The sequence below is a fragment of the Chlorocebus sabaeus genome, chromosome 10, assembly GCF_047675955.1.
Source record: "Chlorocebus sabaeus isolate Y175 chromosome 10, mChlSab1.0.hap1, whole genome shotgun sequence".
Classification (NCBI taxonomy): domain Eukaryota; kingdom Metazoa; phylum Chordata; class Mammalia; order Primates; family Cercopithecidae; genus Chlorocebus; species Chlorocebus sabaeus.
Window position 1 is genome coordinate 40,673,796 of NC_132913.1, and position 72,089 is coordinate 40,745,884.

General features: G+C 37.3%; 1 protein-coding gene and 1 pseudogene across 1 annotated transcript; both read right to left on the minus strand.

The window, feature by feature from the left end:
• Nucleotides 1-16,545: 16,545 nt before the first annotated feature.
• Nucleotides 16,546-43,556, minus strand: LOC103218287 (tubulin alpha chain-like; annotated as a pseudogene).
• A 21,260-nt stretch (nt 43,557-64,816) lies between these two features.
• Nucleotides 64,817-67,676, minus strand: RPRM (reprimo, TP53 dependent G2 arrest mediator homolog). The gene has a single exon (XM_038002110.2). It carries the CDS (start codon nt 66,048-66,050, stop codon nt 65,721-65,723), a length of 330 nt encoding a protein of 109 aa, XP_037858038.1. The 5' UTR covers nt 66,051-67,676; the 3' UTR covers nt 64,817-65,720.
• Between the last annotated feature and the right edge of the window lie 4,413 nt (nt 67,677-72,089).

A 72,089-nucleotide genomic window follows, 5' to 3' on the forward strand; every position in this document is an offset into this window, starting at 1 on the left:
TTGAACATTTGGAAAACCTCATATATGCATTTCAGAAAAGGATCAGCTGATGAATATTTCAGGGAAGAAGTCAAGGAATTAACAAGATCATATTTGCATTGAGAATTTCTCTGGGCCCAGTGAAGAACGGACTAGGGTGGGAGTGTGTGTAAGAAGGCAGATAGTGTTACTGGGTTAAGGGAGATTACTCACAAACTATTGCAATTGACCAGGGGTCAGCAAACATTTTCTATAAAGAATCGATGGTAAATATTTTAGGCTTTGTCGTCCAGATGGTCTTTGTCACAACTATTCAATTGTGATGTTATATTGTGAAAGTTGTCATAGATGGTATGTAAATAAATGGGTGTGGCTCTGTTTCAATATAACTTTGTTTACAAAATCAGGCAGCAGGCTAAATTTGGACCACTGTTTGTAGTTAGGCCACCCCTATGATAGACCGTTACTGTACTAAAGCAATGATAGTGGGGTTGGATAGGAGATAAAATTGGTTGGCTTAATTATACATGTTTTGACTTATATTATACCAAGTGCTCTGCTAGACACAGGGGATATGTGGTGAGTAAAAGAGACAAAAATTTTTGCCCAAACGGAGTTTTCATTCTAGGAAAATTTAAAATACAAAATGTACCTATTGAATGGGAAAAGAAGACAAATACTTTGGGATGGGAAGGTGAATAGAAAATATGTATTTTCACAAAAATTCTTTGTGGGCAAGTGCTGGTCAAGAATTGTGAATAAAATATGAGATTAATTAGAGAACACATCCTGAATTACACATTGACTCATTTTTTTTTTTCTGGTCTATAAACATGTTACAATGTGTTTTCTGCGCAATGTAATGTGTATAAAATAATGAGCATATATAAGCACACATAATATTTCTATGTGAGTAGTCCGGAGCCCCAGACAGAGACTTAATTTTGTACAGGATGAATAATGTGACCACACAGTGACTTGTACAAGAGTTACATATCAGAGGATAATAAAACGATGCTCCTATCATAGATATTAAACATGAAACTGTTCCTCTGGGTCAAGTTGCAATTTTCACAGAAAAGCTGGATGATTTTTTTGTCCTTTTATGGAAAATATGAGGAGAATTTCCGTTTATTAGGAACATTTGATTCCCTCTTTCTTGTTGACCTTTGCCAGCCGTTTGTGTTTGTCTGGCTGCACATTCAGCCAGCCAGGAGAGGCTTCTCCCAGCAAGTGATGCAAAGGAAGTTTGTTTCCAGCAAGGACATGTGTGGGGGCTGAGTATGACAAAAAATGATGATGTGAAATGATGGCAAGCTATGATGGAACAGTGAATTGGGAGTTGGTTTTGCCACCATTTTCATCTCCTAAACTGCATTTAGAAAGCAATCACAGGCTTAATGATTGTTTCTTCTGTAAGTATATAGTTAGTTATATTTACAACATCTAACCAATGGCACCGTAACCAGCATCTGCTCTAATGACAAATGCCTTTAAAATTGTTAGTGTCAGAGAGTAAAAGAATGTTTATTTCTGGCTGTGGGAACTTTATTCTTCCTGTGTCTCCAGGGTGTGTGCTCAAATCTATGCCTTTTACATACGATAGATGTTCAACCTAAGGAGAGTTCACATATTATTATTTTACTAATGATAATGTGCTATGTTCTATGCCTTAATGCAGACCATGGGAAGAACCACTATAAATCAGTAAGCGTCTCCACAGCAGGATTGTATTCACGGATGCACTGACTTTTCATGAAAACCAACGAGACCACAACGTATGAGCTGATATTTTCAGAGTGTGGGGAAAGTCTAGAGAAAGATTTCCCTCACTCACTGATTTTTAGGCTCCAATATTTTAACTAGATATTACCAGTCTTGCATCCATATTTGGAATTAGGTATGAGAGCTTCATGCTTTGTTGTTGGGAGGGAAGGAATGTCTTTGAAGGCAAAACAGAAAAAGTATCACCAAGGGGGAGGGCTTAAAGTGGTGAACTAAGAAAAGCAGACAACATCTGCTGCTCTAGTTGTTAACTGCTGGTCGGTATCCAGTGTCTATTCGGTCTTCCATCCTAGCAGAAGTCCAATTTACTGACGTTTCCACACTTCCTCTATATGACTCAGAGAATTTTAGTTTTGGATTCTGATTCATCTATAGGTTTTTGAAATTTCCACTGATTATAAGACTTACCTGAGAAGCTTGCTGAATACATAGGTGAACAGATTTTTATTCTGAAATTCTAATCCACAAACTAGGTCCAAGTTTGGGTCTCAGAAATCTGTGTTTCTACCAAATACTGCAAATCTCTCCTTTCATTAGGGAAGTTGTAATAAATACTGATGTAGGCTCATTGATGCGTGGCAAACCACAGCAGCTTGTATCAGTCCAGGAGTGGGCTAGTAACTTAAATTTGTCCAAGCTGACGGATGACAAAGTCTTATAGTTCAGGGTTTTTGAGAGAGGATTTTCTTCCTACTGTTTTTCCTGAAAGAAGACACGTACAGCCCCAGTTATTGGTGTCAGCCATGTTATGAAAGTGAGGAGAATTAGCTTTAGGATGAAGAAAGTGTGTGTTTGTGAGAGCAGACAAAGAAAATGAACCAGAAATCTTAATAACAGAATGAGCCATCAATCAACTAACTCCAAATCCTGCACTGCCCCTAGACTTTTATTATGTGACAAGTGGTTTTCTTATTTATTAAGCAAGTATTTCCTCTTCTTTGCTGTTAGAAGCTTTCTAATTTCACCTAAGTGTGATTTTTTTTTCCAAAGATTTTTTTTTAATTTAGAAAAAAAACCTAGGAAAAGCATTTTCCAGTTTTCTGCTATTATAAAGTAAAATTATGCTAAGCTATTAGTCTACCTCATTTCTCTCTGATAATACACTGGAATCCAGGAAAGAACAGTCAATTGTTTGCAATTATGTGATGGATACCACTTTGGGATCAGTATCTTCAACTCTTATGTCTTTTGTATTAATGACTATGAAAAAATAAATTATGGGTTAATAAATATATAGAAGTATGCATATTTGAAAGTAAATTCAGTAAACAAAACTGGCTAAACGCTAAGGGATTCAACATTTCTAGTCTATAGTTGTAAATATGAGAATGAATTTTCCCATGGAAAAATGAAATGAAATATTGTATTAAAATATTCCCACATATGTATGATACTCATTTTAGCTGTGGCATAGGCTTCAGGGCAAAGCCTCTGTTGGCTCTGGGTGGGATGGGTGTCACATTTCCTGCAGATATCCAGTTGAATTTGGGTGCTTACCTACTACTGCTAGGCAGAGCTTGTTGTGTCCTTCCTTTTAAATGCTATTTTCTATCCAGTAGGTTACACATAAGACTGGTAAGTTTCTCCAGAAGTAAAAAGGGACTGGAAACTCAACCTCCTTCCCCATAAGTTTTATATATAAATATACATTTGCTGGATGAGAGTGGCAGCTGACTGTTTACATATTGCAAGAAAGACAACAGAGTTTCTAAATAAGGAGTCTGAACCTATGTGAAGATTTGGAGGCAAAGCCTAAGGTTTGGAAAGGAACTGTGGTTCCCTATTCCATGTAAAACTGGCACCAGGACTAATTTAGTCAGTCTGACTGCAAGAATACACCTTAGGGGCAATGTGTGCACAAGCATGCACAAGTGTGTGTGCATGTGTGTCTTCATGCTTTTGCATGCATAGGCAACCTATAACGCTTTGGGGCCTGTGCAGCTTAGTGAAGAATACTCTTTGAGCTTAGCAGAGGAAAGGCTCTGCAGGTATCCTCAGTTGTCAGCTAGAGCTGAACTATTCTCCATGCAATTATCATTGAGGCAATTGTTTTAGAGCCTAGCCTCAGGGAGTTTAACTAAATTTCTACTCTACCAATGAGTACTAAGGGTGACCAGAAATGATTTATAGGTTTGGAGTCTCAGAAACAGTTACAATTTGAAACTGTAAGAACATATTAGAATTTCTGCTAGTCAAACAGGATGACAGAAACATAAGATTTCGAAGGACTAATGTAAATATCATATTGTTATTATAAGCTGATAAAACCCAGGACATGCTAATTATGCTTACAGGACAAAGTGGCATATATTAACTGCCCTGCCTAGAACTTTCCCCCAACTCAGTCCTTAAAACTTACCCCAGGAGCTAATAGAATGTTAGATACAGACTGGCAAGCAAAGATTCACTTACCAGAGTTAGAGAGTGCTTCGTAGGGTTTCAGGTGTGAGGAAAATAGGACTGGCAGGTGAGCTAAACAAGCAGAAGTAGTACTTCCCTCCCTGATCCCTGAACTAGAGAAAAGAGAAAGTTGTTAAAAACAAACTGGTACAAGAAGCATGTGAACCAGGCGTCCTTGCATGACATCTTCCCTAACACCACAAATAGTATTGGAATAGAGAGGAACACAAAAAAATTTCCCCTGTAATTTGGGGAATTTCAATGCAACTTTGACATCTTTGAGGGTGGCTTTTGTGCACAGAAAATATAACTTGGAGGCTTCTTTATATTTTAAAATTATTACTTATTTCATTGGTATTTCAGATTAAGTCCTAGTTCTTCCTTAAACTTTGAAGTTCAAATTAAAAATCTTATTTATTTATATGTTTATTAATATCTCAAATTCTAACATCACTCTTAAGAGAGATTTTACAATTTGTTTACATTCTTTTTTTTTTTTTTTTTTTTGAGACTGTGTCTCACTCTGTTGCCCAAGCTGGAGTTCAGTGGTGCAATCTCGGCTCACTACAATCTTGGCCTCCTGGGTTCAAGTGATTCTCGTAGCTCAGCCACATGAGTAGCTGGGATTATAGGTGTGCACCAGCACCCCAGGCTAATTTTTGTACTTTTGGTAGAAAGGGCTTTTGCCATGTTGGCCAGACTGGTCTTGAACTCCTGGCCTCAAGTGATCTGCCTGCCTTGGCCTCCCAAAGCCCTGGGATTATAGGAGTGAGCCACCACGCTGGGCCATAAATTCTCTTAAGCCTTGTAAACAGCATTTACAAATTTACATATTTAATTTTCTCTTTAAGTAGTCTGTCCAACAAGTAAATTTTCTCAAAGTACCAAAATACATCTGGTAAATCTAATGAATTGAACTTAGTAATTAATTATAATAATGTTTAAACCTCTTAAACATTCTAAACAGTTTTCACATGTGGTTGAACATTCTTATCCTTTTCAACTTAAAACCGTAAGTCTAAATCAGTAATTCAGATATTTTAATTGAAACATAAGGCTGATCTTTTAGATGTTCTAATATTCTAAATTATCTTAAATATTAAGAACAATTACAACAATAATGTATAAAGATTATTCCAAAAGTTAACATAAAATATCTCTATTATCAGTGTTATTTTCATTTCTATTTCTAGTTTTTGATTTCTCAAAATGTGGTCTCATAGCTTGCAGTATCAACATCACCTGGGAAATCGTTAGAAATGCAAATTCTCAGGCCCTACCCTATGCCTCCAGAAACAGAAACTCAGGATGGGGCCCAGTAATTTGTGTTTTAATAAGACCTACAGATGATTCTGATGATGCTTAAGTCTAATAACTATTGCATGTTTAATTCTAAAGCACTTCAAGGGTAAGGCATTAGTGACATAAAAATAAATGATCCTACACATTTGAGGTTGCCTTCTCAAATAGCTTTGGGGTTAAATGCTCAACTGGCTGAAGTTGCATATTAATATGAGATTTTTGGCCAGGCAGGAAATTTGGGGCATTAGACATCTCAGGTGATCTTTCTTGTGATAATACTTAGGGACCTCATGTAAAATAGTCTATGATTCCCAAACATAGTTATTGCATAGCTCACATCTTCAAGACTCAAATCATATGTAATGTATTAACCAAATCTAAGTCTGCAGCTCTCACCTGAGCAGCATCACTACTTGATTAGATTTAGATAACTTGTTTCTTGCCTGATCCTAGTCTACTTCTTTTTATGTACTTTCTTCCCTGGCAGAGCTACAATTTTTAGAGGTTCGTAAGTGCTGTCAACTTTAATTTTTATATAATATCCACTTTGATTCTGTCTATCTCTAAAGTTGTGTCTTTCTGGACTCAGCATAAAAATCATGCTAATAGCAGGAAGATTCAACATTATCGGGGGTAGGGTAGGCTTGTGTGCCACTTTTATCTAAAATTTAAAGTGGCGTCTTGCTGTGGTTACTCATACCACAAGAACGGAAGGGTCACTAGCAGTAGAGCTGGTGTCATAGCATTCAAACACATGATTTACAGTAAAAAATAATAAGAATGGTAACTCCCAGAGTAGTGCAACAAAGCAGCTGTACATCTGAGCAGGAGTGGATAGGAGACTTCAAATTTCCCTTCGCTCTTAATGAGCCCCCAGTGGGTGTTAGAATTAGCTGAGAGAGCAACTATAGAATATAGGTTACCAGAAGAAGGTGACAATGTTACAGAAGCAGAGGGGTAGACCATGAGCTGTGGGATTAGAAAGAGACTATGGCTCATCTCAGGGTTCTAGGCCAGGGAGCTGATTTCTGGTTGCCAATAGAGGAAGAGTGGAGGGGTTGCTTTCATACTGAGTAACACCTGTGCAGAATTGCTGACAAGATGAGATACATCTGGAGAAAATGACCAGCGTATGCTCAAGCTACACCACCACCAAGTTGTGGGAAATAAAACAAGAAAAAATAAGCAAAACCCATGAAGAAGTATAGAAGGAAGGAAGAGAGTAAGGGAAGGAAGAAGGAATGAAAGAGAAAATAAATAGCAAAAATAGTCCTATAACCTTCAATAAAGACTTTCTTACTTTGGGAATCAAAAGGGACCCTGGCTCACTGGCTTACTCCCACCACTAACACTGAGATTATTCTACACGATTGTGCCTTGCCCAGCTGATTTACTTATAGAGCCCAGAGCCCACAATTGGTGTTTTTTTGTTTGTTTGTTTTGTTTTTTAACTAAGGATGGTCCTTTTGCAAAAAAGGTGAAGACAAATGCTTGGGAAACTCCTACTGATTAGCTAAACTAATTAGCCTACTGTGATGGTTAATATTGAGTGTTAACTTAATTGGGTTGAAGGATGCCAAGTACTGTTTCTGGGTGTGTCTGTGAGGGTGTTGCCAAAGGAGCTTAACATTTGAGTCAACGGACTCAATGAATCGGAGGCAGATGCACCCTTAATCTGGGTGGGCAACATCCCCTTGGCTGCCAGCGCAGCTAGAAACAGCAGGTAGAAGAAGGTGGAGTGAGCAGACTTGCTGAGTCTTCTGGCCTCCATCTTTCTCCTGTGCTGGGTGTTTCCTGCCCTCAAACATCAGACTCCAAGTTCTTCGGCTTTTGGGCTCTTCGACTTACACTAGTGGTTTACCAGGGGCCCTTGGGCTTTCGGCCACAGACTGAAGGCTGCTTTGTCCATTGCCTGCTTGCCTACTTTTGAGGTGTTGGGACTCGGACTGAACCACTGCTGGCTTCCTCGCTTCTCAGCTTTCAGACAGCCTATCATGGGACATCACCTTGTGATCATGTGAGTCAATTTTCCTTAATAAACTCCCTTTCCTACATACATATATCCTAGTAGTTCTGTCCCTCTAGAGAACCCTGACTAATACAGATTTTGGTACCCCATATCATAAAATATCTGGAAAAAAACTAACAGCCTGAAAGAGAAAGACTGTAATAAAGCCACGAAAAGTAAAAGATAATTTTTAAAAATTAGTAAATTCAGAGAAATTTGAGAAGACACTGTGTTCATAGTCCCAAGAATGCCATGAAAATTAGGTAATCAGAGAGCAAGAAGAATACAGAAAGCTACATACATAATTACTGAAATAAAATGTGAGAAAAGCTAAACCATGAAATAAATAGAACTGAAGAGTATTAATGATCAGAAAGAAAAAAGGAAATTTCCCAAGATATTGATGTAAAAAGAACAAAAATACAAAAGTATAATTAAGAATATAAATGGAAAAAGCAAATAATAGAAAAACATTTTCTTGAACTGAACAAAAACACACACACACACACACACACATTCAGATGTGAAGGTCATACAATGTGCCAAGAAAAATGTTCCAGACCTGGATACATCTTGGTAAAAGTTGTGAACTTAAAGGAGAAAGAAAAAATATCTTAAAAGTTTCTAGGAGAGAGTGATAGATTATTTACAAAATTGAGAATCAGACCAGTGTCAGCCTTATATACAGATTAGAATACTAGGAAACAAAATAGGACAAAGTCTTCAAAGTCCTAAATGAAAATGCTTTGTTGTTGTTGAGACAGGGTGTCACTCTGTCACCTAGGCTGGAGTGCAATGGCACTATCAGGCTCACTGCAGTCTCTACCTCCTGGGTTCAAGTGATCCTCCCACCTCAGCCCCCACCTAGTGGCTGGGACTACAGGTACACCACCACACTCAGCTATTTTTTCGGGGGAGTGTTGTAGGGGGAGAGATAGGAGTCTCACTGTGTTGCCCAGGCTTATCTAGAACTCCTGGGCTTAAGCGATCCTCCTGCCTCTGCTTCCCAAAATGCTGGCATTACAGGCATGAGCCAGCGCACCCAGCTGGAAATGCTTTTGAACCTAGAATTCTATACCATGTAATATTCAAAGTAAGAGTACAAGAGAGAGCTTTCAACAAGCAATGAGCTTTGTAAAATTTTGTTTTCCAAGCCCAAATCACTCAGTTAATCATTTACAAACAATCAACAGACACTCATCAGAGAAGGGAGGAAAGAGAAAAACATAGAAAACAAAATCTGTAAAGCCTGTAGTTCAATAACTAGATTAACTCATTTTTGGTGTGAAGGTAATTCTCTTATTAAAAAAGTTTTTCTAAAGATGTAGAGATATAATGTAAAAAATGTAATAATAATCTCAATTAAAATTCTAGACAGCTTGAATAAGAAGAGTGGAGCAGGGAAATAGAGATAAAAATAAGCTATATATCATGTATTGATTATATAGTGTTAGCACTAGACATACTTTGAATTCTAGAGTTTGAGAAATATTTATACACACATGTGTGTGTGTGTGTGTGTGTGTGTATATATATATATATATAGAGAGAGAGAGAGAGAGAGAGAGAGGAGAGGAGAGAGAGAGGAGAGTTGGCCAGGCTGGAGTGTAATGGCACCATCACTGCAAACTCTGTCTACTGGTCTCAAACCGTACTCTCACCTCCCTGAGTAGTTGGGACTGCAGGCACTCACCACCAGGCCCGACTAATTTTTGTAGAGATGAAGTTTCGCTATGTTGCCCAGGCTGGTCTCAGACTCCTGAGCTCAAGCCATTTGCCCACTTCAGCCTCCCGAAGTCCTGGAATTACAAGTGTGAACCACTGCGCATCACCTATATATATGTTTTTGTTTTGTTTTGTTTTGTTTTTTTTCCTGAACTGAAGAGTAATACATTCAAACAGTAATATAGTAAATTCATTCATTAATTCATCAAGTACTTATTGAATACCTGTTCCATGCCAGGCACTGGATTCAGTATTGGGGATCCAATAGGGAGATGTGGCCCTACCCACAAGGAGTTTAGAATACATTTGAGTGAATTAGGAATCTGACATGGGAAGCTCAGGGTACTGTGGGACCACACAGGAATGGTGCCTGACCCAGGCTTGATGAGAGGTAGGACAGGCAACTAATTTCTTTAGGAAATGACTCAGATAAGATCCGGGGTAGGTGGTGGGGGAAGATGTATGCATGAGAATGTATGCATGACACTGAGAGAGACCACGTGCTTTGAAAGAACTAAAACACTTCAGGTGGGTTGGAGTATAACATTCACTGGTGTAGTAGCACGAGATGAAGCTGGAGGGACAAACAGGCACTGGATCATGCTGGGCCGTCTGACTGATGTTGGAGCAATGGTAATAGCCCTTGAAAGCTGCTTACGAAGGAAGAAAGGGTGGTGTGATAGGTTTGCATATTAGAAAACTAACTCAGGTTCTGCATAAGCATGGTAGAAATACTTTTGCCTCTCCAAAACCAAGAATGTATCCAATTGTGATGGTTAATACTGAGTGTCAACTTGATTGGATTGAAAGATGCAAAGTATTGATTCTTGGTGTGTCTGTGAGGGTGTTGCCAAAGGAGATTAACATTTGAGTCAGTGGGCTAGGGAAGGCAGACCCACCCTTAATCTGGTGGGCGCAATCTAATCAGCTGCCAGCAAATATAAAACGTGGAAAGGTGAGGCTGGCCTAGCCTCCCAGCCTGCATCTTGTCTCCCGTGCTGGATGGTTTCTGTCCTGGAACATCCATCGGTCTCCAAGTTCTTCAATTTTGAGACTCAGACTGGCTCTTCTTGCTCCTCAAGCTTGCAGATAGCCTATTATGAGACCTATATCTAGCTATATTTATCCTATTAGTTCTTTCTCTCTAGGGAACCCTGTTTAATACAACAATGTAGCTTGGGTTTCGCAAAAAAAAAAAAGCTTGGATTTTGTAATTTGGGGTTCAAATCTCACCTCCATCACTTACTAGCTGTGTGGTTCGAATATGTCACTTAGCCTCTTTGAGGCTCAGTTTCTGTCTTGTTAAAAGAAAAACATGAAAATACTTTTATCTTCTCTTCAGGGCCTTTGTGGCATTACAAGTGAGAGTTTAATATGCTGACTGTATGTGGACTGTTTTGTTTCAAGAAGCAGCAGCTCATCTCAAAACAGATGAAGTCAAAGAGAAGGAATTGTAAGAGTGCACTGGCATGTCTCTCAGAAGCCAGTGGCAAGACTGAAGCTTGGTCTCAGGAACAACTGAATCAGGAATTTGAAAACTGTCAAGATCCTGTTTCACTCCTCTACACATTGGCTTTCTTCTCATTCCCTAAGGGCTGAGTGTTTGTTTTTTGGCCATCCAAAAGCTTGGGGCTGTCATTTCTTTTGTTCAAAGAACACCCAGACTGAGTTGTAATTTCTTGGTTTCGTTTCTGAATTTCTAGGGAGAGATTCTCCTTCGCCCTCTGGTATTTGTTCTGCACCCAATTAACTGTGGCAGTGGGTGAGTGTTTGCACTCAGATGGGTTGGAGATATTTCTCAGGAGAGCAATACTTTCTCAAAAGGAGATGTAACAGTCAGGGCCTAAGCAGAAATCACACGGCCCACACAAATTAGGATAATTTAAGAATGGTTCTATAAAAAATGACTAATTATTAAAATGTAGGTAAATTACAGGAAAACCATGAAGAACTACACCAACCTAGGGCTAGCAGCAACTATAGACTGTTAATGATGAGGCGAGGGAGAATTTACCAGAGCCCAAAAGGGGAGAGAGTTGGAAAGATCAGGCTATCTTGAGAGGAGTAGTGACCTTCTGTTTAAGGACACAGGCAGCCCAAGGGAGGGAACTGGGAAATATACATCCTGACCCCATACTTTCCCTCCCATATCCTATCTGACCTCTCCATTGGCCAAAACTCACCAAAGGCACAGGATTGTATCGATACTGTCTATACAGGTCAGCTTCCTTGGGCATACTGCAGAGTGGAGATGGTGCAGAGTGCACTGGGGTACAAGCAAAGGTAAGTGGACACTTACTACTGGATCTGTCCCACAGCTCCCTAAGCCAAATACCCTTGCCTTGCACCCCAGTGCACCCATACAGCTCTCCACCATGGAGAAGCTGTATGTCTGTCCTTAAGCGGCATACAGCTACATCCATATCCAAATCCATATTTCCTATTTCTAACATTGACTAATTTCATCCATTGATTTCTAGACAATAAATTCCTTTTTTTGTTGTTGTTTTTTGGAATGAGTGATGTAAGTTTCAGTTATATAACTGCCACGGTTTTATAGAGTCCATGTAAAATAGATCCTAATTCTTTCAGATCCCTACTGTTCAAAATATCAATAGACAGACTTGTTGAAAAATTGGGTAGGCAGGATTTGTCTTTAAGGACAAGTACATTAAGACAAACATTTGTAGAAACAGGTCATTTTCCTGGGCAATTTTATTATATTTGGCTAACATAACTTATGTAAGTGCTTAGTATTTTATTCAGGGTTTCAGTACAGACATTTTTTAGAAGTCCAATCTCCCATAATTTAGCAGCTAAGCATTACCTACAATTGATTCAGAATGTATAAAAGTATAAACTTTATTATATGTGTGTAAAATATCTGTACATTCTATGACTATTCTAAAAGTAATGAATTTGTAAGAGAGAATGGAAGACAAAATGCCAGAAAATTTTATAGTGTTTTATCTTTTGGAATAAGCTTTATGAGAAATTTTAAACAACCCTATTTCTTTGTTTTATTTAAAAATGATGGCCAGGCACAGTGGCTCACACCTGTAATCCCAGTACTTTGGGAGACTGAGGCAGGCAGATCACGAGGTCAGGAGTTCAAGACCAACCTGACCAACATGGTGAAACCCCATCTCTACTAAAAAATAAAAAAAACTAGCTGGAAGTGGTGGCGTGCTTTTGTAATCCCAGCTATTCAGGAGGCTGAGGCAGGAGAATTGCTTGAACCTGAGAGGTGGAGGTTGTGGTGAGCCAAGATCATGCCATTGCACTGCAGCCTGGGTGACAGAACGACTCTGTCACAAAAAGAAAAAAAAATGTTACAGTGTCCGTTTAAATTAGATTTGATGAAATGGTGAGTGTCTGTGTTAGAAACAGGATAAAAAGATTTTTTTTTGGCAATTGATTTATACAGCTGCCACAAAATTGGAAGGTGAAGTTATGACAAGAACCACTAAATGAAATGCATGCAAGTCATTCAAAATGAAAACTATCATTAGCTAATGGTCCTAGGACCTGGTTTGTATACAAAGGAATGGAACCATATATGCAAAGGTACTACAATGAGACTTTAACAAGTAAGACATTAAAATCTTACAATCTAATCACTAGATTTTACAGCTTAAAAAAAATACTCTTGTCAGTTTTTCCACTTCACCCTAGAAATCCTTCTTAACTCTGAAAATATACTCCTATTCTCAAGCTTTGACTCTGTTTGTACCATTGAAAAGTTACAATGTGGTGTTTTCCTCAGACCAACTGTTTATATTTACAAATAAAAGTATATTTTAAAAATGTTTCAGACCAATCAGGGAGCAGAACTCTGGTAAGAAGAGTGTTCTACTTGGGAACAAGGAGGGAGTTTTAAGGACATCAGCTACTATAATTGCTTTGCTCTCCCAGGTAGTAGGAATTACAGAATTTTATAAAAATCACTGACATGGTATTGCTTATTACTTAGTCTTGATTTCTTAATATGTCAGTTTGGCCTTCCCATAAGTGTAGCTACATATTAAACAATAAAAAAGACTGTAAGATACAGAAGACGTCAAAAAGACTGCTAGCTTTTTAATATCTTCCAGGTGCTACAAAAGCCACACATAGTCTTGTATATTGACACGGGCCCTGCAAGGCCAGGGCAGAAGTGTATGACTCCACCATTTAAAGGATGCCAATTGGTGGAGCCATGGTAGCTGGATTTGGGAGGCTGACTAATTCACAACCTCTGATAAACTGTCATCCAAGCCTGAACCAGGATCACCTAGGAGAGCCAGGGGTAAATGCATTTTAGGTGGCCCAACTCCTTGTGTTGCAGCAAAGAAAGCAATTATGAAAATGGTTTGCGTTCATTGGAATGAAACCTTTGATTCGGAGGGTTACTCACAAACTATTGTGTTAAACCTTACTTGATACCATTTAAGTCTATATAAAAGTATGAGTACATGGTCAGCTTTATCACATAAATCAAATATAATGCATTTATAAAATTAAAACTGAAATTTCAAATATTTGAAAAACACGCAATGATATGAAACAATGTTCACCATATGAAATTGAATTACAAAAGCAAGAAGTGAAATAATATAGAGTGTAAGATCTGTTTTGCTCAAATGTACTTTAAAATTTACTGTAAACTAAATCCACAAAAATAGAAACCTTTCTGTGCTGCTGTTTCTGCGGTGAGAATAGGGAAAACTTTATCTATTTTTCTTATATTTCTGTGTCTGTTGTCATTGTAATCTATTTTTAAAATGAACAGAAATTATTTCTATAATCAGAAAAGAATTAAGTAAATGTTGTTTACAAGATGAAGTGAAAAGAAAAAAGTTCTGCCCCATAGCAGCAGACACAACCCATTTAAAAGTGTTTAATCATTCTAGGTAATTGTTTAAAGAACATTTCCTATAAATAAACAAGCCTACCACTAAATCTACTGAAATTAGACCCTGTATTAGCGTAAGTATATGAATGTTGTTAGTAATTACAGTGGCACAAAAGCAGCCTTCTGGTTTTGTGGTTTATGATTCATAATCATTTTTTTATTCAATATTAAGAAATACCCTGAAAATTACTATTGTCTTAAGAAAAAGAAAATGTACTTGTGTTATCTTTGAAAAAGGCAATGTCCAAAGCCATGTGACTGCTTCTGTTTTATGAGAGAAACCCATAGTGTCTCATAGGTCTCTTCCAGACACACTGGAATAACGCCAATGTAAGAATATTAACAAAGAGCAAGTGCTGAGCCAAATAATTGAATTATCATTTGTTGACTTCTTCCATCTAAACTACATGAATCTTTATCCCAATGACACAAAGGCATCATTTCACTAAAGTTGATGAATAACTGTTTACATATTTTCCTACTGAATACTTAAATTTTGTCTTGTTCATTTGCGTGGTTTGTGTTGTTTTGGTTTGTTCTTGTTGTTTTGTATGTTAAAAACGTTCAACTTTTGTCTATCAAAGCTGTGGAAAATATTTTCCTAGACTGCTGATTACCATTCTGTTTATGGTATTTTTGTAAAATACAGAAGCTAGTTTTTTAGAGGGTTATATCTATTGGTATTTTTCTTTGTGAATTCTACTGACTGTATTAGTTGATTCAACAAATATTTACTACATACTATGTGCCAGATACTCCTCTATGTGATATGATACAAGAGTGATCCAAAACACCAAGCACTCTTTCCCTCATGGAGCTTGCACTCTTACAGAAGGAGACAGACAATTAACAATTAAAGTACATCCAACTTTTGTAGCATCTGAATCCTGAGTCAGTTAGGGACTGTCTTTAAGAAAAAGAATACAGGACCTTGGAAAGGGACCATGGAAGTGAAGGGCTTCTGAGCATATCATATGGAAATGAGTGCTATGGAGACAAATAAAGTGGAGGAAAAAGATAGGAAGTGCTAGGTCAGAAGTAGGGATCACACATTTTTCAGAGATGCCACACTAAGAATGTCAAATTTGAACAAAGACCCAGAGGAGGGACAGAGCACACAAAGAGGATATCTGGGAAAGAACATGGTGGAAGAAGAAAAGAGACAGTGCTAAATCTCCACAGGGAGAGAATGCCTGTAATGTTCCAGGAAAGGAAAGGAGGTGGGTAGGGCTGAAACAAAGAAAGCCAGAGAAAAATAATAGAAGATGAGTCATAGAGGTACCAAATGAAATTATGGGAGACAGGGAGCAGATGGTGTAGGGCCTTGCAGGCCCAGTCAATTTTCTTGATTTTCTCTCTCCGAGAGTGAGAGGAAGTCACTAGAGGTGAAATGATTTAACTTATGCTTTCACTTGGATTGATAGCTTAAGAATAAATTGTAGGGAGAAAGAATGCAAATACGGAGATGGATAAGGAGGCTATTGCCATAATCCAGGCAAGAGATCACGGTGGCTTGAATGAGTCTGCCTGGGGGATGTGAGAAAATATAATTTGTTTTTGAATATGTCTTGAAGATGGAACCATTAGGATTTTCTGGTAAAATGGATATAGGTTGTAAAAAAGGAGAGTCTATGGGTTTTCTTCTAAGTAAATATGAAACTTTATTGAAATGAGAAATTCTTTTAGAGAATAAGCTTTTGGATACAAGACAAATGAGAAGTTCTTCTTGGAGTATATTGAATTTGAGATGTCCATTGGATATATGAAGTAAGATTGTCACACATGCAGTTAGAGCTCAGTAGAAAAGTCCAGGATGAATATATACCAGGAGGGACCTTGTACAGATTTCTAATGTATCAACCTTATAATTGCTCTTTTCATTGTGGTAAAAATACATATAACATAAAATTACCATCTTAACCATTTTTAAGCATAAGGTCCAATGATATTAAAAACATTCGTAATGTCCTGTGTACCTGCTCTTTACAGTCCTTATATGTACTAAATGTTTATGTGGACTGGTGAATGGCTTCTTTTATTATTTTTCTGTAACCTTCTTTTTTCCTACTAATGCTTTGGCTTTAAAATAAAAAATAAAATTAATTAAAATTAAAATATATTTGTTAACATTATGAATGTTAGAATGTACGTTAGAAATCTGTACTCAAGAATTAAAGAATTTTCATTTTTTAAACTAGTATGAAACTATTAAGAAATAACATAGTTTGACATAAAATGAGTCATACAGATCATGCTTCTGCTGGTAGTTTAAATGGAAAAAACATAGCAAATATTATCTCCATATATATGGAATTTTTATTTTTTTTACTTCAAGCCTTTAATTTGAGACATGATGGAAAAATCTTGTAGGCACACAGGGAAAGGCATGATTACTGCTGAGTGAAAACAATCTAACTGGAAAGTTTTAATGCCTGTCAGCTAATGTCAAAGCTGAAATTCTGGAAGTATGACATGCTGCAAGGCTGAAAGGAATGGAAAATTAGTGTTCCTCTTCTTTTTCTTCAACAGAATCCACACCAACCTCCTCACAATCCTTTTCAATGGCAGCCGTGTCCTCACAGCCCTCAGAAAATGCTTCTTCTCCCATCCCCTCACCCACTTCCCAGTGAACAAAGGAACAGTTGGCATAATTCAAGTCAAACTTGTGGTGTAGGCAAACCCAGGCCTCAGCAATGGCTATGGTGTTGCTCAGCATGCACGCAGCTCTCTTTATGTTGGCCAGATTTCCAGCAGGTACCACAGTGGGAAGCTGGCAATTAATGCCAACTTTGAGGCCAGTGAAACACCAATCCTCAAACTGGGTGTTGCATTTGGTCTTGTTAGTGGAACAGCAGTAAGTATTGACATATTTGGGAACCACATTACCACAGTGTAATAGGGAGTAAACCATGTATTTACCATAGTGATTCACAATCTGGTTGCCTGGCTCATTTCACAGCCTGGTTGCCTGGCTCAAAATAAGCACTGGTGACCTCTGCTATGCATGGTAGTCTTACCCAGCAGAGATGACAGGACATATGTGACCAAAGAGAAGAGGATGCAGGAAGAGGTTACCAGGTCAGTCTGGAATTCTGTCAGACTCCATAAAATCTGAGAGAAGCAGTGATGGAGGACACAATCTGGCTAAGAAAGCAGTTAAGATTAGGGTAGTTTGGGTGCTCAATATTGGGGTTTCTACAACAGATGCCATAGATGGCCTCATTGTCTACCATGAAGGCACAATCGAAGTGCTGCAGGGTGGTGCTGGTGGTGGAATGGAGTTGTAGAGCTCAACTGCAGCTGTGGAAACCTGCAGGGCTGGGCAAATGGAGAACTTCAGTTTAGACTTTGTGGCATAATCAACAGAGAGAAGTGAACCTAGAACCAGTTTCTCCACCAAAGCTGTAGAAAACCAAGAAGCCCTGAAGACATGTGCACTGGTGAACCAGCTTGCGACTTTGATCCAAGACAAGACCAATAATCTTGCCAATGTCGTGATCTCCACAGGCGTAGTTATTGGCAGCATCTTCCTTGTCTGTGATGAGCTGCTCAGGGTGGAAGAGCTGGTGGTAGGTGCCAGTGCAAACTTCATCGATGACTATGGGTTCCAGGTTTATAAACACTGCCCTGGACACAAACTTCCTTGCCCACTGAAAAGGTGTAGAATCAATCATCTCCTTACCCAGTGGTCTTGTCACTTGGCATTGGGCTATTGAGCTGGATGCTGTGTTCCAGGTAGTAGAGCTCCCAGCAGGCATTGCCAGTCTGGACACCAGCCTCACCAAGGTGGATGAAGATGCACTCACACTTAGTGGCTACAGGTTAGAAAAGCAAAAGTCAGAAGACACCGGGTCTCTGTTACCATCCCTGACATGTTAAGAGTCAAGTAGGTAACACATTGTATTTGGAAATTGTTTTAAAAAAGGGCATAAATAACTCATGAAACACTTTAAGAAGAAATGATAATGGAAATTAGAAAATAGTTCTATATGAATGATAATGTAAAATGTGTAGAATTTGGCTAAAACCACAATTATAAGGCAAAAGCCTTAATTGTGTCTATTAGGAAAGAAGAAAAACCAAAAATCAGCACAACTTCCAGTTTACACAGGTAGAAAAAGAGTAATGAAGTCATCCAAAGAAAGTAGAAAGAAGGAAAAAAATAAAGATGAGAATGGAAGATTTTTAAATGGAAAATAACCAATAGCTAACCCCATCAGGGGCTGGAGGGAAGCGGAAATGGAGACATTCTGTTCAAGGGGTACATGGTTTATTTACAAAAGATGAATAACTTCTAGAGGGCTGCTGTACAGTTGTACTTAACAATACTGAATTGTACACTTAAAAATTTGTCATAAGAGTAAATCGTAGGCTACGTGTTCTTATCACAATAAAAAATATAGAAACAATAGAGTAAAAAGTGCTCAAAGTTAATTCTTTACAATAAACTAATACAATAGACAAATCACTAGCAGATTAATGAGAGAGAAACTTTAATGAAAACTGGACCACACAATCACAAAATAACACTTTGCCAATTATTTTGAAAATACATTTTTTAGAAAATAATACACTTTATGGAATAGATTCAAGAATAAATAAAAGTCTCAGTAATCCTATTAAAATAAATGCAATTAAATCAGTAGTCAACAATTTAAGTGTTGGTGGAAAACACAACAACAAAAATGACAATAACAAAGCCAAACCAACAATGACTGAAACAGGCAAAAACATGTAATCTAAATATATTTACAAGACAATTTCAGTAAACAAGGGTTTGATAGTATCTATTTTATTCACACTGTTCTAAAGAAAAAGAAAAAGTAAGACAGCTCCTCAACAATTTTATATTTTCGTAAACTATACTTTGATAAAATCTGTCAGGGATGTTAATGAAAGAAAATTTCAGACCATTGTCTTTTATAAAAATGGATATAAAAATAATAGCTTAAACATTACCAAATATAACAAAGAAAAACATGCACATTGAAATCATGACAAAGAATGATGAATTTTTTCTTAAGAATGCAAGCATAACAGTGTTAAAACATGTATTAGTGTAATTTATCACAATAACAAATTAACAGTTTTTAAAACACATGATTATTTCAATACATGCAGTAAAATCATTCAATAAACTCAGGACTCCTTTATAATATAAACTCTTAACAAATAGGAGTAAGAGACCCTATTTAATATGATAAAAAGTTAGCTACCAAATATTACCCATATTAACCGAGATACCTTATCATAAAATATTAAAAACATGCCTTTAAATTGAGAACAAGGCCCCAATGCCTTCTTCTATTCATCATTGTATTGGAGTGCCTGCTAAATGAAAAAGGTCTGCAAAATAAATTTGCAAGGGTTAGAAAAATATGAAACTGTCATCATTTGTAAAGATTATGATTACATATATGAAAGTCCAAGAGAAGTTACAGAGAATGGTTATTTAAAAATTAAAGAGATTCATATATACAAACAGCAAACAATTAAAAATATAATTTCAAAACATAGCAAGCACAGAAGCAACGAGAGCACTAGAAATAGATGTAACTTCACAGAGGCAAGACTTTAATGAGAAAGTCATAAACCTTTGTTGAAAGTTATAAAAGACCTAATTAAATGTAGAGATATATTACTTATAAATAAGACTTACTGTAACAAATATATGAGTTATTCCTCCTATTTATCTATAATTTCAAAAAACCCCAATATTTTATCATTTTTATGGAGCATGATAAACATCTTAAAATTTATATTAGACTGTAAAGTGCTTAAATCGTTGAGACTTTTCAAGAAACAAAAATGATAATGGTCTATTCAAAATATATTACAAAACTATAGTAAATAAAAGTTTAACTGAAAAAGTAATAGATAGAAAAATCCATTTACTGAACAGGTCAAGGGTTCTGCCCACATACACATGGGTAGGACCACATATACTTGGCTCAATCTGTTCAGTAAATGGTTCTGGGGTAATTGGCTATACATACAGAAATAACTAAGATCAAATATATCCCTACTTTATATAAAACACACATTTTTCTAATTGCATTAGAGGTATGAAATGAAAAGCAAAACTAGAAGATATTTAGGAGAAAAAAAGTATTTTAAAAATTTTGCTGTTCCTGTATTTCTTAAGCAAATTACCCTGAAAAGGATGAAAAATCAATCTGGATATAGACAAGATATTTTCGGTTCAGAAAACCAAAATTCATTAGTGTATGGAATATACAAATAATTTCTTCCAATCAAGAAAAAGAGAAGTTAGTTATTGAAAATGTTTAGCAAAAGATAATTGATAGAAGAGACCATAAACTGCATATTAACATTGAAAGAATGTTATATTCCATTAAGGATACACAAACTAAAACTACAATAAAATAACATTTTATATCCATCAGATTGGCAAAAATAATGTCTGATAAATCCAAGTGTTGGGAAACCAGGTCTCCTATTGACTGTGGTAGCATAAATTGGTAGAGATATTTGAATAGAAATTTGGTAGAGTAGTTTGAAAGAATTTGTCATACATATTAAAACTTGTAGCTGCATTTCCAGAAGTCTTTCGTAAACTCCTGCATATGTGCACAAGAAAACATAGAAAGGTGTGCTAATTTCAGCACTGTTTGTAAAAGCAAACACACGGAAATAGCCTAATAGTTGAAACAACCTAAGTAAGGGGATGGATAACAAACCATTGTTTATTCACTGGAAAAGATATCAGACAAAACTGAAAAATATAAAAATGAATGAATTATATCTACCTACATCAACAGGTATAATTCTCAAAAAAACACAATGCTGACTAAAGCAAAATGACATTAAAATACTTAACATTTGATACCATTTATGTAAAATTTTCTACATGAAAATAATATTGTATATTGCAGTAGATATATCTACGTATACTAAAAGTACAAAAACAACATAGGTGAATGGAAACATAAACTAAAGAATTGTGTTTATGAGGTGTGAGTGGGAAAGAAGAGGTGGGAGCAGGAAGGGCTTTTGTCTTATTTGTAGATTTTTTTTTAAATAGAGTAAATTGAGCCAAATATAGAAAAATATTAATATCTCCTAGGCATCACTAGGACCTATAATTTTCAGTTATTCCTTGCAATATTTTGTTATTAAAAATTATAACAAGAATACATGAAGTATTGTGACTGCTTTAACATTCAGGTTCTATAGGATCACTGAAAACTACATATGAAAACCAAATTATTTGGTTTCAGTGAATGTGTGAAATGCATTTGGATTTGGTGTCACTGATATACTGCATTTAGGAAGAAATAAATTCAATACACAAGAAACTGATAAATGTATGATTTTTAGAGAAATAAATATTAAAATTTTTACTTACAAAATCTTGTTCTCCCATTTCCTTCCCTCCTACTTAGATAGAGAAACATGTATCTGAAATCATATATTAGGTCTATGAGAAAATGATATGAAGCACAGATACCATCTCTGTGTAAGTTTTTAGTAATGCTCCACGTGTAAAAAGTAAATAGTTATTCTTGAAAATAAAGTCTATTATGCCTGATAAATACTGCCCTATGCCATGGTCTAAAATTTTTCATTATTTAAAATGTTACAAAGGCATAATGAACAATTATAATCAATATTTCTCATATTACATTCCATTTGAGTTTAGTAATATGAGATTAACTTTTTCTTCTGGACTCATTCTGCTTTACTATCTCATTTTCCTTCAGCAGTAATTATTCCAATTTGTCATGGTGTTACAGCAAAAATCTAAAAAACATTAAAAAAACTCTAAGCTCATCTTGATGCCCTAAATTTTCTTGGATTTCACCAATTTTGTTTATTAGGTCATACAAGATCTAATTCTATATTAGCTGAATTTATGATTTAATATTGATAGTGAGAGTGAAAATAATTTGGCCATTACATTACTCTATTAAAATGGAAAGCTTTATAAACACAGCCACCTCTTATTAGCTCCATCTAGTCTTTGTTGCCATTAATCAGCATTGGAGATTGAGAGTTTTAGATCATTGTTTTTAAAATTGGTACTTGCTCAATTTCATAGCCTCCTTTACGTGTCTTGAAAACACATAAAGCTGAGATATCTAAAGAACAAGACCATAGGGCACAGGATTTCCATCAAGCAGAGGGCACTAATTTGCACATATCTTTATTTTGCTAAATGATTACTACCAAGTGCAGATACAGGCTTTGTACTAAGGTAATGTGGAGAGCTTTCAGGAAAAGCTATCCTGGGTCCAGAAGCTTAATGTGTAGGAAATCCAGTACTACAGATTAAACTAGTCTTGTAAGTCTTTCTTCTTCTTTACAGTCTCAAGAAGAGAGCTATCATCAAAAGAAACTGCAGTGGTAGTCATTTTATTTACATCACATTCATGTGTATATACTCTGTGCTACAATCTTCAAAATTGTGTTTATTGCTAAACTTTTTCCAGAAAATCCAAATCTGGTGTACATTTTGTTTCCTTCTTAGATGTTTTATCTGTTTTGTTGGCATGCACAACTTGAGGTAAGCCTGTTTCATCTTATGAGATTGAAACAAAACTCTTTTTGATCATAAGTATAGAATTGGACAATTCAGAGCAGTTAGTGCTCTTATTGTCTCAGTGCGTGCCTTTGAAATGTTTATAGTAGGCTACATTGTGAAGATATTGTGAAAGTATTTTTATGTTTCAAGATAGCAAACGCTTTGAATAAATCAGTAAAAATAAATTTTTTTGGAAATTCTTGTTTTCATACACATTTTTGACTTTTCTGTTGATAACCAAACATTGGAGTATTGCCCATTTTTGAGCAATTTAAAGGTGTCTCAAGCAGCAGACTACTAGGATAAATAAAAATTAAAATGTATTTTCCTAGAACACCAGGAAAACATTTTAAATTTGAATTCATTTGGAAATGTGTTTGTCTTTTTTTTGAGTACCTATCCAATGAATGACTAATTAGGTCCCATTTATTAAATAATAAATGACTCTTGCGTTGCTATCATGGAAGCTACAGTGTAATCAGGATGACCAGGAACATATATAGGAAAAGTTGAAAAATAAGGCTAAATGACAGCAAGAGTAATGAAGATTACCCTTCACTAAGAATGTTAATTCCAGAAGATAAGAGGCCACACAATGGGTTGGAGTGTTGAGAAAATCTATCGGAGTTTGAGCTGTAGAAGTTTAGGATGTAAGAAAAATTTTAAGATGAAACTTTTAGAAAAGCACATTAAATGGGCTAGGGAAACTGACAATAGAAGGAAGGGGAAAAATTAATAAAGATTTAGCTAAGAAGACAAGATCAAAGAAAGATGGGGGAGGTTGAGTTAGACATTAGCCTTGGGAAAAAAGATAGGCATGTATTCACCGACAAATATACAAAGGAAAAGACAGGTAAAAGTTCGAGATGTTTGGAACTTAAAAATTTTTTAAAAGACTCTATTTGACATATTGTTTGCATCATATGAAGTTAAAGGTATTAGACTATTTTTTAATTTATACACCAGCACATTCATATGGTTTAACATACTCAATCAGCACTTCCTACTTCTAGCCTTCATATCTTGCTTTCTTTTTCTCTAATATGTGAGGTTTTTATCATAGCCTCACATATCAAATAGTTTTTTATTTCCTTTCCCAGCTAGAAAATTATTTTAGGAAGACAGGAATTTTTCTGATGTTATTGTTATTGAAAAGCCATTGCAACTAGAACATGTAGGAATGGTGTTTAATATTGTTAAGTGAATAAATAAGCTTGTTTATACTTTTTGTTTTTGCTCTTCATTATTTTTCCTTGCTTTCTAATTAAAGATGATTTTTGGAATTATCAAAAAGTAAGACATACATTCAATACAGAGTCAAGGATGATCAAAAGCAATGCTGCTTCCAAAGAGGGCCCCACTGAAACCAGGTATCATGAATGTGCAGTGGACAAGATCGCTGTATTTCTAGGATGAATGCTATGTTAGTCCATTTGCATTTCTTTCTATAAAGGAATAGCTGAGGTTTATTTGGCTCACAGTTCTGCAGGCTGTACTAGCATGGCACTAGCATCTGCTTGGCTTCTGGTGAGGCCTAGGAAGTTTTTACTCATCACAGAAGTCAAAGGGGGAGCAAGTGTGTCACATGGCAAGAGAGAGAAAGCAAGGAGTTGGCGGGGGGAGTGCCACATGCTTTCAACAACCAGGTATCTTGGGAACTCATTCTACTCATTACTGCAGGGAGGGCACCAAGCCATTCACAAGGGATCTGCTACCATGTCACAAAAGCTTTCTTCCCATCAGGCCCCACCTTCAACACTGGGGATCACATTTTAACATGAGATTTGAAGGGAACCAACATCCAAACTATATCATATGCTGTTTTTAAAATACTATATTATAAAGTGCTCCTTATAAAATTCCAGTAGTGGACAAAAAATTGAATTGGAGATAATTACTAGAGAAAGGAATTGATTCGTGTAAGAAACAAACAGGGTCCAGGTGAGGTTTTCCAGCATAGCCATGAGGCTAATGAAGATAGTAGCCATCAGTTGACAATTGATCCTAGTAAGGAAAAAAACCTTAGTGGGTCTGGGGAAGTGGGAAATTACGTTTGTAAAGGGGAAATACAAAGTTTAATATAGAGGGGATGGTGATCAAATGGAGTTTCTGGGTTGAATCTTCTTCATAAGTAGAGAAATAGTATGCATCTCCTTTACTCTGAAAGAACACTGCCTGGGTTTTAAGAAACTAGGCCCTATTGAAGTAGGCAACATTCTTGTGCAGTCACCAAATACCCTCTTCTTCCTACCCTGGTTTATGTGCATTTCTTTTTAAATTCTAGTAAGCCCTTTCTTACTCCATTAATTGTCCATATATATTATGTCTTTCTTTTTTTCTCTCTCTCTCTCTTTCATGCAATACCTCCTGGCATCCATGTATCACCAATTAAAAGGGTAAAAAGGTAAAAAATACCTGCAAATCATAGGTATTAATAGATAGGTAGGTAGGTAGGTAGCAGAGGGAGGGGAGAGAGAGGGGGAGAGAGAGAGAGAGAGAGAGGGAGAGAGAGAGACTAAGTCTAGCTTGTAATTTCAGGGGGATCTCAGATCTCTTGAGTCTTTAAGGATTTTATTATTATTATTATAAGGATTTCAATCTGACAAAAGGTTTAAATCAGTACTACATAGTTTCCTTGTGGAAACATATTGAAGACGACTCAGTCAAAATATTTGTTGGCATAATGTTCATTTTAGGAAATCCAGAGCATATCTACTTCCTTTAAATGTCCTGAAGCTCCCATCTTATTTGTTGGTATGCCATACAAACAGTTTCTGTGATTTACTGTGAACTTAGTGAATTGAATAGCTTTTAATATGATTTTTGTCTATTATTAAACATATGTGTAATTAACTTTAAAGAATTTTTGTGTTTATGAGTTGGGAGTTCATTTGACAAAAAAATGACTGCCATGTGTGAAATTGTGCTAAATAATCAGAAAAATAATTTTTAATAGAGCATGGTTAATTTTACCTTCTTGGTAGAGATAGTTATATCATCTTGGCAGTGTTGTTCTACAATCTCAAACATCTTCCAGAGATAAAGCAGCAGCATTAATTAAAAATTCCAGAGCAAAATTAATGTCAGACTTCAAAATAAAAATAATTAATTTTCAAAATTTACCCTCTGCTGGTATTTTGAAGTATAAAATGTATTTACCTTATATTGCTAAAATAATGACATCTAGCATTTATGAAATATTATCCATTTGCCTTCTTCATCCAAATGTTTTTACATATACTCCTTAATTTTGCCCTCACCATCATCTATTTTTGACAAAATGTTTGACCAAGATTTTAAATATAAAAAGGGCAATAAGCACTTAATATTTATATTATTTTTAAGTCATCAAAAATGTAAATTTTATCCTCACCAGGAGAGTGAGTCACTAATAGACATAAGAATATGTTGTATTTATAATACATTTTACAGGGATTACTTTGTATGCATTTAGACTGCAAGTGGGAACTACAATCATGGGAAGTATGTGAATCATTATGTTTCACAGTATGAGATTCCTTGCCTCAACTGTAAGTGATGAGAGTTTTAGATTGGACTTACTAAATGTGTAATTATATACAGTGATAGCAACATGGACTATTGAGGTTTGAGAAGATTTGTACATACTTTGAACCCTAGAGCACATGACTTCCAAGAAACAACTGGAGGCATAATTTTCAAAATAAATAGCCAATTTTAATTTGTGTTTTTCTGTGGGGGAAACATAAATTAGTGAAAGTTTGCTAAAATGTTATAGGTTGTGAGTTTTTATGATACTATCTGCTGTTGTAGCATAATTAGATATTTCTTTTAGTTTTGTGACAAGTGACCCTTTACATATGTGATTTATAAAGTGATTGTATTTACATGTAGTGTATTCTTTTGAGATTCTCATTAATACTAATGGCTTCCTGTCCCCTGAAATGCAAATGATAGGTATTAATAGATAGGTAGGTAGATAGGTAGGTGGGGGCAGGGAGAGAGAGAGAGATAGAGAGAGAGAGGGAGACAGAGAGACTAAGTCTAGCTTATAATTTCAGGGGGATCTCAGATCTCTTGAGTCTTTAAGTATCCATTGATCTCAGATGCTCTCCTATGACAGTTACTTCATATATTTGAATATGTCAATAAACTGCTTAGATCCTGGGTATAGAGAACTCACCTGAGGATAGTTATGTTATTTTGATATAAGACCCCTGCTTGAGCTACTCATTTAAAATTTTATAAATGAAATAAACTACTTAAATTGAAATCCTCACCAGCTCTTGTATTTCTGTATAGGGTTTAAACTATTTAGGATTATAAGGAGGGATGAGATTTAAAAGTTGACATAGCCAGATGTGGTGGCTCATGCCTGTAATCCCAGCACTTTGGGAGGCTGAAGTGGGCGGATCACAAGGTTAGGAGTTCAAGATCAGCCTGGCCAACATGGTGAAACCCCTTCTCTACTAATAATACAAAAATTAGCCAGGCATAGTGGCACATGCCTGTAATCCCAGCTATTCTAGAGGCTGAGGCAGAAGAATCACTTGAACCTGGGAGGCAGAGGTTTCAGTGAGCTGAGATTTTGCCACTGCACTCCAGCCTGGGCAACAGAGTGAGACTCTGTCAAAAAAAAAAAAAAAAAAAAAAAGGTTGACATAATTGGATATATTCTATTTTACTAGGACAAGGTTTATGGTTGCCTAGTTTAAGTTAATAACCTAATTTTGCCCTTTCTTTTTGTCTTAGGTCTTGAGCATCTTTCCAGATTTTTTCTGCTGAGCTCACCATTATTTTGGCTTTGAAGCTCAATGTGATAGAGGTGATCATGAGGCATGCCATGTGTAGATGTCTTTCAGCTAATAAATGACCATCCTCAAACTGAGCTTGTCAATAGTGGCTTTTCAGATGAGAGCAGGGACAGAACCTTACCTAGGTGTACACTTGACTTGATTTAAATTACAATTGCACAAAAACAGCAAAGAAGTTAGCAGTAGTCTTGCCTTGGTTCTTGAGACCGTGTTCAACTGATTACAAAAGACACAGCAAGTGCCGGCCATCCTCCTGCTCCCTTTCTAGGCTTCTAGCCCCTCATTTTGCCTTACAGCAGAGCTCCACTGGACAGACAATTAGCACGGGATTGGAGGCCATTCTCCAGCTTTCTGCATCTGCCAAATGATGGAGAGGGTTTGCCTTTTTCAGATCTTTCTGAAAGGGATCAACTATTTCTTTTAAACATCTAATATATTTCAAACAGAATGGCTATAAAAAGTAACCAGTTACATGTATAACACTATTGCTTTCTCAACAATCAGTGAAGACAGTTGGATTTACAGCCAGAAGACAATCACATTATATTGAACCACATATTCATACTTCATTTATTTCTCCCTCAAGCACTGCAGCTGTAATAGCTCCTAGGAAGCTTTAAAAATATGCAAGAACATTTTAAACCTCCAGGAACACTTAGACTTCAAACTACTTTTTCTTCTTGTATAACATCTTTAAATAATTAATTATTTCTTTTGTTTCTTTTTTAGTGTTTGGTTTGGGAAATATTAAGACAACTGTGAATGGAAAAAAAAAAAGGAGAAGGAATTTGTGATTTTTCCATTTCCATAAAATCAACAACCTTGCTTTCTAGAGTGGATTCTTACAGAGGTCAATCGTACACTTGTGTGTCGTTGAAAATTGTTAGCACTCCTATCTAAATGCCACAGGATAGTATTCCAAAGATGGTGAACAACTACAGGGCTCCCCGGGATCCTCCGTTGCTATTACCACCGGTGGATTTTTTTGAAAATCATTTTTAAGAAATGGTCATAAGTAGGAATCAAATGGTTTGAAATGAATCCGTTTTGTTGGAAAAAGGGGTTTAATTAACTTTCGAGCTGCACAAATTAATCTGGACTTTAGTGAGGGCCTGAAAATTGATTAAAGTGTGAGCACCTATTCAGAAAGTACTTGACCAGGAAATAAATTCATTTCTTTGAGGTCAGTGACCCTACAAGTTGACAAGTGATTCAGATTAATACACACCTGGGTTTCAAGTTTCACATATTGCTTGGCAGGAGCTTCTGCCCTATCCCCCACCCCCAGTGCTGCTTATCATCCACCTCATCTAGTTGTCACCTTTTTCTCTGGACCATTTTTCTGACAGAAACCCTTTGCAGTTTTTTTTTTGAGGGGGTGGGGGAATTGGGGGGCATTGCAATCAGTGCAATGATTCATTTTACTTGTTTTATTCATGATTGAATCATAACATTATGATTTAAAAATAAGACAGAAAATAACTACCTAGATTAAACTTATCCTCTTAAAGATAATAAATGTCCATCAAACAGAATGATTTATAAAATAGTTTCATAAAATCCCACTTGATTTAATGATCTACCTAATTTTTTGCAATGTCTTTTTTTTCTTCTTCTTCTTGGGAGCTAAACACACATAACCTACACTCATGTGCGTGCACACAAACACAGGCACACACACAGACATGCCAAGCATTTGGAGACTCTCCTCTATATTATCTTTAGTAGTACAAGGTTGGGGGTAAAGCCTAACTGTAAGAGAATATTGAAATAATTAGAGCAATTTTGTGTGAGAGTAAAGGAAAAGACTCACTGTTTATTCTAAGAAGACAGGAAATTGCAAAAATAAAAAGTATCATCATTGATTTCAAAGGAAAACTTGAAACAGGATTCAGTCTTGCTACCCTCATTTAAAAAATAAGAAATTGTGGTCTTAGAAGGTTCTGATCTACTACATTCTTTCATAGTTCACATGAAGTGGCAATGGGATGATTTAAGGTGTTTTTATTTCCCCTTGATTTAATGTCAAGTATAATTTAGTAGACAATTATATGCAATACCTTTGATAATTAATTTTCCACACCAAATTAGGCTTTGGCAATCCTTCTCTTAGTCTGATGTCATTATTCTTATAGAATAATGTACACGTTAACTTTGTTTTCTTTTCTCTTTCTCTATTAATGCTTGTTTTTTCAAATAAATATTAACTATTCCACATAACTTCTAAGTTTCAGATTTTAATAATAATTTTTTTTTATCACAAGATCAACATATTCTTTGCAAAAAAATCCTTAGCAAATACCAGAGAAGTTAGAGTTTATCAGAGCAGGACTTTTCTTCATTTTTTAAATTAAAAAATTGAATCAACTCTGTGTGTACTTCAACAACTTTCTACCCTCAAAAGAGAAGATTTTAATATGGTTAAATCTGAACATATATTTGAAAAAATTAGAAATAATGGCCTTATCAGATAGTTACTTATACTTTTTAAAAAATACTTTAAGTTCTGGGATACATGTGCAGAATGTTCAGGTTTGTTACATAGTATAAACATGTCATGGTGGTTTACTGAACCCGTCAATCCGTCATCTACATAGGTATTTCTCCTAATGCTCATCTACATAGGTATTTCTCCTAATGCTATCCCTCCCCTAGTCCGCTACCACCAACAGGCCACAGTGGGTAATGTTTCCCTCCCTGTGTCCATGTGTTCTCATTGTTCAACTCCCACTTATGAGTGAGAACATGCAGTGTTTGGTTTTCAGTTCCTGTGTTAGTTTGCTAAGAATGATGATTTTCAGCTTCATCCATGTTCCTGCAAAGGACATGAACTCATTCTTTTTTATTGGTGCATAGTATTCCATTGTGTATATGTGCTACATTTCTTTTATCCAGTCTATCATTGATGGGCATTTGGGTTGGTCCCAAGTCTTTGCTATTGTGAACAGTGCTGCAATAAACATATGTGTGCATGTGTCTTTATAGTAGAAGGAATTCTAATCCTTTGGATATATACCGAGTAATGGGATTGCTGGGTCAAATGATATTTCTGGTTCCAGATCCTTGAGAAATCGCCGCACTGGTTTAACTTCCATAGAGGTTGAACTAATTTATACTCCCACCAACACTGTAAAAGCATTCCTATTTCTCCACAGCCTCATCAGCATCTGTGTTTCCTGCTGTGTAATGATTGCCATTCTAACTGGAGTGAGATGGTATCTCATTGTGGTTTTGATTTGCATTTCTCTAATGACCAGTGACAATGAGTTTTATTCTTGTTTGTTGGCCACATAAATGTTTTCTTTTGAGAAGTGACTGTTCATATCCTTTGCCCACTTTTTGAAGGGGTTGTTTTTTTCTTGTAAATTTGTTTAAGTTCTTTGTAGATTCTGGATATTAGCCCTTTGTCAGATGAATAGAATGCAAAACATTTTCCCATTCTGTGGGTTGCCTGTTCACTCTGATGATAGTTTCTTTTGCTGTGCAGAAGCACTTTAGTTTAATTAGATCCCATTTGTCAATTTTGGCTTCTGTTGCCATTGCTTTTGGTGTTTTAGTCATGAAGTCTTTGCCCATGGCCATGTCTGGAATGGTATTGCTTAGCTTTTCTTCTAGGGTTTTTATGGTTTTAGGTCTTACATTGAAGTCTTTAATCTATCTTGAATTAATTTTTGTATAAGGTGTAAGGAAGGGGTCCAGTTTCAGATTTCTGCATATGGCTAGCCAGTTTTTCCAATGCAATTTATTAAATAGGGAATCCTCTCCCCATTGCTTGTTTGTGTCAGGTTTGTCAAAGAACAGATGGTTGTATATGTGTGGCATTAATACTGAGGCCTCTATTTTGTTCCATTGGTCTATATATCTGTTTTGGTACCAGTACCATGCTGTTTTGGTTACTGTTGCCTTGTAGTATAGTTTGAAGTAGGGTAGCATGATGCCTCCAGTTTTGTTCTTTTTACTCATGATTGTCTTGGCTATATGCACTATTATTTGGCTCCATATGAAATTTAAAATAGTGTTTTCTAATTCTGTGAGGAAAGTCAATGGTAGCTTGATGGGGATAACATTGAATCCACAAATTACTTTGGGCAGTATGGCCATTTTCACCATAATGATTCTTCCTGTTCATGAGCATGGAATATTTTTCCATTTGTTTGTGTCCTCTCTTATTTCCTTGAGCAGTGGTTTGTAGTTCTCCTTGAAGAGGTACTTCACATCCCTTGTAAGTTGTATTCCTAGGTATTTTATTATCTTTGTAGCAATTGTAAATGGGATTTCACTCACGACTTGGCTCTTTGTCTATTATTGGTATATAGGAATGCTTGTGATTTTTGCATGTTGATTTTGTATCCTGAGACTTTGCTGAATTTGCTTATCAGCTTAAGGAGATTTGGGGCTGAGATGATGGGGTTTCCTAAATATACAGTCATGTCATCTGCAAACAGAGACAGTTTGACTTCCTCTCTTCCTATTTGAATACCCTTTATTTCTTTCTCTTGCCTGATTGCCCTGGCCAGAACTTCCAATACTATGTTGAATAGGAGTGGTGAGAGAAGGCATCTTGTCTTGTGCCAGTTTTCAAAGGGAATGCTTCCAGCTTTTGCCCATTCAGTATGATATTGGCTGTGGGTTTGTCATAAATTGCTCTTATTATTTTGAGATACGTTCCATTAATACCTAGTTTATTGAGAGTTTTTAGCATGATGGGGAGTTGAATTTTATTGAAGGCCTTTTCTGCATCTTTTGAGATAATCATTTGGTTTTTGTCATTGGTTTTATTTAGGTGATGGATTACGTTTATTGATTTGTGTATATTGAGCCAGCCTTGCATCCCAGGGATGAAGCCAACTTGATCATGCTGGATAAGCTTTTTGATGTGCTGCCGGATTTGGTTTGCCAGTGTTTTATTGAGGATTTTTGCATTGATGTACATGAGGGATATTGGCCTGAAATTTTATTTTTTTGTTGTGTCTCTGCCAGGTTTTAGGATTAGGGTGATGCTGGCCTCATAAAATGAGTTAGGGAGGAGTCCCTCTTTTTCTATTGTTTGGAATAGTGTCAGAAGGAATGGTACCAGCTTCTCTTTGTACCTCTGGTAGAATTCGGCTGTGAATCCATCTGGTCCTGGACTTTTCTTGGTTGGTAAGTTACTGCCTCAATTTCAAACATTCAAGTCTGCTGAAGCTGCGCCTACAGCTGGCCCTTCCCCCAGGTGCTCTGTCCCAAGGAGATGGGAGTTTTATCTATAAGCCCCTGACCCGGGCTGCTGCCTTTCTTTCAGAGATGCCTTGCCCAGAGAGGAGGAATCTAGAGAGGCAGTCTGGCTGCAGCAGCTTTGCTGAGCTGCAGAGGACTCAGCCCAGTTCCAACTTCCCGGGTTGCTTTGTTTACACTATTAGGGGAAAACCGCCTACTCAAGCCTCAGTAATGGTGGACGGCCCTCCCCCTACCAAGCTCGAGGGTCCCTGGTTGACTTCAGACTGCTGTGCTTGCAGCAAGAATTTCAAGCCAGTGGATCTTAGCTTGCTGGGCTCCTTGGGGATGGGATCCGCTGAGCTAGACCACTTGGCTCCCTGGCTTCAGTCCCCTTTCCAGGGGAGTGAATGGTTCTGTCTCGCTGCAGTTCCAGGTACCACTGGGGTATGAAAAAAAAAAACTACTGCAGCTACCCTGGCTGGGTAGCCTCTAGGGAGCTGAGACTAGAGGTGCACGCCAGAATTCCTGGCTAACTTTTTGTGTTTTTAGTAGAGACAGGGTTTTGCTATGTTGCTCAGGCTGGTCTCAAACTCCTGAGCTCAAACAATCTGCCTGCCTTGGCATCTCCAAAGTGCTGGGACTACAAGTGTGAGCCAACATGCCTGGTCTATAATGATTTTTTACTGTACAAATTCACTTAAAAATAATTTCTATTTTCTCATATATATCAATCATTGAGATTCAGGGGTATTTCTCCTTATGCATTTCTTACTCCCAAATCAGCATTATACTTGAGAGTGAATAATGAGCATATACATTAAAGTCAGGAAAAAATGTCAGGATGCCCATTCTCATCACTATCTTTTAACATTGTTTTGAAATTACTGTTAAGGAGTGGGATTGAGAAGATTAGGTGGTGGAGAGACAATGATTTTTGTTTTTTTTTTTCTTTTTTGCTTTATTCCTTTATATGTTGTTTATATTTATTACTTTAAAAAAATAAAAACACTATCACTACAAACAGACATCTCTATATATAAATTTTACATTACATAGCATGGTCTATATTAAAAAAGAATTAGAGTCTGACTCACTTCTCAAACTTGCTAAATTCTGTTACTCTGGACTATTGAGAGTAGAAGATTATAGATTTAGGGGTAGGAGTTAGGTGAAAGTAGAAATAAGCCAGGTTGGAGATTTTAGGATGAGAGGCAGACATTAGTTTTGGTCAATAACCTTGTGGAATTTGGAACCAGGTGAAATAAATCATTAAGATTCAGGAGTCAACGTAGTCCACCAAGCTTTGAACAAAGGAAGTATATAGTAAGTACTTCCTACATATCAGGCACAACTTATTTTGCCTGATTTAATTCTATAAATTTTCTTAAAAGGTAGAACTAGCCATCTTTATTTTATACTGGGGAAATATAGAGATAAATTAAGTAATCTAGGAAGGCACACACCATGATGTATGGATTGCAATGTAAAATGTATTCTTTACATTGAAAGGTTTAAAAGCCACTGGTCTATAGAATATCTTGGCTTCAGATTAAGTGCTATTTTATTTCCTGATTTTTATTTCAAGTAAGTCTTGTCTCCCTAATAAATATAAACCTAATTGCAAGTGTAAAGGTAAAATGGCATACATCTCTAAGTTTATTATGGCACCTAACCTGATGCTTGGCACATAACAAGTTCTCAACAAATATAATAATTGTAAATGTAGGTGAAGAGGCTAGGATAGCACTGGGGAGCAGTGGGCAGCTGGCCAAATCCGTAGGTAAGCTCTCAGAGCTCTGGCCTCCAAAACTGCTAGACCAAAGCAGGACTGAGAGACACCAAACAACAAGATGCAAGGTGTCAGATAGGAGCACTGATTATTTTATATGGCTTGTTTTTTTTCCTCATGTTCAATGTGGAAAATACGCACTACAAAGAAAAGAAGAAAGGGGAAAAATATACCCATAATCCTAAAACTGCAAGATAACCACGATTATTTATAACATTTACAGCCCGTTAACATTTGCTACATCTTTCTCCTGTCTTTCCTGTAGTATTACTTTGATAGTACCCTATGAGTGTGCCTTACCATATAATACATTCTCTTCATAATTATAGTTTCATTGGTTATATAATAGCTAATTCTAGCTCTGTTTCACAGCTTATTCAAGCATTCTCTTACTGTCAAACATGTTAGATTGTTTCCAATTTGTAATATTATAAATAATGACTTAACAGCTTTATGTAAAACTTTTCCTGACTTTTTCATTTTTAAATTGATAAAAAATGGACTTTTAAAGGCTCTTGATATATATTATGAGGTCTTGGATCACTCATTGTGATCAAATTTTAAATAGCAAGGCACTGCGTCCTAGGACACCCCACTTAAAGGGCCATTGTATTTTTCATGTGGATTGATTTTTGGTGATTTTAATTACCCATATGCATTTCCTCTTTTGTTACCTGAAAGTATCTATTGAGTTTAATCTAAAAAAGTCTCAATTGGCCTGCAGAGCAATTACCATTTCCCTTACGAATGTTTGCAAAGCCAGAATTTTAACTGTAAACGAGGTTTGTGCATCTATGTTTGGATTGTATATGATGTCTCAGATTTAGGGTACTGATGTGGATAAAAGGCTTATCCTTTGTTCAGACGATAATAATATACTGTCTTTATTTTTTGGTTGTATGTAGTGAAGCATGTTGCTTTTCTGTATTTATCAACACTGCCCACAATGTGAGTGGGTTGAATGGCGGATTAATAAAGAAACCTTGAAGGCAACCTATTTTTATGTGTTTCCTAGTTTATTAGAATAGAATCCTATTTTCATTCTATTCCTCTAACAGTTTATTTTTTTCTCCTCAAACAGACAAATCTTTGTTGTCTAGGAACAAAATTTAAATAATGCTCCAGTTATGATAAATCTTCTGATATAGGAGGAGATATTTCTGGTGATAAATTAGACATTTTCTGTAGCCTAGCATTTGATCACAACTATCAAATATGCCAGCATATATGGATTTGCCATGATGGTAATTAAGAACCACATTTCACCAAGTTATATTAAGTTTACTCAATTCTTTTTTTTTTTTTTTTCTCCTGGTTCCATTGAAAATCAGATTAAAAGAATGCCATGAGAGAATGTGCAAGTTAACCTATTCTACCTCTGTCCCTTTTCTGCATCTCAGGATACTTTTCAGGACCCCTTGCTATCTCAGGGACTCAGCCAAAGGCATCACAGTAGGTTCAGTCAAAGGCAGTGCCATGGACTGAGTATCTGTGTCCCCTTAAACTCATATGTTGAAGCTCTGACCCTAAATGTAACTGTATTTGGAGATGGGACCTCCTAGGAAGTAATTAAGGTTAAATGTAGAGAACTACCTGCTAGCAAAGGTTCCCGGTAAGTCCTGCTCTTGGAAACGAAGCAGAGCGTTCCTGATAAGTCCTGCTCTTGCAATGAAGCAGGGCGTTCCCGTTAAGTCCTGCTCTTGCAAACAAAACAGGGCATTGGGGGCTTGTTTATGTGTAAACATCTTGAAAATCCAGAAAGTCAGGGAAAGGTCAGAAAAACAACAATGTGTCTTGTGACTTGGCAACATTCCACAAACGACTGTATAAAATAAAGCAGAGCGCGCCATGCGAGGCGGCCGCCATGTTTGTCTTGTCTTGTGTTGTCTTGTGTGTTCATTCCTTTGTTTAGGAAACACACGGACCCCAACAGTTAAATGAGGTAATAAGGGTGGGACCCTGATCCAATAGGATTAATATCCTCGTAAGAGACACCAGAGAGCGCATGTGTGCACTTTGTCTTTCCGTCTCTCTCTGTCTCTCTCTCCCTGTCTCCCTTTTTCTCTTTGTGTATCTTTCTATCTCTCTGTCTCTCTCTCTCCCATGCATGTACCAAGGAAAGACCATGTGAGGACATATGGAGAAGGTGGCTGTCTACAAGCCAGGAAGAGAGCCCTCACCAAAAACTGAATTGGCCAGAAACTTGATCTTGGACTCTAACCCCTAGAACCGTAAGAAAATATTTCTGTGCTTTTTAAGTTACCCAGTCTATCGTATTTTGTTATGGAAGCCCAAGCCAAATACTGGAAGGCGGTGGCCAACAGTTTGAGGACAAGAGGAGGGGGAGGTCTGCTTACTTCTCACCATTTCCTTCTGCATCCTGTGTTGTCTCTGCACGTGCTTCTCTTTCATAACTCCAGTCCCTAAAAGAAGCCATGCACCCTGAGATCCCACTTCTGACCAAGATGTTTCCACCATGACTCTGGCTCTCATACAGTGGAAAGCGCTCCCTTCCATTGTCCCTCCTGCCCTAGAGATGGTAATGGCTTCTTGCTGTTGGCAATCTGTATTTGCACTACTCACCTCTGTTTGTTTCTCAACAATTGCATTATCTATTGTCTTAGTCTGTTTTGTGTTGCTATAACAAAAATACCTGAGACTGGGTAATTTATAAAGAAGATAAATTTATTTTCTCACAGTTCTGGAGGCTGGAAGTCCAAGATCAAGGTGGCAGCTGATTCAGTTGTCTTGTAAGGGCTGCTCTGTGGTTTCAAATGGTGCCTTGTTGCTACATCCTCCAGAGAGGAGAAACACTGTGTCCCCACATGACAGAAGGTAGAAGGGTAAGTGGGATAAATGTTACTTGCAAGATCTTTTTTATAGGGGTCAGAATTCCATTCACGAAGGGAGAAGCCCTTATGACCTAATCACCTCTTAAAGGCCATACCTCTTAATAACATCACATTGACCGAGTTTCAGTGCCAGAATTTTGGAGGGAATATATTCAAACCATATAACCTGGAAAAGAGTTTTCTATAGTAAATCTGTCTGGTTGAAAAAATCAGAGTATGGTTTCAGCTTTCTTGGATAGACTTGACTGCTACAGAGGCATTTTAACAAGGCTTAATCTTTCAGGGTTTAGAATGAATTTTTCAGGTAATAATTGTTGGAGAGTTCGTGTAACCACTCTGACTTGTCAAATTAGTAATGTGAAACCTATTTTACCATCCTTTTCTACTAAAGTCTTCCTCTTTTATTCTCATAACTCATAATGCATTTAAACAGCAAAACTGCACATTAAAAGTTTCTTCCAGTATATTGTATGTTGCTGCATTCACTTTTTATTTTCACTCATGTTTCTTTTTTCCTCCCCTATCTTACTCAACAGCTTAGGTTTTGTTATAAATATTTTTCAGTTTGAATGAAAAAAAATGATTGAAGCAAAATGATCCATGATTAAATTTAACACTAGGAGACTCAGAGAAATCATGAACTCAGACACTGATTTTGTCACTGATTGCTTCAGTAAAATCTTTAATGGTTCTTTAGATGATGTATTGGATGATGAGTTCTGATTCCCACAGATAATTGAGTTCTATACCCCTAGGTTTGATTTTTTTTTTTTTTGGTTCACACTTTGAATTGTGCCCAGAAAATTCTCTGGATAGAATTTGATTGCAGATGTCTATTATATTCCAATGAACACATATCAGTTCAGTCTTCCAAAGCATTTTATAATGGAGTGAAGCTGACCTTGTAATACAGTAGCACACTTATCAGGCCATTAAAACGTCCCTCTTATGTAATAGTAGCCAGTTGCAATTGACCAAAAGAAACTTTGATGGGCTTTCACTTGGAAACTTGTGCAAATATTATCTTTATTTTGATTTCTTTCCATAGGACCTTCAGTTTTCCATAGCATGTTTCAAAAGAGGGATGAAAGTAAACATGATACATTTTAGTTAGGACCTATCTAATGTCTCACAGAGAAGACTTTCTATAGAGTTCAACTGTAAATACAAATAAAGCATGTTATGTAAATGATTCATTGTCATACTTTGATATTTATCAAACACCCCAGGGAGCCATGATGTGCTTTCCTCCCAATTGCTGTATATTTTCAGCCTCCATCAAAAAGTATTTTAATTAAATAAGTATAATATACCAATAATTTAATTGGAACTATAAAAATAATCTAATTTATAACCTCAGAAAATACATTGTGACCTAAAATTATCAGCATTCGTTAGTAAATTGTGTGTTCCTTTATACATTTTAATCTAGTAAATAAGATTCTTTTCTCACCCAATACAGGCATTAGCTTTAACCTGGTCCCAGTAACCTCTTCCAACCCATATGTAACACCATTTATTGTCACAAAGACCTTCTTAGCTTAACTCTATTATAATTTGTAAATGTACAGAATTTTTCTCTTCTCAAACTTGGTAAGAAATTCCCAAATTACGAGTGCCTTCATCGCCCCATCATTATCAAATAATGCTGCTCTCCCCCAAGTGCATGAGGCTGCTGGAGACTAGTAAATTGCATTAAACTCTTTCTGCTCCATTTTAGCAAAAGAAATTTGCCCAGGTGTATGCAGTATAGAAAGAGAGTTAAATATCACATCCAGATAATGTGCTCTGATGTGCTCCACTAAAACTAGCGTTCTACAGTAATTCAAGTGTACTGTATGTTTTTGTTCTGAACTAAAACTGAACTTGGGAGGAAATTTCATTTTCGATACTGTAAATTTACTGTGAAAGAAATGGGAAATAGTGTCCCCAGGCAGTGTCAGAATGACTGCTGCTTTCCCTTCTCACTGCAATTAGAGTTCTAGCCCCAGGCGACAGATAGGTGCAGACACAGGTGACTTGCTTTTGATTGGCAGGCTCATGAAGCAGCTAGATGGGGGATTCCTGGGACTCACTGGAAGATTCATTTACCTTCAAGGCTGGTTTTGGAAGCCCTGGCTTCCTGACGAAACAAAAATGTGGATTCTCTTTCATTTAGGTTAGAATCTGCAGGACAACTTCCTAAACAGCCAGCATTGCTTGTACAGCTTCTGTAACTGACGTTGGTTTGGTTTTGGTTAACAAGTTTTCATGAGAATTTTATAACTTAGTGTTTACACTTTCAGCACTTGATGCTCTTTTTGCCTGCTTAGAGAGCTTCCTTCCAACTGATGCTGTGGCCCAAACAGCAAAACATATGGCATAAGAATATGCTCATTTTCCTGAAATTTGTATGTGATTTTCTGACCAAATCACAAATTGCAGGATTAAAAGTATGATCTTTTCTTAATTTAAAAATAAAAGAATATAAGTATCAAACTCCATCTCTACTAAAAATACAAAAATTAGCCGGGCGTGGTGGCAGGCGCCTGAAGTCCCAGCTATTCAGGAGGCTGATGCGGAAGAATCACTTGAACCGGCGAGGTGGGGGTTGCAGTGAGCCAAGATTGTGCCACTGCACTCCAGCCTAGGTGACAGAGTGAGACTCCATCTCAAAAAAAAAAAAAAAAAAAAAAAGAATATGAGTATCAAAGGATATGAATTTAGTGTTAAGTGAAAATATTATACAGCAGTGAAATTAATTATTATTATACAGCATTTCAATACAAAAGTAGTTTCCTTCTATCTAGTATTATCATTTAAATCATAATAGAATGATAGTCTTAGAAATCCTAGATGACACAAACAAATGGAAAAAACATTCCATGCCCATGGATTGCAAGAATCAATACTGTTAGATGTTCATACTGCCCCAAGAAATCTACAGATTCAAGCTATTCCTATTAAGCAACCAACATCATTTTTCACAGAACCAGAAAAAAACTATCCTAAAATTTATATGAAACCAGAAAAGACCCAGAATAAGCAAAGCAATCCTAAGCAAAAAGAACAAAGCTGGAGGCATTACATACCTGACTTCAAACTATGTTATAAGGCTATAACCAAAATTGTATGATACTGGCACAAAAACAGTCATACAGATAAATGGCACAGAATAGAGAACCCTGATACAAAGTCGCACAGCTACAGCCATCTGATCTATAGCCATCAAAATTAATAAGTGGGAAAATGACACCCTATTCAATAAATGGTGCTGGAATAGCTGGCTAGCCATATGCAGAACAATGAAACTGGACCACTACCTTTCACTATATTCAAAAATTAACTCAAGATGGATTAAAGATTTAAATGTAAGACATCAAGCTATAAGAATACCCCCCTCAAAAAAAAAAACTAGGAAACACAATTCTAGATGTTGGCCTTCGGAAGGAATTTATGAGTAAGTCCTCCAAAGCAGTTGCTACAAAAACAAAGATTGACAAGTGGAATCTAATTAACCTAAAGAGCTTCTGCACACCAAAAGAAACTATCAACAGAGTAAGCAGACAACCCACAGAATGGGAGAAAATATTTGCAAACTGTGCATTCCATAGAAGCCAAATATCTGGAATCCATAAGGAACTTAAACAATTGAACAATAAGAAATATATAACCCCATTAAAAACTGGCAAAAGGTATGAACAGACATTTATCAAAAGAAGACATATGAGCAGCCAACAAACATTAAAAAATGCTCAACATCGCTAATCTTCAGAGTAATGCAGATCAAAACCACAGTGAGTTACCATCTCACACCAGTCAGAAATTGCTATTATTAAAAAGTCAAACAACAGCAGATGCTGGCAAGGCTGCAGAGAAAAGAGAATAGTTTTACACTGTTGGAGGGAATGTAAATTAGTTCAGCCACTGTGGAGAGCAGTTTGGAGATTTCATAAATAACTTACAACAGGACTGCTATTCAACCTAGCAATCCCATTACTGGGCATATAGCCAAAATAAAATAAATTATTCTACCAAAAAGACACATGCGCTCATATGTTCATCACAGCACTATTCATGATAACAAAGTCATAGAATCAAAGTAGGTGCCCATCAACAGTGGATTGGATGAAGAAAATGTAGTACATATACAACATGGAATACTATGCATCCATAAATAAGAATGAAATCACATCCTTTGCAGCAACATGAATGCAGCTGGAGACCATTATCCTAAGCAAGTTGATGCAGAAATAATAATAAAAAATACCTCATGTTCTCACTTATAAGCGGGAGCTAAACAATGGATACTCATGATTATAAAGCTGGCAACAATAGACACTATTAGAGGGGTCTAGTAGGGAAGGATGGAGAAGGGCAAGTCCTGAAACCGTAACTATTCAGTACTATTCTCAGTACTTGGGTGACAAGATCAATTGTACCCCAAATCTCAGCATCACAAAATATACCCAGGTAACTTGAATCTAAAATGAAAGTTGAAATTATGTACATATATAAAGAACTATAGTCTTATAGTCTTAACTTTAGCTTCCTTACCAACTCATCCAGATCCTACTTTATGTAATTTCTAGACCTGCTAGTAAACTCTGAGACTGTCCATTTTCACAGCCTGCTGCAGAATAAACTTGGCAGCTGAGACCTGTTCTTTGAATTTCAGGCAGTTGTATCTAATTACTTACTAGAAAGCTCTTTTTGGATGCTCCTTGGACAACTGAAACAACCTGTAAAAAACTGAAGTCATTATTTCCCCGATGAAAACCAGTTTCTACTCCAGCATTCCTTAGTTCAGTGAATGTGATCCTACAATACATTCACATTACATTACATTACATTACATTACATTACATTACACATTGCATTTGTCCAAGAAAGAAAGAAACCTGGGAATTGTCCTAGACATTCTTGGTCCCCCATATGTTCAGTTTTATATACCTTCCATATCTCCTCTCCACTGCTACTTGGTTCAGGTTTTCAACATGTCTTGAATGAAAAGTATGTCAAGACCTATGAATGTATGTATGTGTGTGTATGTGCAGGCACACATTAGTGTACACACACCGACATTCTTTGTAATAGTGTAACAATAGAGGATTAGTTATATAAATCATTCATGGATAATATTCCATACAACATAATACTTGCAGACATTAAAATATTGATATGTATTTTTACATGTAAAGTTCTGCAGAAAGAGGTGTATAGTATGGTTCCATTTATAACTTATAATGTATATACATGTATATTTGAGTAAACCTGATTTTTTTTGAGTGGGGGAAGAATATAACCTGAAAGTGAGTAAGTGTTTACATTGAGGATAGGAAGGAAGGTTTGGGTGAGGAAGAAGGATTTTCTGTTTCTTTTCTTTGTTTTAGGTGATGCTTGCATTTTTTCTTATTCAGTTCTTTAAAAATCTATTTTTATAATTCCAGTGAACTTCTTTATATTATGATAACTTCTCAGGCCTAAGAAACACGGGATAAAATTTAAACTCAAGGAACACAAGTATAGGAGTAAAATCCTTTAATAGGATGAATAAGATAAGAAGGTAGCTGGGAAGTACTGAAGTAGGATATTTCCCTGACCGCTTTGTGGGACTTGCCCCAGGGGTGCCTCGTTGACTCAGCCCACCGATCTCAACTCCTCGCTGAAGCGCGCACAGGAGCGAATGAGCGCGGAAACTGGAGTGAATGAGTGCTGGAACCGGCTGGCCGCTTAGGTACCGGCAGGGTCAAACTCCATTCGCTCGGACCCACTGCCTTCCACCCCTCGTGGGAGGGAGCACATAGGCGAGCGGGTACAGGAGCCAGACGGATGCTTTAGTGCCGGCAGGAGTGAACTCCGCGCAGGCCCGCAGCAGTATCTAGGCAGGGGTACGCACGACTCCTGAAGGCCCAGAGGGCGGGTTACGGTGCTCGTTTAGCTCTGCTGTCCGCGGACGGCTGAAGTGTTAACAGTTCAGTGAACTCTTTGCCTTTTCACGTGAGGTAGTTGCCCTCCAGCAGCGAGGGCAAAGGGCCAGTGTGGTGGCCTTTTGTGTCTGCATTTGTGGCTCCCGAGCTCTTGCCTGGTGTCCAGAAAAAATGAGGTAGCACAAGTGAATTGAATGATGGTTAATGCGGAGCATTGTATTGCCAATTAAAATGGCTCTCAGCAGGAAGGGAAGCTGAGAAGGGGACTGAAAGGGAAGGTACTCGCCCCCTGAAGTCCGGCGTCTCCAGCCGAATTCTCCGAAGTTTCATCATCAAGCTGTCCCTCTGAGGCCAAGCCACTTCTCTGCCGCCCAGCCATAGTTCCATCTACCAGCTGAGTCTGGAATTTTTATAGACACATGATGGGGGCAGGGCGGGGTCATGGGTGGTTTAGGAAAAGGCAACATTCAAGCGGGAAAACAGAGATTTAAGTTCTCACTTGGGCCACGATTTCAGGCTTTTTGGCTTGAGGGTGGATTTTCTCCAGGCACCCGCCTTTTTCTGCCTAGAATTTATCTGCCCCTGTTCCCATTAGTACTACCATCTCAGAGATACTGAAATTGCATTAAAATGCTGGTCTCTTTTCTAGAGTCTTCCAAAATGGGCCCTTTCTAGGCTTTTACAAACCTATATTTGATCTATCCTCCAAAGAAAAAACATGAATTGGAAATGCTGAAGTCTGGATGTGCTAATATGTGGCTGAGCATTGATAAAGCCTGGTTAAGGAAAGCTCAAGGGAGGGAGTCATGTTTACTTGGAGTGGCTTCCTGAGAACAGTTGGATCCCTAAGATATCCATTTGTGTGTATTGAAACCTTCAGAAAAACACCTAGTACTTATTTACTCCTTAGTACCTAGCCATGAGCACTAATCTGTTGCTACGTTCTGTTCTATGGGCTTTATATGTGTTTTTAATCCTCATAACGTGTAAATTAAGTATTATTAATATGCCTATTGTGCAGATGAAAAACCTTAAGTTTAGAGAGGTTAGGTAACTTGTCATGGTTAGATAGTAAGTATCAGAACCAGGATTCTGGGCTATCTTGTCTCAGAGCCTGGGTTGTTAACTACGAGTGTTAGTGAAATAAATGTCTGGATTACACATGTGGATGAATGCAGGGTCCAGGCGGATAATATAAGTGAACGCAAAAGATCAGTTGTAAGGCATCAAACAGGAAGTAGAGGGAACTATGTGAACCAGAGAGCTTAGAGCACATCTGGTGCTGTCACAGCACCTGATTTTCTGGAAGTCAGGACTCAAAATGGCTGTTTCTATATGTTCAGGCCTTCCTCTCCTACTTTGGGCAAGTGCTGATTTTCTTGAGTCCTTTGACACATAGTATGGTGACTGGCTGTTTCCTTGGCACCCATTGGTCTCAGCCTGAAGATTTCATGCATTCTGAGCTCCATATATTTTGGTGAAACTGGATTGTCAGAATAAATAAGCAACTCACTTGTGTTTTATGTGGAGGTAATTTTGACAACTTTCATAAGGTAGGTAAATATTTTTAAATCTGTCTCAAAATGTATACGTTACTGTTGCATGTAGGAAAATGTCTGCCTACCTGCCAGACCAGTACTTAGAGAATAGACATAGCTAATAAAAGTATTTAACTAGGGATATATCATCCATTCTTCTTCAAAGATCAGAAATGGAGACTATTATATGAGCAATATATAAGGTTGCAGTTCAAATTGAAAATGGGACTTTGCTTCTCTCCCCCCTGACTTTTAAAAATAAAAATGTTATTAAGCACTTATTGAACTAGACACTTCATCCATATTATTTCATCTAACCCTCATAAGAACCCTATGAGTAGATACAATTTCACATCATTAAAATGAGAAAACCAAGACTCTGAAAGGTAATTATATACTTTAAAAAAAATCACTGATTAAATAGAATCAGGGGGATTTCAACCTAGTTGTGTATCATTCTAACAACACTGCCTGAATTTCAATTCTCCTGGTTTTTTCTGTGTTCTAACCCTTTTAATTTTCATCTTTATTGCATAACTCTCCATTAGACATTTTCAGCTGTTTCTAAGTTGTTATCTTTGCCATTCCTGCATGTATACTCCATTGTCAATGATTCTGGTCATGTTTAGAACAAACCTCATGATCACCTCATGTTCCATACCCTCCCATCCTGTAGATGAGGCCAGAAACCCTGGAGTACCTCATCCCCCATACAATCCATCTTAAAGCCCTAATGATTTTACCTCCTAAACATTGTTCAATTACAAATGGCTCTTTTTGTTTCAATGGTTACCATTCTAGACAGAGCTACTATAAGCTGTAACTTGCACTTCTGCTGTAGTTCTTATCCTCTATGGCCTCTCTTGATCTGCTAACTTTATTCTCCGTGGAGGGAAAGCTAGGAAGATCATTTCTGTGCAAATATTGATCAAACCAAAAAGCCAATCACCCTATTCCACTCTCACATCCTTGCTTTAAAAAAAAAAAAAAAAAAAAAAAAATCAGTAGGTTTTTTTTTTTTTGTCATTTTAAATGCAGAGATCAAAACCAGATCTAAAATGCCTACCTCAACTGACATCCGTGTACCTCTCATGACTTCTCATACCACAAAACCCATTTCTCTTTTCATTTGAGCTTCAAAGGTAGAACAAGCCAAGTTCCCCCTGCCGATGGGTCTTTGCACACATCATTTTTTGTGTCTAATAAACTCCCTCCTACTTCTCTTGCGTGGTCACTACCCACTCTTTCTTTTTCCCTCAGTTTAATATTTATACTTTGGGAAACCCCTTCCCAGCCTTCCTAGCCAGATTTTCCCCACTATTGATGCAACACTTCACTTCTTAGACCCAGGACTTAGTTTTACATCTACTTTGGTGATATAATCTGAGGACAGATTCTAAGCTTCATATTTTGGAGTCATTTTTGTACATTGTTGTATTCCCTAAACCTATCTCAATTCCTGGAAAAAGTAGTTACTTAATGTTTCTTGAAATGAATGAATGAGAGAATGATTGTTTTGTTTATGTTATTCCCCCTGTGCAAATCAAAAATGGTCTTCCTTTCATTCAGTAACTATTTTAAAAATATCTGTGACGTTTGCTCCAACAATTTCAGTGAGTAATATCTTCCTTCTTTGAATATCACAAAAATTATAAATTCCATACTATTGACCTTTACTTTGTTCTTTCTCTGTTTCTAGGAGCTATGACTCTTAAAATGTAGGGTCAAACGGGGCACTTCTGCTGATTTACCTCCTCCACTGTCTCCCTCCCTCCAATGCTTGTTTCTTAGTGCCACAAATAAAATGCTACTAGTTTAGATTTGGAACTAAAAAATTACAAATTGATGTGAGGTTTCATGAAACTCATTAGGAAATTCATGAATAAAATGTGAGAGGAATAACTTCTCTTGATGTTTAAAAAAATAGTATGACAAAACATAAAATATGTTGAAAAGAAAAACAGGGAATGTAACATAACACACAAATGCCAAAAAAATTAAGGATAGAAACATAAGAGTCATATGGCATGAAACCTAAAAGAAAACTGTATTAGAAAATAAAAGGAATCATTTATATTGATTACAAAACAATATGCCAGGCACAGTAGTGTATGCCTATAGTCCCAGCTACTCAAGAAGCTGAGAGGGAGGATCCACTGAGCCCAGGAGTTCAAACCTTGGACAACATAGCAAAACCATCTCTCAAACAACAATAAAAAAAACAAAACCAACCAACCAACCAAACAAAAGATATACCCAGTACCTTTCACATTATAAACCTATATACACTGAATTAGATGGGATCAATATTGACCGAGCAAAATCTGACAGAAATACAAAGTGAAACTGAAATAACAAAATCCTATGAAGCTTTAATCTAAAACTCTCAGAAATGGTCATGAACACAAACAAACATATAGGAACACACTTAAATACACATATGAACATACACAACACTAAAGACAACAAATAGAGATCGCATATTGTTTACTAATGCCCTCATGGTATTTATGGAGGTTTTGCATGTGTTTTGGTCAAATAAAATTTCATTGACTGGCTAAAACTAGATACCACTAAAGCCACATTGTGTGGAAACAAAGCAAAATAAGGGGAGCATAATGAAGGGTTATCTAATCACTGGAAAACTGTATACATTAATTTTTCCAATGAATCTTAAGTTAAAAATGAAATCACAAAACAGCTGTGTGAAAGGTATCAGCAAATTATACTAAATGAAACCAAATGGCACTCAAAAGAAAATTTATGGTATATGAGGATTTTTAAATTAAAATAAATACATTTAGGTAAGATATGTATAAGATAAAATATGCCTGTATTTGGACTAATGTTGCTATTTTGTGATATTTCTTTGGATCTTTTTATGATAAATTATTTCAGTTGAAGTTGAATTTCTTCTCACTTCCCTCTAAGGCCCAACACCCTGTATCACAAATTGAATGTGTTTGAAGTACTTATTTCAATACTCTTAATAGTTATTTATAGCATGAAAAACCATATAGTATAATTTTATTTTTAGTAACCTGTATGTTATGTAACAAAATTCAATTTGCTTTCTTCCTTCACATTATGTTTTCAGGATCAACTCATACTGATAAATATATGGAGACCTCATTCACTCATTTTATCTGCTATATAATTCATTCAGTTTATTCAGTCTATTTACCTACGATTAGACCTTCAGATAGTTTTCAGTTGTTTGTGATTACAGATAATACCGAGGAAGACCATCATTATTCCGATCTTCTTATTTACCTGCGAATTTCTCTAAACCTAAAATTGGATTTATACCTAAGAAGTAATATTATTATGAGTTATATATACAAACATGTTCAGTGCGGGGTTCACGAGCAACAAATTAGAAACCACCTGAGTATCCATATGGTCAATAAGATACACGCCGGGGTGATAGTAAAAACAGTAAACAATAACAAAAATAAACAACAGTGCAACCCTGGTGCTGACTAAATAGAATACATTAATCGGAGTGAACATGGATTGTACACAATTGGCACAAGAATACTGCTGTCTAGTGGTTTGATTTCAGCCACAGATACATCATTTTAGGTAGCTGCTTTTAAATTTGGGACTGACTTGTATGAATTACACTTGAAGAATGTCCATAATATTCTATTCAAAGGAAGTAAAGTAAGTTGCAGATTTTCATCTGTAAATTTAACGTGACTTTTTTTGGTGAAAAATAGAAAGAAACAAAAAATTCACTGTTTACATGGCAGAGTTGTGGTATATACACTTTTCTGTAATTTTTTGCAATATTTAGTAATATTTAACTCATAATTTGCATTAATGTTTTTGATTTATCAATTGTATATCCTTCACTGTATTTTATTATTTGCCTTAATCCTTCCTTTAATCAGCTTGCCTCTTTTCCTTCATGTCTCACCAAATATTTGGCAAAGTAGAGAAGAGGGGAAAAATGTAGTCAGTTTTTAGAGTTTTGAATTTCAGAAGTTTAACATGTGGGGAAAAAAAAGGAAAGAACTCAAGAAATGGAGAATATATTTGGGAGAACACATGAAAGTTAGAAGATGCTACTCTGACCACTTCCCCACCAGAGAGAAAAGAAGAGAAGAGTTAAAGAGTGAGCAGTAAGATTTTGATAGAACTGAGTAAGCCAGAAAGATACTTAGAATCCCTTCCTTCAGCCATCCTGGGTCAGTGCCAGGTTAAGCCCAGGGTAGGGTAATGACAGATTAAAGATGGGTTTGAATATCTAAAAGATGTGAGGACTGGGGCCCCTCTCTGGAGAAGAAATGGTTGTACGTCATGTATAGGCAGATGAGTCTGAGTTAATTTCAAAAGTCAGGACATCCAGGATCATGCTGGATCAGTGTAAGGATTCCTGTACTCCCAAGGGAAGATCACAATACATCTCATCCTTCCAAGAATGACATGAACTTAATACTGGGAGTCATCTGACCTGCCGAGGCTCCACAGGGAAGGGACCTCTACAAATCCACAACCCAGACCAATTAGACAATAATCACCTCAGTAGATGCCACAATGGAAAGATAAGAACAAGAATAAGATGCCATGTGTACTCCTCCCTAAGCCTTGGCATTTTGTGAGCTCCCAACTATAGACTTAACTCTGAGGAAGAAGGTGGGTGAGATGGAGGGGAAGAACTGTTCTGATACTATGAGAGCTCCTTCTATAAATTATAGAAAAATAAAATTACGGTATTTGTATATTTCAGTTTGTAGAGTAAAATTTGTATCTGCCGCTACCTGGATCTTTTTCTCCTTTCACTTTCTTAAAATCCCAAATTTTACTGTTGCACATCCCATAGGGAGCTTTTATGGAATAGATAGAGATTTTCACTTTTTTTTTTTTTCCTAGAAGCTTGTATGTTAAGGCGAACTTTATTTTTAACAGCAGCATGCACTTCTATAATTAAAAATAACAAAATAAAAATTGATATTTCCCTCCATACATATAAATAGTAGTTAAAAAATATTAAATTACTTCTTGAAGGTTACATATTTCTAATATATCTCTTTTGTTATTAACTACAGTAATCATTCATATTTTCTGCATTTAAATTTAAAATTATTTGATCAAATAAAATAGATGAATGCATTTTTGAAATAAAAAGAGAATACCGTCAAATGCTTTTGTTGGACTTTTTCTTTTCATACTCAGTTTCTCAGCGATTGAAGCAACTATTAGCTCTGCTTATGCCTGTTAATAGCTGGATGGAGTCTTTCAGAATTTTCTTTCTAGGACAGCGAGGCAAAATCAATGGCAGTTTCATCTCTCTTGAAGATTGATGCAGCTTTGCAATGCTTAGCAAAACCATGTGATCTTTTAATCAATCACTGAAATAAATCTATGCAACTGGTGTCAGGAACCAAAGTCATTTCACACTCACCTTCCCTATTGTTTAAAATCAAAGGAAATGAAATCTAAATTAGACTTGCCAAGCCATACTATTCAGCCTCCACTCCCAAAGGAATTGAAACTTTGTCACTGTTCAAAAGACTTGTCTTGCAATAAGAAAATATGAAGCTTTGTCTATAAATATGAAAGCGATGGAGAATCTCCTATAGTCCTGGCTCATAAATAGGCTAAGCCAGAATATTGTTGCATGAAACCATAACTTCTAATCACTGGCATATAAACATAGCTGTATCTTTTCATAGATTCTGGAAAGATTTTGCAGAGATCTTATGATTCACTACCCTGTCTCACACAAGATTTAATGAAACATTTGTACACTGCCGATTATCTTTTTACTCTTATCCTGAGGAAAGACATTTCTCTAAAAATGTAATTTATAGCCTCACCCTCTTCACTTCTAGGAATCTCTTCCAGATAAAATCAACTCTTTATTTAATCCAGGTAAAGGGAAAGATGAGTGAACCAGAGAGTACAGAATGATAAATAATTTAAAAAGTAATTCAACCTTGCCCTGCAGTGTTGTGGGAGAATTGCATAGTGAAGAAAAATATAAGGATATCTTAGTAATGTTTTTAAGGACTTCTATTAGCTGACCCACCCCAAATCCAAGTGTGTATTAAGGGAGTGGCCATCTTCAGTGTTTTTCTCAAATTCAGGACAAAAATAGCATCTTAAGTCACCTCTTCAGTCTCTAATTGAACATGTAGCCTCTCTCCCTGAACACTTTGTTCGTTGCCTAGGATATAATTTGATTTGTAAGTACAGGAAGAAGCAGAAATGTATAGCTGACTAAATAGATGTATCTCTCAGCCTTACACCTATAACCAAAGTCACTAAGTAAGCTTGCAGAACCCCTCAATCCCTCCTCCAACTCCATCTATCTTTTGCTTTCCATTCATAGTACTCAACATGTTGTAACATATGAAATGTAGGCTCAAAAACATACCAGGATCGTCTAGCAGATCAGAGGAATGGAAAAGGAACGGAGAATATGAACAGTGTTGAGAAGTTAACTTAACTGTTATCATGGCTACAGATGAGGGAAGTCAGTGGCCATCCTTATCCTTGGATCCATAGAGGTATGGTTAACTTGAACTTGATTCTGGCTGTTCTAAGTACCCGAGAGCATGCACTGTAACAGTTGAGACAAAACAGTAGTAGTTCCAAAGCGGTACTTTATGAAGGGAGGTGGTGGTATCACAATTCTAGACTCTCCCAAGCAACAATTAGGTGTATATCCAAATGAAATTCCAGTTCCCTGAAAGAGGAAAGTTTAGCAGTATCGGTGTTAGCCCAATGTGCAGCAGAAGCCAGGACATATGAGTAGACTAGACAAACAAGTGGACTTCAGGTGGAAAAGCTGTGGTTCTCTGGACAAAAGATTGTCCAGGCATCACCTTAAGCACACCAGGTACCTGAAGATCAATCAGATCCCACTAACTGGTCACCTGGAAGCTACTGTTATGTGCTCTACTTTAGTCAAAATTGACTCAGAAACTGAACAAAAATGAGCCATTAGGTTGAGGTCTCAGGGCTGAAGATCTCAGCAGAGCTGAGAAAGTCCTGAGCACCCATTTTGTATGTTAGCCACATGTTTGAGATCTTCTCCCACCCGACCACTGTGCCTCCAGGTGCCCAGGGGATGTATGACATGGATAAACTACCAGATTCCTTCTAGGAAGCATTTCTCTCTCTGATCAGAGTTTAAGACCACATCATCTGTTATTTTTAAGTCTAAGTTTGAAGATGATTTATTGTCATTGCAAAGCATATGCTACTTTGTGTTTTATAAATGGAAACTGGGTGAGATATATCCTTTGAAAGACATTCTTCCGGGCTATGTTTAATCAAACTCTAGCACTCACAATGTTATTCTTGGCAGAATTTCAAAATAAAGGCCACTCTGAGGACAGGACATAAAATTATATTATAGCAAGCGGTATTTAAGCAAGATATCAAGATGACAATGCTGATTGCAGTGACTTTGGAATACAGGACTATAAGGTCACACCATGTTGTAAAATTAGGTCAGAACATTTTTGATAATAAGTTATGTTTAAGGGTGATATCACCTAGAAACAGACAACTCGGGTCTTATGATTCCATGGTCTTGTTTTATTACAAAATATAAAATATATCATTAAGAAAATATTTAACCAATGCAAGTGTAACATTTTCTTTATTGAAATAAAAGATAATAAAAAGGAGGTGATATATGGAGAATAATATAAACTATACAAGAAGTAGATAGTTACATACTGGAAGATGCATAACTACAGTTCTTATGCCAGTGATTAGACATAGGCAACACAGTAGTATGAATTCTAACAGTACTGATTTTGATTCAAAATTAGTAAGTTGTCTCCTCCACAGTGGTGAAGGCTATTACCTCCTCTGTTTCCAATTTGATGAACAGGATCAATCAGCATTCAAAACGGTGGTCTTCATGTCTCCACATGTCTGTGTCTACGAAGAATGCCTCTACCATCTGGAGAGGAGTCTAGCCTGAAACATTACTCTTGTTGGAAATTTTTTTCTATTTTTCTTTGGAGGTATGACATAGTATGCAACTACAGTATTGCTGAAAGAGATTTTGGAGTTTCAAGAGCACTCTAGCAAAAACCTCATATCCTTCAGAGCATGGTCTGTGTTCTTTGCAGTTCTGTGCAGATTCTGAAATAGAATGCTAAAATTACAGACTTGGATTCTGTGTTTGTTCTCAAGTCTTGTGACATAAAGGTATTAAGTTTTCTTCCTAAGTAACAATAAAATGTTTCTTTCATTTGATTATTTAGTGTGGCTGAGACTACATCTTGTGCCGGATTAGAAAGAATGATTTATCCTTTAACACCTTTTACTCATATAGTAAGGAAACAAAATCCTGTTAAATCCATGAGTCTGTACCTCAGGGATCCTTTGGTTTTGGATAAATAGGTGCCTCTGAGCCAGTTTAATTTTCCTTTAGAGGTAGGGCACTTAATGTAAGGACTCGTCTTTGAGCTTATAGAAAGCTGAGAGGCTATGTCTGCACCTGCTTCAGTTAAATAATCGCAAAGCCATTTTGAGTGTAACTTCTGGACAAACCAATTAGGAATGGCCTATTTCAAAGTGAGATCAGAAGTTTATGATATACATGGAGAAGGTGTAATAAAAGGTGATTTTTGCACAGTGAGGAAGATGCAAGAAAAAGTCACAAGTGAGTGAGAAAGTCTACAGGTCTTGCTACTTCAATAACAGCCAAAATCTCCTAACTCAGGGTGGGCTTTCTCCAAAGACCAAGCTTGTTTGGGTCAGACAGCATAGCCACCTGCCAGGTGCCTGTTCTTTCTTGTTCAAAAGGAAAGAGCCTAGAATTAAAAAAAAAAAAAAAAAAAAAAAAAAAAAAAAAAAATCACAGGATTGAAACTCAAAGATCCAGTCTAACCATCCATCTAATTTTTGTATCTCTGTTGCAATATCTCTTCTGCGTGGTCATCCAGTATCAGAGAGTTTATTATCTCTCAAAGCAGTTCATGTCATATTTGTAAAGCTCCAACCATTAGAAAGATCTTGCTTGTTAAGACTTGAATCCTCTGTTTATAGCTGCTTCTACTCACTCTTGCCAGTTTTACTACTTGGGGTAGTACTAAATAAACGTAATCCCCCCTGATTGTGTCAGTTCCTCAGATATTGGTGGACAGCTATCCTATTATCCCTGAGGCTTTATTTATTGTTTTCCTCAGTGGTAAATACTGCCAACTCTTTTGATCATTTTTCATCTGACATAGTGTTGAAACCCTTGCTTTCTAGTTGCTTTGTTTTGAATATATCTGAGTTTGTTTACAAGTTTCTAAAAATGCAGAATTAGGCCCAGAACCCATTCTAAGATTGTAATAATCCAAAAACAGAGGGGAGCTGGATTCTTGCTCTCCTCTAATGAGGTTCAGTGCCTCCCTCAGTGTTAGGTTCACTATTTTTTGCATCCTCAAAATTCCATTGACTTTTCCAGAGCTGCTTCTTCAGCAAAAGTTCTGCATCTTTTATATTTATAGTCTGTTGATAAGACACATTTTTCTCATTATGTACTTGGGCAGCTGTTTTAGACTCAAATACAGGACCTTGTATTTTTCTGGGTGAAGTTTTAGCATATTAAAATCAGACCAATACTCAGGTCTCCCAGAGTCTATTTGTATCTAAAACTAGTCAATAAACATATTATCCCTCTGCACTCCAATTTCCTCAGCAATGGGAATAGAAACTACTTCATTCCCACATGTATGATCCAGCACATGGAAAGTGCTCAGAATGGGGTAAATATATAATAAGTGCTCAATAAAAAATTATTATAACTTTCCAAGCACAGATAGTCCACAAAAAAGTCTTTTAACTATGAGGCATATTCATTTATATCATGAAATAAGCTCCAACATATTAGAATAAAATATTTTAGTCAAAATTATACTATTGGTGAAATTTAATGAAAATGATTTAAGCAACATGATATATGTGAACATTAGAAACCTTTATAATTAGAGTCCAAAAAGAAAATATATATGTTTTAACCTGTATACATTTCCAAGTAAGGGGCTATATAATTGGACAAGTTGAGGCTTATTTTGAATTGCCTCCTAAAATCTACATCCCCACCTCCTAGAGCCATTTGCTACTAGCAAACTCTAGATCTATCAAAATGATTAATTTCTCTGCATCTCCTCTATGTGAAATCATTACCCAAAGCTGTACTGGTGGATCCAAGTTGTTAATGACAAAGCACCATGTGTGTGAGAAAGTTGAAACTGTCTTTACTGTCCATCCTCCACCAAAAGAATTAGCAGAATGGCAGAGAGGAAAATGCTTTTGTTTGTAATATTCTCAGATCTAGATTTATATCTTTAATCTAGATTAGCATAAGAACATTTTACCTGTATGACCTTGGAAAAATTACTAGCCCCTTATTCCCTCCATTTTCTCTTTCATGGGAGTGGGATGATGTAACTTCTATAGTTATGTCACTCTGAAAACTTTGAACTAACAACCATACAATACCAAATATGATTTATACTAGCAGTAACTGCAATCAATCGCTTATCTAAATGGATGATGATACGTATCAACAAGAATTTATTTGATGCTGACCAAGTTTCCATCTACAGAATTTGAAAATTATCCATGTCAACAGTACAATCCAATTAGAAGAAAACAGTGAAAGGAGAATCAGAAAATAAGACCACATCATATGGTGATTACGTGCTTTGGAATCAGTGTGGAAGTAAGATCTTAAAAACTTTTCATTTATTAATTGAAAACATAGGATAGAAGAAAGTCAGAAGAGTTTATAAAATAGTCTAATATTCCAGCATATAATTTCAATGAAACGCAGGAGTATTAAAACTCTGTAACTTTACTCAATCTTTATTAAATGACTGCCACATGCCAGGTAACCTAGACTCTAAGAAGACAATGCCCTTGGTGGTCATAAAATGTGTCTCACTGCACTCTTTCAGTGTCTAAGCACTCTTTCTGAACCATGGAATCATAAATTGAAAATATTCTTATCTCAAAAATCATTGAATCATGAAACACTGTTAACATTTTCTTTCTTTCTCTACACAGAACATTAAGCATGAAATGGAACGTAACATTAAATCGCCAAGGTTCATTCTTTGAATGGCTTTTTATCTCAATAGTCAGTGAAGTCTTTGTTTGCTTTGTAGAATGGAAGTATGAATTTGGAGAATTAAAGTACATTGACCAAATGCAAAGAATTCAGTCAAATTTAGTTTCTGTACAACATTATTGAGGTATACAATCTCATATAAAATACAGATATGAATTTAATTTGGAAGCAAATGTTTACAGAAAATCTAAGGAAATCATCACATTCTCCTTTGAAATGGAGAATACTTTTCAATGATCAATTTTCAAGTTTTAAGTATTATAATTTGGTTCTTTATGTATTGTTATTGTTTAAATGATGCATCTGATATTTACCAGAGTTTTTGCTTTGGCATCTCTAAATTTTTCTATTTATAAACATTCTAAATATTAGAGAATTTTAAAGAACATTTTGAAATAAATCATTATTCATTGAGAAAATATCAAAAATCTTAAATACTTAATTTTTAAAAAGAAAATCCAAGCAGGCTTGGAGACTTCTCCTCAAATAGACTAGTGTAGCACATGGTTTACTGTGTCATAGTAAGAACACAATGTTATAAATCACTGTGAAATGAATTTTGCCACAGTGGTCCAATCTTGAGATTACCAAACACTGACTAAGGAAGTTAGTGGTATAGAAAAACTATCACTAATAACTGGATAATTAGCTATTGGGTATAAAGCAATCAAGAATTACTCACAAAGTAAATCATGTCTAGAGGAGAATGGCTTATGTTATTAACCATTGAAAGTTATTTGTTTTTGTAAAGTTATTCCTGAAAAAGAAATTGTCCAAATATAGGAGGACCATCATGCCAAGAAAAAGAGGATATATTGTCTAAAAATGAGAGTGCTCTTTTATATGTGTACAAGTGTGCCTTAGAGGCCATTAAGTATGTTGCAAACACAGAGATGCTTTACTGAGAACACTGTGCTTCCAGCCTCAGATTCAGGTCTCACAGCTGGAAATTTGTAGAGGAGATGAGTTTATCTGTGGTGATGAGCTTTATGAAAAACAACCTCTAAACACCAGTCTTTATGGTTGAGAAATTTTCTCTTCCAACCACACCATCAGCAACCCCATCCCCTCACCTGTTAATAAGAATCAAGAAGCCCACCAATGCAAGTCTCAGAGGGGGAGATGATACTTGCAAACCAGACAGTCACAGTTAGGAAGGTAATTTTCCTCATCAGAAGTGTGGAACAGGCAAAGCAGCTGGAAACCCAAAGAAATGAACAATGACGGTTCCATTTCCATGTGCATGAGAAAGCTCAGCCAACTCTCTAGGTTAGGATGAGTTCATATGAGGAGCAATTTAGAAACAGAATTAAGTATGTTTCCAAGAAAAGTAATAAAAGTATTTCATGTGCTTACAGGGCAGCATTTCCAAGCAAGATGGGTCATGAGAGAGGCTCCATCAAAATAAGTTTGTTAAATCAGTTTGGGTAATGCTTAGTATTTTATCCATCTCATGGAGAGTCAAAGACCTTGACTTTTTAAAAATTTACCATTTCATATAAAATCGATTTTTATACTTAACTAAGTCGAGGGAGGGCAGATGATGTTATTCTCATGAGCAAAGAGAGATGTCAAATGACTGATCCAAATGACCAGGTGCAAGGTGGTGGCAATACCTGCCCCAGAAATTCAGAGCTATTGTCCAGGGCACTTGGAGCCACATCAACTCAACAAAGAGAACCTTGAAAGAAATTATAAAAGTCTTTTTTTCTTTTTTCATCCTTGCTGAAATACAGTTGATAGAATAAATAGCTTCAAAAGAAATATTAAGAATCAGAAGACATAGATCCCATTACCAGCTCTGCCATTGACTAGCTGTGTGGAACCGTGGGAAATGACATTCCCTCTCTAGGCTTTGGATCCATTGAGCTAGGTGACCATTGTTATAGGTCCTCCAGCAGGCCTCTTGCTTCTTTTGATACTAGAATTCCTTCTTCTGTGAGGTTGCATGGTCTTGTATCCTCACAGGAGCTACAGGAGATTGATTCGAATAGAACCAACACTCCTCCTCCATGTTCTCTCTCCTCTCACCAGAAGGGTGTCACTGGCCATTGACTGAGTACACCCTTCTTCCTGCAGCCACCCAGTTACAGTGGTTTGTTCAGCAATTGACACAAGATGCCAACTGGGCCAGAGTTCTCCCAAGAAAAAAATAGCTTTCTGCTGGGGTTATTAAGCTGATGAGATATGAGTGTGGGCCCAGGGTCATCCATGTTTTTTCTTTTCTTACCATGTGGAGAGAGACTTTCTGAGAGATGGAGAAAGAGTCTGAGTGACATCAGACATCAGCTTCTTTCATGCGTGATGCACCTGTATCCTGGAACTTACAAGTCACATGAATCAATAAATTATTCTTAATTTAAAATTAGCTTAAGTTAGATTTTTGTTGATTGTAACCCAAAGATTTTTAATTAATAAAGTCCATTCTAGCTTGAACTTTGATGATATTAGAAGACATTAATGTTACTCAAAAGAAGAATGTATCATTTTCTTAGAAAGCTCATCTATGGAATGTAGGGGAGGAAGTTTTACACTTGATCTTCTTAATTATTCAGTCCTTGAAAATTCACAGTGGGGAAAATGAATAAAACCCTTGTTCCTGAGCTGAATTTGTAGAAAATTATAAGTAGCCTCGAGATATTCATTTGGAGCACTTTCTTCAGACCTTCCATATTCATGTTCATCTTGAGTTTGAATATGTAAAGTGGAGCCAGCTTTGTATATGCTGCCTGAAGACATGGGGAAAAGTCATATTAAATTGTTTGAGTATTTCAGGCCCCATGCTAATTATAGAGAAGGGTAGAGAGTACTTCATTTTCAAGGGGAGAAGCCAGGAGAGTGTGTGGCTCACACAGATAGATCCCGAAGGACATGTGCAAACAGATTAAGCAGAAGATAGAATATTAGCACAGAAGGCCCCTTTAAATTCCATTATTCTTTGCACCAAACTTCCAAGGTCTAAGTTAGTACCTAGTGCAGAGTCATGACTATAATAGATACTAAATAATAAATATTTATTGATGATAAAGATAAGAAGGCCTGGCAAGGCCTCTTTCTCCTTTGGATGTAAGAAAATTGAGCCAGCGGACAGGATGTTTGCAATATTCCAAGACTCCACAGAGAAGAAAAGATAAATAGAGAAGGAATTTACAACTTTCCAGATTCTCACAATGTTTAGTCCTTCCTCTCAGCAGTCTTTGATCCTTTTATTAAGCCCTCTAAATGTACAAGTTTCTAACCATCGTTTTGAGAATTTAGAATCTGCCTGTAAATTTCTAGAGACTTTACTTGATAGGTTCTTTTTGTTTTCATTGACCTTCTTCAAATTTAGGGTCCCAGCTCATTTCTCTTAACTTAGCTTTTAAAGATTTTCAAGGCTATGCAATATATAATCTTTGACTTTTCTGTCTCTTAGGGTTTCAGCTTCTTTCCTTTACAATTCTTAGATGAAGATTAAAGCATATATCTTGAGATACAGATGTATTGTAAGACTCCAGACACTTCAAATAAATCTTCTTTACTGAACATTTTGAGACAATTTACTTGCAATGTTTCCTATGCATTGTTTTACTGTAAGCAAATAAATAAAGTAAAACAAAGAATTGGGGAATGTGGAATGTGCGATGCTCATTTCCAGTCTGTAGTAGAATAAACATGTTTCATGGGTATACAGTAAGGGAAACACTGAGTATGAGAATATGTGTGCATGCACCTGCCTTAATCAATACTACTTAGTATATGAACTACGTGATCCTGCTCAATTTATAGGAAAATAAATAAAGCAAAAGAGACACTCTGGATCCCAGAGGGATTCTTTTTCCAAAGCAATCAGACATCTGGAGTCTTGGTCTGATAAAAATCAATGACTCTTTCAGGGCAGTATATCTTTAGATGTGGGTGTGGGAAGGAGTGCATAATGAAAGAGGAATTGGTGAGGGTAGAAAGCAAATATTTAAAAAATAAGAAAAACTATAACCTTCTCTCCCTGTAATAAAATATGCTAACATGTAGGCTATGGCATAATTATATGTGTATATTTATATTACTATGAATTCTAGAAATAATAGGAACAATTTCTTATCTTACTCTTGTGAGTAGATTATATACCTTCCCTTACATATGTTTGTCTGTGCCAGTGTTTTATGGTTCAAATGGAAAGGAATCATCTCATTCTTTTCAGTAATAAGTAGTAATGTACCATCTATACATGAGTGCTTTAGAAACACGATGTAACTCTTTGAATTATGAGGTTATAAAATATTACTATCTAATGGAAACCAGTTTTAAAATGGGGTTAGGCAGGGCAGCATTTGTTCCAGCATTATTGTAGATCACTTGACCTTTTCAGTATTGATCATTCTATACCTGCATTTACCTACTCAAGAATACTTCAGCAAGCAAGTCCTTAAATATATTTAGAAAATAAAACTATCCATTATCCCTTCAAAATATACATAGTTAAATAAATGAAAATAAGCTTTGTTTATTCTCATTTAGTGTATATTGTTATCTAGGTCAGATGCAAGCCACTGTTTGCAATGTGACTGAGGAATATTTAAAAATACATGCAAGGACATGGATGAAGCTGGAAACCGTCATTCTCAGCAAACTAACACAGGAACAGAAAACCAAACAGCACATGTTCTCACTCATAAGTGGGAGTTGAACAATGAGAACATATGGACATAGGGAGGGGAACATCACATACCGGGGCTTGTCGGTGGGTAGGGGGCTAGGGGAGGGATAGCATTAGGAGAAATACCTAATGTCGATGACGGGTGGATGGTTGCAGCAAACCACCATGGCACGTGTATACCTATGTAACAAACCTGCACGTTCTGCACATGTACCCCAAAACTTAAAGTATAAAATAATTTAAAAAAGAAAAAATACATGTAGTTATCCTTACAACAGTCCTTATAGGAGCTCTGTCTAGAATATTTTAAGCTTTTCAAATATAATAATAATAAAATATAAGATGTATACATATAAATTCAAAGTATGTTACTATGATCACCATAAATGATATATGACTGATAATAATATTATATAATTAATTTTTCTGAAAGTTAATCCTGGACTTTCAAGTCTTTTAAACATTTGAAACAACACAAAAATATCAGGAAAATGGAACAAAGTGAGACTGACCATGGAAACAACTTACTATGGAGCATTTAAATTCAGACATTAGGAAACAATTACTACTGAGGCAGCTGCTTTTAAAACATACCCCGTTTGAGCTATTGTGTACAGGTCTACATGGGATTTGACAAGTAGAAAAAATATTTATTGATTCCTGTTTGGAGGATTATTGCAGACTTGCTGCTTCAACAGGCTTTCAAACTAGGTTTCAGTCTTACAGAACAAACTGAACCCTGGAATCCTTTCCTGTCATTGTAACCCCCCAAAGTGACAAGTAAAATAAGCCAGGATTAAGGAAGGCTCTAAACTGCATGTGGAACAGGTGCTGTGTGCTGTTACAGAAACTCAAAAGCAAAAATGCTTTAGGGAGAAAAACTAGATGTTAATGAGTCTTCAAACACCCTAGTAGTTTCTATAAACAACAGTGCATATTAGTCTGAATGTGTACTTAGAAGAATTGCTTACTCCCCAGTACAATGGGCTTAACTTTCATGGCTTCATCCTTTGAGAGCGCAGATAGAAATTTAAGCCACTCATGAGATCATGCATAATCTATCAGGTTACATACGATCATCTACTCTGGCCTGGCTAGGTGTCTGAAATTTTGCTTTGATTATTGTAAATAACTTATCTCCAGTAGAGGAGCACTTGACTTTTGTGAGAAAAACATCTACACAAAAGATCAAGACTGGAAAGATAAAATATATTTTTAAGACACATAATTAAGAAATCTATGAAACATCTTAAGCAAGAGAAACTGTTAAACCAATTAATTCAATGGTATCATAGAATTGGAAGTTTCTTTAGAACCCATCTGCCTTATTTTAGGGATCAGGCCATTCAGCTGCTTTTAGTGACCAGAACCAAAATTTCTAAAATCTCAGCCCAGTGTGTCTTTCCTTTCCTAATTCAGAGTTAGTATAGGAAGACACAGTAGCAGGATTGACTTGGATCCAGTGAGAAGCCAGCATGACTCAGAAATCAGAAATCATGGACCAGGAACGAGTGTGATGTCAGACTTGACAGAGTAGTGTGACCTCTGCTTTCTCTTCCCTCAAGCTGTCCAGCACTCAAGCTCTTGCTACATTTTCAGAGAGAGTGGGGAGATTCGTATCAGCAATCTTAAGAAAAAGAACACTTATCAACAATTGGTTAAGCTAGTTATACAGAGGCCACCCAATTAAGCTAAGAGGTATCACTAGCTGTCTGCCCAGCCTGAGATCCCACTAATCCACCAGCTGTGTCTCATGAAAACTTCTCCCTGCATTTGCTGTATTTCCAGAAGGGCTTCAGGAAATATCAGATAAGTCCCCCTGGGTCATGCCAGATCAAGCAAGCTTTTACAGGAATCTGTCTCTCTCTCTCAAGGCCTCCCACTAATTACTGACCAAACAGTGGACTTCAGTGTGGCATGCTAGAACCTGCCTGTTTGATTATTTATTTATCTAAACTTCTGGTCTCTTAAGGCTGACATTGTTTTCTTAGGTGAAACACAGAGAGTGGCTTTCAAAACCTTTTTTTCTTTTTTTAGAGAATGTCTCTGGGAAAGGACCGACACTCCATAAATTCTGAGCAGGATTGAAATGTTTCATTTAAAGCAGTTGTTAGAATGAGGGACAAAGAGAGTCAAAGGCAGAGTGAAAGAGGGAGTGGTGTGGCCCCAGAAAGTGGTTGCTCTGTGGCCATCGGGGAACAGAGAGTGTAAAAAGCTTCTTGCACACATTGCCTCATCTATAAAACCCGGAACTACTTGGCATCTCTCTAAGTAACAAATGGATCTAAGGGCTGGAGAGAAGTGTTGTTGGCAAGAAATAGTCTCCAGGGCTATATGCATTACAGACTGTGCATTTCCCTATAGTGCATAGATCACAGATTACAAAGCTGTGTTCACATGCCTTTTGTACCTAAGGACTACATTTTGCAGGTTTTAGTTTGTTTCATGATCACAATTTCTGGGGGTGAGAGAATAAATATGGATAGTTGAGATAAAGAAAAACTGCAGATTTTGCTTTTGAGATGCAGGGAAGAGGAAAGAGGCGTGAAGAAATATTAAGAGGAACAAGATAGAGAAGATAAAGGTCTTCAGCCTTGGGAAGGCTCCTCTCTCAACTTTCAGGACTTTCATTTTAAATGAAAACCTGTGTTCTATACAATTTAAAATTGACCTGTAGGTTTGGTCCCTCCTTCAGCCTCTGTGTGTTTGAAACTCAAAGCATGCGCCCCTACACAGCAGAGTACAATGCAAGATTCCTACACTCTAGCTGATTTGCTTTTTTTATCCCAAATCGAGTTCTACCAGACTACTGAATTCATAGGTGAGCTAGCAAATCTTCCAGAGGAAGGGACCTGAAGAGCCTGAGTTAAATTTTAAGTGTCTGGTTTGTCCCAGAGAATCCATTGCTCTGCTTTGTCTCTCCCTTTGAAACATGCAGGCAGCAGATTAACTCAGTGCCACAGAAACTGTCTACAAAACAGAACATTGCCATTTCTTGTCCTGTCGGTTAGCAAAAGTAAATTGACTTCCGAGTCTCCTGCTGACTACCTATTGACTATCTCTTGACCCTGGCCCCACCCAGATACCAAAACAACAAACAAGCAAACAAACCCTTACCTGTTTAAAAGACAGGAACAACAAGCAAAACTTCAAAATCCTCTTTTCTCAATCCTGATATCCATTAGAATTCAAAAAACCATCCTAGGTTGTAATTTCTGACAAGGTTTACTTGAGAGTGAAAAGGACACTTAATAGTGGATATGACATTAAAGGCACTCAAAACTTTTGATTCCAATCTTTGAGTCATTAACATTGTTTACACCAGTTGTGCTTTCTGAGTAAATGGAACACTTTATTGTTATTTGATTTTAGTTACTCTTATAGCTGCCATTGTGAAGTTTTTGAAATTTTAATTGCTCTATAGCATCTTAGTGGATTCTTTATAGTCTTGAAAATATTTAGGATCCCATCCCAGGCATAAAAATAAACTGCTCAAAACCTTTTGTCAAGTTTATGCTCGAAGCTATTGTATCCTTTGGGTTATTTTCAGAGGCACGGTTTTTAGGCATTTCTTTCTAACACTGTTGAATTTCTGAGCCTTAAATATGTCAACGACCATCTGTAGCTCTACTCCAAATATCCTTCCCAGTTGGGGTTGTAATACTCATCTCCCACATTCAGGACCTCGGCTAACTCCTCTCAACCCTTTGCCTGGTCTGGGGCAGACTAAATTACAAAGAACAGGCTGAACCTTTATTTTAACCTGGTCTTTTTTTGCCAGAAAAAGTAATATAGCAACGACGGTAATGCATCTCATGTTTTAGTAACAATGGTTTACCCCAGGGAGCATTAACGTCACTGTGTACCTTAGCAGCTACTTTTCCTTGCATTTTATAATTCCCCTTCCCCACGCCCCGGCCCCGCCCGTGGGCAGCATCCCAAAGCCGCCTCGCTGACGTTGGTTAGGGTAGAGACGCTCTCCGTAAAGGCTGTCCAAGCCTTCTCTTCCTTTCATTAGCGGTGTAATCCTGTGTTCCCGTCGGAGCCTGGCACGGAAGTGTAATCTTCCCGCGGGGGCCTCCCCTGTAGTCTCGCCTACCTGAGAGCTGAGACTAAATGAAATATAAAATATTCACGATAAGAGGAAACAAAGGATGCTACCTCCAGGACCGCTACTGTGCCTGAGGCTGGGCTCTGTCTCAGTCGTCCCAGGGCCTCTCCGTCTGGCCCCACCCTCGCCCCTCCATGGGATCCACAAGTTGAATCGCAGCTCTCTAGGGTGAATTTCCCTGGCCGGGAGCCAGACTCCGCACCGCCGCCCCGTTTCCCCCCTGCTGGGGAGCGCAGAATGACCACCAGGAGGCCAGGAGCAAAACGCTTAAATGTTGCATTTATTAAGGAAATGTTAAATAAGAAAAAAAAAACAAAAAGTCAAAACGGTGTCACGGATGTCAAGAGCACTTTTGTGGCGTAAACCGTGCAGTCACGAGCTACGAGTTCTATTCTGGGTCTTTGTCTCAGGGCCAGCAGGAACGCTAGACACCTCCCAAAAGACCCAGTGGGAAATGCACTAAAAGAAACAACTCACCCCCCTCAAAGTCGCAGGCTCCCCTCCCCCCACCCCTTCTCCCACAATGACAAAACTTTAACCCCTCAGGCAGGCAAACAGGCCACTGGGGCAGAAAAAGACTTATCAAATATTTGTATTCAAGCAAACAAACACAAAACCTCTTAAAACGGCACGTTACAATCAAAGGTATTTATCGCTTCTCCCCTCCAGGGCTGGTGGGGAGCAGGAGAAGAGTGGGAGCACACCCGGACACGGATTTGTGAGACCCCATGATGTCTGCTGCGTGGCTTTTAACAGGTCAGTTTTCCGGTCACAAGGCGATCAGTGCCGCTGGGTCTCTCCCCTGCCCTCCCTCTCCACTTGCCCCCAGAGCTTGGCCCACCTGCGGGTGGAGAAGGGCCTTCGCCCCGTCGTTCTCCCCGCATTCCAAGTAAGTAGCAGCTTCCAAAGTTCTGCGCCCTAATCGCCGCCTTCTTGCCACTTTCTGCTGAGTCCAGAAGTCCGGGCGCTCTCCTCCGACTGCCAAGCATGAGGACTTTCAGAGGGCGAGGGAGAAACCGGTCGCTTCTTTCCGAAAGGCCGAAGTCGAGAGAAATAATTGACTCCGACAGGTTTGCTTCGCCCAGTCTCTGACAGTGAGGGGCACAGCCGGGCTGGCAAAGTGGGCAGGCGTGGGAGCGGTTGCCGCGGGGGCGGAGGGCGGGTCAGTAGGGCCCCACGACCACCGCCTCCACCTCCTTAGACGGTCTCCGGTCCTTCACGAGGAAGTTGATCATGCCTTCGGACTTGATGAGCAGATTGCAGCCCAGGAAGAAGATGCCGAAGACCACGGTGAGTGAGAGCACGCACATAACGGCGATCTGCACCACGCGCATTATGTACAGGCTGCGCTCGTCCGGGCCTCCCTCCGCGAAGCCGTCGTCGGTCACCACGGACGCCTGGGTGCAGCAGCGCACGGCTCGCTCCAGCGCCTCGCTGCTGTTAGCCAGGAACAGGCCCGCCACATCGGTCTGGTTGCCCAGGGCCGGATTCATCGCAGGAGCGGGCGGGCGCCGCGAGCGGCGCGGGTCCGAGGGGTGGGAAGGCGGCGGCGCTGGAGGAACAGGTGCCGAGCTGAGCGCTCACTCGCAGACTAGCGCTTGCGAGGGCTCCTCGCTCTGCTTTCGAAAGTCCCTGGGCCGTGGGAGTTTCCCAGGAGCCTCTCCGACGCGCGCAGCAGCTAGGCTCTTCTAAAGCCGTCCGCTCCAGCCCGGGCGGTGCTCGTTCCCGGCGCTCGCTCGACTGGGGGCTGTTGGAACTTGGCGGGGCTGGACCAGCCCGGCCGTGGGAGGTGCGGGCAGCGGCGGCTGCTGCGGCGGGGCGGCTGCACTGAGCAAACAGCGGCCCCTTCCGGCCGCACCGCCGCGCTGCGCGCTACTCTTGGGCGGTGGAGGAAGCAAAGGGGCGAACCTGGTCTTGCCTTTTATTGCTTTCTTCTTTTGCAAACTCCGAAGGCCAGGCAGAGGTCATCGTACTCTTCTAGCTTGATGGATGATTAAAAGAGTTTGGCGGGGGAGGGTGCGGTCAGCTGAAAGTTTCAGAGGAACTGGGACACACCAGCTCTGCGTGTCCTCTGCCGGCTGTCCCCCTGACCTCTGGGCTAATGGAAAGTGGCGATGAATCCCAGGTGCCAGATGGTGCCAGCTGAGGCCACCCGCCCACCGCCTGTGCTTGACTCCGTCTCGCCTGCGTTGGATTTCTGGTGGAGTGGAGGTGATCTGAGAATGTTTCTTACAAAGTAATGAATTTGGAAAGACAGAAAGGCATGGAAGAAGGAAGGAAGGAAGGAAAGAAAGAAAAAAGGAAAGGAGGGAGAAAAAAGAGCTCTACACCCAACTTCCTTTACAAAAGCGATTGGGAGACAGAGCAAGGCAGATTTTATCATGAGGTCTGAGGCCAAGGAAAGGGGGTTAGAGGAAGGAGGAGTTCTTCTGTGGCCCTTGGGTGGAGGTGGTTGCTGGGAGCAGGGTCACCTCTCTGGTAAAGGAGGTGAACAGAGTGACCACTTGCTTGTAATTTTAATTGCAGATGAATTTTTGGATGTGCTTCCAGCATTTTGTCCATTGGCAGTAAATCAGTTGTTTAAAGGAATTGCTCATCAACATCCATCACCTAAAACGCTGGCCAAATGCTGGGAGCCCTCCCCATTTTCCATAAGCTGATGCATTTCACCCTTAGTCATTTAAACTAAACACAGATGTTTGTATGGGCCTGATTGACGCTTCAGCCATTGTGATTTTGCTGTAGGTTCCAACGAAATTTTATAAACCTGTAGATTAAGTTTCTTAACTCTGAAAGAATACTGCATGATCCCGCGCCCCCTTTTCTATTTTCTTTTCCCTCCCTCCTTTTCCCCATTACTCCCTGCCTTCCTCCCTCTTTCTTTCAGCTGTAACAGCTGGAAACCAGTAACTTGAGCTTTCAATAGAATACATTTACTTTCTATTAAATGTTCTCACCAGAAAGAACTGATAAAAATTTGAGATAATGGGTACGCTAATTACTCTGATTTGATCATTCCACAATGTATATGTGTATCAAAATATCACTTTGTACCTCATAAATATGTACAATTGTTTGTCAATTAAAAATAAAATAAAACTGAAAAGTAGCTGTCTTGCCATTTTCAACTCTAAATTTCATTCTGTTTGCTTCGTAAATCCTCTTATTTCTGTTTCTTAAAACGTTATTTATTCCATCTTCAGAGTGTTCCTTAAATGTTTTTGCACTGCTTCATGACTATAATAAAATAGAATGAAATGCCTTCTGGTTGAGTTTTCAATTTTTTGATGTTTATTGTATATCAGCTGCAATAAGTTTGATTTTTTAGAATAGCTATTATTATTTTGAGGGGGGTGTTTAACAGCTGAAAACTCAGGCTTGGGCTTCTACCACAATTCACTGGCTTATTGTTCTAGTTTCCCATAATTTAATTAGAACTGAAGAATGCCTCACTCTCAACAATTTCTTCTTTGAACAAATTTATTAATAATTGATCAGTAAGAATTTACTTAAATCTCATCATACAATCAGTCTATCTTAGTTAATGTGGGAAGTCCTTAAGAATAATAAAACATAATGTATACATGGACAATATTACAACAAACTTAAGGCAATATAACATAATCCTGAAATGAATGGTAGAGAAAAGTAATAGAAATTTAGAAAAGTAGAAGGTCAGAGAATAGAGGCCCACCTCCAGGGATCAAGTTGTACAGAATTGTGTGTGCAATTGAAGTTAGGTGTAAGCAAATGGAGAGGGACTAGCCCCTTCTTTATGTGACAAAAACCAAGAGTTAGTTTATAGTACATTTGTAAGGTCCAATATGGCAGGATGCTAAAAATGTTAGTTGAATCATTATCAGAATTTGAGTATATTTATTGCTATTAAGGCTATTGCTGTTTTAGTCAGGTCAGTGTCAAAATAATCAAACCTTGGAGTCCAGGAGAGGTTTTATATTTAATCAAATCTTTGCGTGGGAAAGCACACTATTAAAAGATATAAAGTAACGCTATGACTTTGTTTCTTTTCTCTCAGGTTTAAGGACTAATCAGTCACAAAATTGTTGACAAGGTAATAGGTATTTCCCCCATCAGCTAGTTCAGCTCTCTGGTTTTGTTCAAGACAATCTTGGGATTGTTTCCCTTATTTTCCCTCCACTCTGATTTGGTTTAATAAAATTACTTAGCACATTTAGATGGAAATTAATTATAAACTTAGTCATACAAAAATCATATTTATTATTCATTCATTAATTGACTTAATCTCTGTTGCTGGAGAAATCTTTATTTATCTTTTACAGAATCCCTTTTATTTATCTTTTCCTGTTGTATTTTCAGTGAACAGTTTCCTCTGTTTTTCTCCTTTTATTCACCTGTTTCTTAGGAGAATCTTACAAGTGTGAAAAAAGAAATCTTTAAGAAATGTTGACATTGAAAAACTTAATTTCCGGAAAAATGGATGGACATATGGTATGCAGGGAGCATACTGGTAATTCACTTTAAAGCAGAGGGTTTTGATACTAAGAAAAACTAACTGCTGTATTTATTTAAGTAGGGTCCTCTTCTGCTTCATTGGAAATAGGTAGGTGTGATTTTATGAGAGTTAAAGACTCAGTATTTTATAACATACATGTTACACAAGGAGAGAAACACTGCCTACTCTTTCTGGAAAATATATCTTTGGCCTATAATGCATTCTGTAAGGGTATTTCAGGCTGATATGGATGGTTGCTGTAATTTATAGTTTGAATAGCCTTAAAGTAGGACCAGACACTCAATGCCAAAAGATTTTTTATTTTCTCTTTTTGTACATTGTGAAAATATTAAGCAGATATTTTAAAAAAGGAAATATCAAACATTGAAAGGTTATTTATTGCTTTGGGGTAAGCTTTTTAAAAAATAAATTACATTATATTACACAATGTAAGTAGGAGTAAGAGTAAGAAGTCATATTCAGAAGCCATTCACTATAGTAGATTCCATAGCCAAAACATAAGAAAAAAGCCAGAAATAAGCAAAATAGGTTATTGAACGACCAAAATAAATGTCATAAAAGCTAAACAGTTTTAACTCCTTTGTTTTTCTTAATGACAGGGTATCAATATCAACATGTGGGCTGAAAAGGAGGAAATGGCTAAGGGTAGGTGCTTTTACAACCACAAAGAGTAACAACAGAAGGAAAAAACAGAATGTTGAACAGCATATACAGATTTTCTAAGAGCATTAAGTAATAGTTTGGAGACATTTAATATAGAGACAAGCAGTCTAAATGACAAGTAGACTACATAAAGGCATGGCTTTCAATCCTGTTGTCTTTACTTATAATCATGTAATCTTGGGCAAGTTTTTTTTATTTTGTTTTTGTTTTTTTGAGATGGAGTCTCGCTCTGTTGCCCAGGCTGGTGTGTAGTGGTGCAATCACGGCTCATTGCAACCTCCGCCTCCCAGGTTCAAGCGATTCTCCTGCCTCAGCCTCCTGAGGAGCCGGGCTTACAGGCAGGCACCACCACACCTGAGGAATTTTTTGTATTTTTAGTAGAGAAGGGTTTCACCATGTTGGCCAGGCTTGTCTCAAAACCCTAACTTCAGGTGATCAGCCTGCCTTGGCCTCCCAAAGTGCTAGGATTACAGGCATAGCCACCACGCCGAGCTTTTTGTTTTGTTTTGTTTTTTAAACCTCTATGTACCTCATTTACTTATCTGTTAAATGGGGATAATACTTTACAGAATTTTGAAAGGATTGATCTAGTCTATGGAAACAACTGGAAAACAGTACCTAACACACAGCAAGATCTCAAATAAAGATATATTGCAATAGTTCCTGAGGTGGACATCAATATGCATAAGTCATTAAATGAAAAAAGACATTAAATTTTATTCAATGGTTTTCTTCTAAGAAGGCTGGAAAGTGAGTGAAACATTTTGGAAAGATTTCTATATAAAATGGTTGACCTTGGTGAGTAAAAAATGCTAATGATAGGGAGAAGCTGGAACCCTTGTGCATTGCTGATGGGCATGTAAAATGGTGCGGCCATGATGAAAAACATTATGGTGGTTCCTCAAAAAATTAAACAAAATTATCAATAATCCAGCAATTCCACTTCTAGGTATTTACCCCTCAACATTGAAATCATGTACTTAAACAGGTATATGTATACTAATGTTCATAACAGCATTGTTCACAATGGCCAAAAGGTGGAGGCAACCCAAATGTCCATCAACAAATGAAGTGATAAACAAAATGTGGTATTTATGTAAATGGAATATTATTCAGCCTTAAAAAGGAATAAAATTCTTTTTTCATTTGTCTTTTTTTTTTTTTTTTTTTTTTGATACGGAGTTTTACTCTTGTGGCTTAGGCTGGAGTGCAATGGTACACTCTTGGCTTACCACAACTTCCGCCTCCAGGGTTCAAGCAATTCTCCTGCCTCTGCTTCCTGAGTAGCTGGGATTACAGGCATGAGCCACCATGCCCAGCTAATTTTGTATTTTTAGTAGAGACGGTGTTTCTCCATATTGGTCAGGCTGGTCTCGAACTCCCAACCTCAGGTGATCCACCTGCCTTGACCTCGCAAAGAGCTGGGATTATAGGCGTGAGCCACCACGCCCAGCCTTGAAATTCTTATAGATGTTACAACATGTGTGAATCTTGAAGACATTATGCTAAATGAAATACGCCAGATAAAAAAGAATCATATGGTATGATTTCACTTTTAAATGAGGTACCTAGACTAGCCGAATTCAGAAAGTAGCATGATAGTTACTAGAGGTTGGGTAGTAATAGCAGTTATGGGTACTGAGTTTCAGTTTGGAATGATGAAGAATTTCTGGAGATGGACAGGGTGATGGTTGCCCAAAAATATGAATCTACTTAATGCTGCTGAACTGTACATATAAAAATTGTTAAAATAGTAAGTTTTATGTTTTATGCACTTTACCACAGTAAAATATTCTAAATATTTTAAATTCGATTTGACATAAATATTTATATTTTTGAAAATACAGAACACTTAGAAAATAATCTCCCCAAATTTATTACTCTCATAGCTGAAAGATACTCACCCTAGTAATGTAGACTATATTTTTCCTTTTTACTATAATTATTTGAACATAGCCATGACTATGTAGTAAATACAATTTTATACCTTGCTTTTCCTTCTTAATACTACATTTGCCCATGGCATTAAAAACTTATATGCACATTTTAATGACTATAGTATTCCATTATGTGAACATACTATAATTTATTTATTAAACCATAACTGAGCAGTTATATTGATCTCAAATATTGTTATTGAATTAATTATGCACAAAGAACATTTTTACTTATAATGTTTCCTATATTTAAATTACACTTTTAGGATGAATTTACAAAATTGAAATTTTTAGTAAGAACTATTGTTTTTACAAAAAGCAAAAAGCAACCAAATTGTTTGCCAAAAAAGGTGTTACCAATTTTTACTCCTATTTGTAAAGCATGCAAATACCCATTTTATCATAATCTTTAGAGCATTAGTTCTCAACTTTGGCTA

Excerpts from the sequence above, each read along its gene's own strand:
- RPRM (XM_038002110.2), bottom strand. The coding sequence starts at position 66,050 with ATGAATCCGGCCCTGGGCAACCAGACCGATGTGGCGGGCCTGTTCCTG.